The 72089-nt window shown below is 44.2% G+C and overlaps 1 protein-coding gene across 2 annotated transcripts; it reads right to left on the bottom strand.

Moving 5' to 3' along the window:
- Nucleotides 1–34593: 34593 nt before the first annotated feature.
- TWNK (twinkle mtDNA helicase) lies at nt 34594–60734 on the bottom strand. 2 transcript variants are annotated; one of them, XM_040361903.1, is made up of 6 exons: nt 60627–60734; nt 53984–55632; nt 45955–46195; nt 42456–42563; nt 39867–40008; nt 34594–35820 (listed from the first exon to the last, which is right to left on the bottom strand). In XM_040361903.1, exons 2-6 carry the CDS (start codon nt 55275–55277, stop codon nt 35578–35580), a joined length of 2028 nt encoding a protein of 675 aa, XP_040217837.1. In that variant the 5' UTR covers nt 55278–55632; nt 60627–60734; the 3' UTR covers nt 34594–35577. The 2 variants fall into 2 exon arrangements, with proteins under 2 accessions (XP_040217837.1, XP_040217836.1); XM_040361902.1 differs by having other exon boundaries at nt 60547–60730.
- Between the last annotated feature and the right edge of the window lie 11355 nt (nt 60735–72089).

Here is a 72089-nt window from a genome sequence, read left to right as displayed (position 1 = left end):
TGTCACCCAGTCCCCTGCTGTCGCCAAGTACTCTGTCGCCCAGTCCCCTGCTGTCGCCAAGTCCTCTGTCGCCCAGTCCCCTGCTGTCGCCCAGTCCTCTGTCACCCAGTCCCCTGCTGTCGCCCAGTCCTCTGTCACCCAGTCCCCTGCTGTCGTGACATGCTGAATCTGGTGACAAGGGACAAGTGGCAAGTGACATTTCCGAGTGTCTCCGATGCTCTCCGGTGCCCCCCACCTCTGGCCACATGCGGTATTGCATGCAATTAAAGTCAATGCGGAACAAATTATTTTCATTTCCATTAACTTTAATGGGGAAACTCACTTTGATATGTGAGTACTTTGGATTACGAGCGTTCTCCTGGAACGGATTATGCTCGTAATCTGAGGTTCCACTGTAATATATATATATCTCCCTAGCCCTATGTGCTTTCATATCTGTCTTATCTTTATATAATACGCTCTTTAAATGTTTCTTTAAAATGTATGGTTTTCTCTTTTATAAACAAGAAAATAATGACGTTATGATGTTGGGCTGGTATAATAATGCTATGGGGCTGGTATGAAAGGTTTTCCAGGGCTGGTTTTTCCTCCCAGTCCGGCCCTGTTCAGGTAACTGTAATTTTAAGTCCATGTCTGCCCTAGGATTCCACCATGCCCTTCTGTGTCTATGCCTCTAATGATAACAGTCCCACTCCCTGATATTTTAGGGATAGGATCAAGCTCCAATAATCTTCTTTGAATATCATCTTCATAAAGTGGGTGGTTCTAAGTAAGCCAAATTACCCTGATGACTGCATGGTTAGGGCATAGACAAAACAATAAGGAATGTTGGCACAGTTATCTATTGCGTACATATAATGAAAACATCTATTCTGTAAGCTAAACTATAGACCATTTAGTATATAATTTCTCCACTTGTAAAAGCCAAACTAATTATAACCCTGAATGTCCCTGAGAAGTTACATGATAAAGATTTAATCCTGAATGAGTCCTTATGTCTTTCCTTCAAGTGGAACTATGGGCAAAATAGAAAATGACATACAGTACATACTAGAGTCTTTCAATAGCATTAAAGCCTCGTACACACGATAGGTTAACCAGAGGACAACGGTCTGAAGGACCGTTGTCATAGGTTAACCGATTAAGCTGACTGATGGTCCGTCACGCCTACACACCATAGGTTAAATAACCGATCGTGTCAGAACGCGATGACGTAAAACACAACGACGTGCTGAAAAAAACGAAGTTCAATGCTTCCAAGCATGCGTCGACTTGATTCTGAGCATGTGTGGATTTTTAACCGATGGTCGTGCCTACTAATGATCGCTTTTGACCTATCGGTTAGGAATCCATAGGTTAATTTTAAAGCAAGTTGGCTTTTTTTTTTAGCCTATGGTTAAATAACCTATGGGGCCTACACACGATCGGTTTTGACCGATGAAAACGGTCCTTCAGACCGTTGTCCTCTGGTTAACCTATCGTGTGTACGAGGCCTTGACACAGCAGTTTTTGTTTTTCTAAGCCCCTGTAAGTTTTTTCCTGTTTAATGAGTTGACATTTTAAATATTTGGCTGTAGCAGGAGGCAGTTTGTCCACCGAAGGGCTGGAGCGTAGTACAATAATGAGTGTTTGCAGGTAAAAGTGAAGTGTGGTGGAGGTTCCTGGCAAGTTTGAGGCTGCATTGCTGCAAATGGATTGGAGATGTGGTGTCCTCAATACTGAGAATCACAGGCAGATACATATCCATCATGCCATACCATCAGGGAGGCGTGTGATTGGCCTCAAATTTATTCTGCAGCAGGACGATGACCCCAAGCATACAGCCAATATCATTAAGAACTATCTTCAGCATAAAGAAGAACAAGTAGTCCTGGAAGTGATGGTTTGGCCCCCACAGAGCCCTGATCAAAACATCGAGTCTGTCTGAGATTACATGAAGAGACAGAAGGATTTGAGGCATTCTACATCCACAGAAGATCTGTGGTTAGTTCTTCAAAATGTTTGGAACAGCCTACCTTCAAAACCTGTGTGCCGTTTTGAGGCCAAAAGGTGGGCATACAAAATATTGATTTGATTTCAATTTCTCTTCCGTTCGCTCGCTTTGCATTTTGCAAATTGATAAAAATAAACTATTAACACTTCTATTTCTGAAAGCATTCGTATATTACAGCATTTTTTCACACCTGTCTAAAACTTGTTACACAATAGTGTTCATATAGAGTATATTTAAACACATATGTAAACGTATATATTGCAGATGTTAGATTTTTACTATAGATTTTTCGTGTACTAATGGGATACATCGACAGATAAAAAATGTTTTAATGCGAGTGCAGCAGTCATTTGGTTCTGCAAACATATAGCCAGATTCAGATACACTGGCTTAATACTGAGGCGGCGTAGCGTATCGCATATACGCTACGCCGCCGTAAGTCAGAGAGGCAAGTGCTGTATTCACAAAGCACTTGCCTCCTAAGATACGGCGGCGTAGCGTAAATGGGCTGGCCTAAGCGCGCCTAATTAAAATGCGGAACAGGGGGGGCGTGTTTTATGTAAATGACTGGTGACCTGACGTGATTGACGTTTTTTACGAGCGGCGCATGCGCAATCCGTGGACATATCCCAGTGTGCATTGCTCCAAAGTACGCCGTTTCGACGTGAACGTAAATTACGTCCAACCCGACTTGCGTACGACTTACGCAAACAACGTAAAAAGATAGGCCTGTTCCGACGTCCATACCTTGCATGGGCTGCACCACCTAGGTAGCAGCTTTATCTTTACGCCGGCGTATCTCTAACGTATCTACTGATACGCCGCCGTAACTCTCTGTGAATCTACCTAATAGGATCAGTTTTGTGTTTAAATCACCTGTGGCAATCAGCAAATTTTAAGAAAAGTATATTGGGTGAAATTTTATTTTAAAGCGGAGGTCCGCCATTTAAAAAAAAACATTTTTAACCATTAAGGACCGCCTAACGCCGATATACGTTGACAGAATGGCACGGCTGGGCACAGGCACGTACAGGTACATTGCCCTTTAAGTGCCCAGCCGTGGTCAGCCCAGCGTGCGGGTCACAGGAGCTGAAGAACGGGGAGAGGTGTGTGTAAATACACCTTCCCTGTTCTTCTCTGTGGCAGTGTCACTGATCGTCTGTTCCCTGATATAGGGAACGACGATCAGTGATGTCACACGTCCAGCCACGCCCCCCTACAGTAAGAATCACTCCCTTAGGGCATACTTAACCCTTTAGCGCCCCCTAATGGTTAACCCAGTCACTGCCACGGTCATTTTCACAGTAATCAGTGCATTTTTATAGCACTTTTCGCTGTGAAAATTACAATGGTCCCAAAAATGTGTCAAAAGTGTCCGATGTGTCTGTCATAATGTCGCAGTCACGAAAAAAGACGCTGATCGCCGCCATAACTAGTAAAAAAAAAAAAATGCAGAGGTGATCAAATATTTGGGGGAAAAAAAGGACGTCAATTTTGTTTGGGAGCCACGTCGCACGACCGCGCAATTGTCAGTTAAAGTGACGCAGTGCCGAATCACAAAAAGGGGCCAGGTCCTTTACCTGCATAATGGTCCGGGTCTTAAGTGGTTAAAGTCAGCAGCTACAAATACTGCAGCTGCTGACTTTTAAAATAAGGACAATGTCCTGCGTGCCCCCGATGTTGGTACCCAAAGCCAATCTCTGCCTCGGCTCTCGCCCCCATCTTTGGGTAAGGGAATTAGGAAGTCAAGCCTTGCGGCTTCACTTCCTGGTTCCCTACTGCGCATGCGCAATTCTGCACATGCGCGACCTGCGCAATACCACTGGTCCCTGCTGCCTTCTGGGATCCGGGTGTCTCCCAGAAGACAGCGGGGGGGGCACCAGACATGGTATAGACATGGTGTAGACTCCCACAGATAATGCAGGGATCTATGCCCGGAGTGGGTGCAAATACCTAATATCTTACACAGGTATCTGCTCCCCCTTCCCCCTGAAAGGTGCCAAATGGGGGAGGAATCCCGACAGCAGAGGTTCCATTTGTGTCTGGACCTCCGCTTTAAGTATATTCTCTTTCAGAGATGGGCAGTGGCACACTGTCTGCAGCACTGCAAGCTTTGAAGAGAACATCACGCTTTAGCATTTATATGTATATCACACTATTTTATGCATACTCATGGTTTTCCTATTAAGTCATGATCTTGCTGTAGTTTAAATAAATTCACAGAAGAACTAAAACTAAGGCTAAACCTCAAATACAGAATAGGAAAGTAAATTGAAAAATTATAGTTAAATAATTAATCTAATTTGCTATTAAAAGAAACAAGAGCAGAGAATAATAATATTTAGTGCACACAGGTAATGGGATTATATAAAGAGATCTACAACATAACTGCTCCCTCTTCTGCTTTTCATTTCTTTAGTAAATTAAATTCTCTGGAAGTAAAAGAACCATTAAAACACACTTATTATGAGTAATTGCACAAAAATACGTAACACCATCTGATAGATTCTCTGCGTTTCTCTTCAAGGACATAAAACACTGAAGTATGTTGGCAGCAAACCAGATCCAGATAAGGCATCATATTTTCACATCTTAAAATATAGCATTGATTTGAAAGACTACAAAACTGAATGAACCTGGACATTACTATAATTCAGAAGTAGACTTACATTCGCTGGACTCCTCTGTGACTTCCTATATCCCTATAATTTACACTGTGTGTTCGTTTTTTCCATTGAGTATAAGCTGCAGCCATATATTATTCTATAGTATCAAAATGAAAGACAAGCTCAAGAAAGAAGTGTATGCGGGTCTTATATGTGTATAAGAAGCAGGAATGTGATGAAACTTGGATTGGAACTTAAAAGCTTAAAGTGGTAGTAAACCCGCACATAAAAAAAATAAAAAGGAAAAATAAAACCACTGCAAGGCAAAAGGCATAATGAGCTAGTATGCAGCGCATACTAGCTCATTATGAAATACTTACCACAGAACGAAGCCTCGGTATTGGAGCCCGGGCCAGGCCGAGGGAGCTGACATCTCGCCCTCGACATGTCTTACGGGTTCGTGGCTCCAGTAGCTTTTTTTAAACGTTTTTTTCCCGGCAAGCTGCCGGACCTTCAGCCGGGCATTCAGAGCAAAGGGAATATCTCCTAAACCGTACAGGATTACCTGTAGGTAAAAGTGTCCAATTTGAGTATACAACCACTTTAAAGTGCCTGTAAAGGTTTATTTAAAAAAATAATAATAAACATGTTATACTACTCGGCTCTGTGCAGTGGTTTTGCACAGAGCAGCCCCTATTCTCCTCTTCTGGGGTCCTCCGCTGGCATTCTCGACACCTTCTTCCTCCTGGGTGCCCCAATAGCAAGCCACTTGCTATGGGGGCACTTGATCCTGAGCCGGGCTGTGTGCTCCTTCCTCACAGAATTAGACTGCTTTCACACCGAGTCGCTTTACAGGCGCTATAGTGATAAAAATAGCGCATGCAAAGAGCCTCTCCTCTCACTCCAATGTGAAAGCCCTGGAGCGGTGCACTGGCAGGACGCTAAAAAAGTCCTGCAAGCTGCATATTTGTGTATACACTGCTCCTAAAGCGCCTATGCCCATTGAAATAAATCGGCAGCGCAGCCGAAGAGCCAGCAAATCGCAGCTACAGCACTTTTAACCCTTTTTCGGTCGCAAAATGACAGTAAAGCGCCACTGAAAAGATCGCTGCTTTAACTCTGACGCCCCAGTGTGAAAGTAGCCTTACAATAAATGCATGAAGGTAAAAACCTGCTGCCTTTGCAACCTTTTTTTAGTGTATGTAAAGCACAGAGTCTAACGGCAAACTGATGTTCCACCAAGGACCCCTTCACTGACGTTTGGATGTAGCTGCTTGCTGACCCCAGGTCATACTCTTTCTCACGTGGAGACTGGAACAAGAATCATGCTGTGGAGGGGGACTTAACCTAACCTTAAAGGAACACTAAAGGTTTGTTTTTTATTAGATCAATTGATTGCTGTAAGCTAGAGCATTTAAATATCACTTACCTCGTTTTTCCTTTTGACCTCCAAAATACAGTAATCCAGGTTTGAAAATGCCATTTCCTGTCTCTCCTCTTCTTGCTTTCCACCAGCATCTGAGCCGTTTTGCATGGTGGAAAGCAGAATGTGCTCACCCCCTCCCTATGACTACAGCCCTGAGTGAAGATGCTCTCTTATCCCTCACAGGCATGGAGGCTAAGCCTAATGGGAACTGTAGTTCCCATTAGGCCGTGATGTAGCAAGAATGAATGCGCACCGCAAACCAGGAAGTCAGTGAGAATAATGATTCAGGAGTGCTGGAGGTGAATAAAACAGCTCAATTTCAACAGGTATCAAACTAGTTATAATGCAAAACATTACTTTTTACTTTATCAGCTACTGTCAGACTTTAATTTAAGAGGTAAATATATTTGTCTTTACAACCCCTTTAACTTTAACTAAACCTTCAATAAATAAAAATAAATAAATGTGAGCAGGCAGTTTTATTTTGCAGAAGAAACATATTAGCATATGTGCTATCGATTGCACACTGAGCTGCGCATTCATATATTCTCAGCACAGTGCTAGTGTGCCTGAAAGAGTGACTCCAATGCACATACCAGGGAGTCACGTCATGCCTGCCGGCCAATCAAGAGGCTGTAAACCTGGAACCTGTAAGAAGATCTCAGATGCAGATCCAATGATCACATCGCTGGAATGGGGTATTCTGCAGACTTTACAGTATGTTTCATGCAGAGTACACCGAAGAAGGCTGGAAAATCAAACAGCAGCATACAGGAAGAAAGAGTGGACCAGACCGGTCCAGAGCTTGACAAAGGTGCGCGCTGTGTGTACGTCTCCCCATCGAACCACAGCACATGCACGGAAACGCGTCGCACATTGCTGTCCCCAGGCGATGACGTCATCTTTCCCCCCGCAACCATAGCATCCACAAGCGTGCGCTTCAACGTGCGCTCCGGCGTCTCCATCGGCACATCTGTGCACCTACAATCCCTACAACCAAGCACATGGACCCAGCAAGGTTACACCTACAAACACAGCACAACACAAGCGCTGTGATAGAGACCCAAGGATACTCACATCTATCGGTTGGACCCGGACGAATCGCAGGACAACAACTACATGCCTGAATTCCTTAACTTAATGTGAGTACTTTTATTTAAAACATTGAGTAAAAGCTGTACAGTTCACCTAGTGGCGCCTGCTTCTTTTTTGTTGTTTCTTTTTATGTACTTGGAGTGTTGCTTCAGCTCCCCCTGCATGGCTACCCGGTAAAACAAACTGTTACTCATGGTACAAGCTCACCTAGCTTACAGGACTTATTGCTCAGAGGACTCTCTTTTTCCTTTACAGGATTTACCACATGCGCTTTATTGTATATAATTGTCTAGACCAGACCGGGCAACTGTGGCCCTTACTAGAGAAAGCAGGAACCAAGCAAAGATAACATTGCCTTGCAGTTCATAGAAGATAGCTGGGAAAGCCCAGATTTCAGTTCTGTGTATAGTAAACTGGATTTCTGACAACACGAATTTTGTCTGTATTTGCAGAAAATGAACTTAGTATGAAAATAAGTAAATGCAGCCACCACACGGGTTTAGATGCACTTATGATATTTAATATGAAATAAAAACTACAATTGTTTTTTAATTCCAAGCAGCCATCACATGTGTTTGAGCCTTTCTGATATACAACGCATCCTCCAGTCTAAAATCTGTACATCTTACATCAGTTTTCCTGATCAACACAGAGGGCCAGATTCACAAAGACTTACGACGGCGTATCTCCAGAAACGCCATCTTAAGTCTGATTGGGCGCCGTCGTATCTATGCGCCTGATTCTTAGAATCAGTTACGCATAGATTTCCCTAAGATCCGACCGGCGTAAGTCTCTTACACCGTCGTATCTTAGGCTGCATATTTACGCTGGCCGCTAGGTGGCGCTTCCGTCGATTTCAGCGTAGAATATGCAAATTATTATTTTGTTACGTCATTTACGTTAGGCTTTTTCCGGCGTAAAGTTACCCCTGGGTCTATGAGCCGCAGCCAATGTTAAGTAAGGCCTTCGTTCCCGCGACGAAATTTGAAAAATGTATGTCGTTTGCGTAAGTCGTCTGTGAATGGGGGCTGGACGTCATTTACGTACACGTCGAAACCGTAAGTGCAAAACGTCAATCACGTCGGGTCACAGAACATTAACATAAAACACGCCCCCCTGTTCCACATTTGAATTAGGCGGGCTTACGCCGGCCGATTTACGCTACGCCGCTGCAACTTACGGAGCAAGTGCTTTGAGAATACAGCACTTGCCCGTCTAAGTTGCGGAGGCGTAGCGTAAATCTGATACGTTAGATACGCGATCGTCTGTGAATCTGGCCCAGAATGTTAAAATCTTAATACCATAACTTGGTGCAGAAGTCACACTGCTTTTCAATGCACTAGAAAATAATTACAAAATCCATCATAATACCCCTTCCAGTATTAGCTAATGTAATCCACCCATGAATAATCCAATACTGGAACAGTGACCTGACAGATTTAAGTCACATCTTTAATGTCACAGAAAATAATATAAGAACACCAGTTATAGAGCAACTTCACCCTTCTCTTAGAAATGACAACAAAGGCACCTTTAGAAATGTTTAGTAATCAGGATTTAAAAACAGATACTTGTTGATAATTGCAGGCTTTTCATTCTTTGCATACTTTACTTTTAATTTCTTCCCCATTCTTCACACGATAGTCATTTTCACCAAGGACAGATTAAATCTATCTCCCTTTACTTCCTGGAACTCTAGAACTCTGGGTAAGCCTTCTGGAACATGTGACAGGAACTTCCCAGGATGCAGCTGTGGGGCCAGGGTTATATCACCAGTGCTTCACTAAAACAGGATGTGAAAATACATTATTGCAATTGTAATTAAAAGCAAAAAAAGCTGATTTAGACTTACCCGTAACTCCTTTTCTGAGAGTCTTCCAGGACAGCCCATGAGACCTAGGGCTCCTCCTACCAGGACAGGAAACACATTACCCCCACCAGATAAAAGGGCGGTCCTCCAGGCCCCAAGTCTTCTCGAGAACCGTAGGACTTCCCTGAAAAACATATGCATAATACACATAACTTCCATACAAAACCGGGTGGGAATCCGGCTGCCCTGGAAGACTCTCAGAAAAGGAGTTACCGGTAAGTCTAACTCAGCTTTTCTCCCAAGCGTCTTGCAGGACAGCCCATGAGACGATGAGCCAGAACCTACCAGTCTAGGGTGGGACAACTGCCTGAAGGACCTTTCGACCAAACGCCTGTTCTTGAGCAGCTAGCAGATCCAGGCGATAATATTTAATGATGGTCGAATAACTGGACCATGTGGCAGCCTTGCAAATTTGTTACGGTGAGGCACCAACCCTCTCAGCCCAAGACGCAGACAAACCTCTTGTTGAATGCGCAGTGACAAAAGGTGTAGGATCTTTTCTAATTTTGTAAGCTTCCGAGATGGCTTGCTTTATCCATCTAGCCAATGCGGCTCTTACCCTTGTGCGTACCTGAAAAAAGGAAAGATAAAGCGTCTGTTTTCCTAATGGTCTTAGTGACCTCCAGATAGACGAGAAGGATTCTTCTCACATCTAAAAAACGAAACTTCCTTTCTTGATCGCCCTGTGGCAAACTACAAAAGGATGGCAGTACAATGTCCTGCGATCTGTGGAATGTACTGGCCACCTTAGGCAAAAAACCTGGATCCGTTTTTAAAACAACTCGATCCTCAAAAGGTAATTGCTACCAAAAAAATTGTTTTTAACGTAAGTCATTTAATAGAAATATCCTCTAGGGGTTCAAAAGGAAACTCCACCAGAGTTTGAAGTACCAGGGACAGGTCCCAAGTTGGACAACTTCTCACCACTACTGGCCTGGCCCTAGAAATGGATTTGAAGAATTTAGCTACCGTGGGATTTTCCAAAAGAGAAAACTGGAGGAAAACACTGATAGCTGCTGCCTGTACTTTCAAGGTACTAATTGAAAGACCCTTGTCGACACCCTCTTGAAAAAAAAATCCAAAATAGAAGGAACATCATGCGTTGATCTTTGGTTTTCAGACAACCATGAGTTAAACTTTTTCCAAACTTTGGAATGTATGGCTCTAGTGACTGGTTTTCTGCAATTCACGTTTGACTCGAACATCGTATGTTCGATCGTTCGTCGAATTACAAAAGTTTTGGGCCGTTCATGCCAAATTCGAGTGGCGTTTCACGGCCCATAATTCACTGCGGCATCGCAGTGCATTGCTGGCTGATGATTGGCCAAGCATGCACTATGACCCGCATGCTTGGCCAATCACAGCTTGCAAAAAACGGAGAGCCATAATTGGCCAAAGCCAGGATGGCTTTGGCCAATTATGGCTCAGGGGGTTTATTACACGCCCCACACTATAAAAGGCTGCCTGCAGGTCGGCCTTGTGTAGTGTGTTGCAGTGGTTAAGAGAGAGAAGACAGAGAGAGAGAGGGGCATTTTTTGTAGGTAGATAGAGCAGGCAGGCAGGCTAGTCAGTTAAAGTTACAGTGTGTAGAGGATATATATGCATCCCAGGTGTTGTATATATATTTATACACTGTATAGTTTAGCTAGATCCGCTCTTCCTAATTTACTGGCAGGCAGGTGATTGTGCTAGCTGCAGTATTCTCACATGGTGTACTGCCTGTGTCCTCTGCAGTGTGCACCTAAAGCTACATGGTGTGTACTGCCTGTGTCCTCTGCAGTGTGCACCTAAAGCTACGTGGTGCGTTTACTGCCTGTGTTCTCTGCAGTGTGCACCAAAAGCTACATGGTGTGTACTGCCTGTGTCCTCTGCAGTGTGCACCTAAAGCTACGTGGTGTGTACCTGCCTGTGTCCTCTGCAGTGTGCACCTAAAGCTTTCCATTGATACATGTTCCCTGGGGCAAGACTCGGGTTCTCAAAGACGTTTTACGACAATAACTTGCATATTAGGCTTTAAAATTAGCACTTTTGAATTCGTCAATGGGGTTCTAAATGTTCGCGCGAACGGTCGGTCCATTCAAAGGTTCTGGTGCGAACCGAACGGGGGGTGTTCGGCTCATCCCTATTCACCAGAGTCTTGATTACTTTGTCAGAAAACCCCTGAGCCCTTAGTATCTTTTCTTCAGATACCAAGACGTCAAGTTTAAGGAAACCGCCTGTGAGTGTGCAACTGGACCCTGCGATAGTAAGTCCTCTCTCTTCTGAAGCCTCATTGGAGGCTCTGAAAACAGAGTCTGTAGCAGGGAAAACCATGACCTCTTGGGCCAAAAAGGGGCGATCAGAATAAGGTCTGTCTCTTCTAGGAGAAACTTCCAGAGCACTTCCGGAATAAGTCTGATCGGCGGGAAGGCGTAGCAGAGGTCGAATGGCCACGGATTCGCCAGAGCGTCGATCCCCAGTGATCAATCTGCTGGGTTCAGAGAAAAGAACTCCTCTGTCTTGCAGTTTTCCTGATTTGCGAACAGATCTGCTTCGGGACAAACTCATTTGTCGGTGATCTCCGAAAATACCTCTGGACCAGTTGTCTCGCTCCACCTTGTGGCGGCTGAGATAGTCTGCCAGACAGTTCTGCGTGCCCTTCAGGTGCACTGCTGTAATTGAGGCTAGATTCTCCTCTGTCCATGACAGAATTTCCTGGGCAATCGATTGAAGAATCCGACTCCTCGTGCCTCCCTGTTTGTTGAGGTACGCAACTGTCGCAATGTTGTCGGATAGGATCTAGAGATTGTGACCCCTGATTTCTGACTGAAAACCCTGCAGGGCTCTCTGAACCGCTAGAAGCTCTCTTTGGTTCGATTAAGCTTTTGCTTCCCTCAAGGACCATTTCCCCTGTGCGACTTTGTCGCTGAGATGGGCTCCTTATCCCCAAGAACTTGCGTCCGTCGTGATCCTCTTAGATACAGGAATGGACCATGGCAGGCCTCTTGCTAGGTGAAGATTTGTCCTCCACCACCACAAGCTTCTTTTTACCTTGGTAGGTAACAAAACTCTTGACTGCAGAGACCTCGCGTCTCCATCCCAGTTTTTCAGAAGGAACATCTGCAATGCTCTTTGATGGAATCTTGCCCATGGTACTGCAGGGAAACACGAGGTCATCAGACCCACTGTCCTTGAAACTTCCTTCAGCGAGACCGACTGATTGGTCTGTAAGGCTGAAACCGTTTGCACCATTTTTGAGACCTTCTCTGGGAGAAAAACTTTTTGGTCTACTGAGCAAAAGTCGTAGCCCAGATACTTCACCTTCTGGGCCGGATTTAGGGAAGATTTCTCTCTGTTTATCAACCAGCCTAAGGATTGAAGGAAGTCCTGTACAATCTGGAGATCTGTTAGCAGTTTTTGGTAAGATTAGGCTATTAGGAGGTCGTCCAGGTAAGGGAAGTGTATACTGAATATATATGAATAATATGCGCTAAAAATTAACTTAAGTAGTGAAACCGTGTACAGCAAGGAGTGTAATATTAGTCCAGATAGGACATTACAAATATATGTGAAGCACAAAAACAAAAACAATTAAATTCAATTGTCCCAGTGAATGCTGTGGTTAAAACGTGCAGCACACCCTCTATGGAGAGGAAAAAACAATTGCTGGTAAAGACTTGAGGTTGCTCTGTGGAATTAACCTTCTGTGATTCTGGTAACTTTCACATGCACAGATGTCAGATCCTCTATGCAGCACAGCTCATACAAAACAGAGAGAAAAAACAAAGCCTCATGGTGCAATACTGCTGGACCAGGAATACAACAGACTGCAGCTGGTAACAATTGCAAACTCACGAATCCCCAGGAAAAAAAAAGGACACCAATATCACTCCTAAAAGCCTCTCAGGTTGATGGTCTCCTCATACGGACATAGAATTCGTCAATCCCGTCATTTGGCTTCTCCCCCACGCGCAACGTCACTAGACACGTGACTTAGTCATGGGACAATTGAATTGAATTGTTTTTGTGCTTCACATATATGTGTAATGTCCTATCTGGACTAATATTACACTTTTTGCTGTACACGGTTTCACTACTTAAGTTAATTTTTAGCGCATATTATTCATATATATTCTTCACTTTTTAGGTTTGATTCACCTTTATTATATGCAGCAAATTATTATTTAGTTATTTTTGTGGTGTCCTATATTTTAACTATTTAGTAGCGCTTTAGTACTATTTTTTCCAATAAGTGTATACTATATTTAATATAAAATACCATAATGCAGAACTCTCCCAATTCAAAAACAATGCCCTCATGTGCAGCAAACCTTGCCCACGATTACAAGCTCCACCCCCACGGAACTGAGGACCACTTTAACAAAATGAAGAGAATTAGCCACCACTGGGAGTAACAAATATCCGAAACTGGAGACCAGAACACAGAGAATTTGTTATTTTAAGGTCCAGTGTTGACAGGTTTTTAGTCTAGTCAGAATTGCTTACTCCCCATATAAGTCTAAAGGATTACAAAAGGTGCTTTAACCAGTTCAACTGCATGTCCGATGTACCTGTCAATACTCTGAATTATCTCAGAAGTGTCTCAAATGGATGTCAAAGGAAACTCTTTGACACCGGCCCTTAGGGCTTGTTTACAGCAGCCTGCATGCTATAACGTATGCACACTGGTGTAAGTAGAAAATAGAATCGTGCTAGATGAAAAAGTTCGGGAATTGAAAAGTCCACCAGTGCTTGTTGCAACTATGAGCTTATTCACAAAATCCATCCACCATCTTCAGCGTGCAAGTTCTACCACCAAATGATAAAGTTGTCTCCTTACCAGATCTACATGACCCCCCGTTACAGAGGATCACAGAATGCTGGCAACAAAGCACAGCCATGCATCTTTCTCCAAGGTGCCTCTTGCCCGCTCGTAAAGATGTATGGATGTTTTTTTATAAAAAATATAAAAGCTCCATATAGTGTAAAACCATAAACACATTTATTTGCATAAAAAAAAATATCGCACTTACAGCATCCGTATTCAAAGATAGCCTTAAGTCTGGTGTGCCGGACGGCGCACATCTAGACAAACCCGTCCTTCCGGAACACGAATGAGAAAACATGAGGTGACATCAGCGCGTCACTGGTGTGCTTTGTGTAGGGGTGGAAAGGGGCAGTGCAATGCATTGTAACAACGCTTTGCACTTTCTATTAATTTACTTATTTTACTGATGCGTCACAAATAGGCATTTCTATGCGCCGTGGAGACACAAAGTTATGTGCGTTGTGATACATATAAATGTAGGTCAGCACAGCCCAACAGACATGGTGTGAACAAGTCCTTATGTAATCAAATAAATGCACAAAAGAAAATAAAAAAATCATATTTTCTATTTGTGTATATTATTGTTAAAACCCTAACTGGGTGACATTGCTAAAACATGGTGTATCATAAAAAAATTAGCTTTTTGTTCATAAAAAGCTGTTTTTACAATTTTTCGCATCCTAATGCTGAAATGTCTGCACAATGGGGTCAGCATGGGTGACTGTAGACTTCAACAGGAGCCCAGGTGACAGGGTGATAGTACAGCTGAGCGATAGTTGTCCTCAAGCAACAGGAAGTGCTGAAAATAGGACCTTCATGGCAGGATCACCATCTATTATTTAATGAAAGCTTCACATTAAAAAAAGATTGGAAACAACTGTTGGAATGACATTAACACGTTAAAGCGTTTTTATATCCATCATATGGATGACAGATGCTGACAGTACAGCCAGTGTTTTGATGTATTAAAGAGATGGATTTGTGGAAACCTACAGCTGGAACAATTTTACTTTCTTGCAGATCTATTAATGATGTCATTGTGGGCCTGGTATTTCAAAGAAAGAGCTTCGTTGATAGATGTGACGAGAGACTTGCTTAATGAGGACAAGAAAAAGGACAAGGCATCAACATGGAATGTCGGACAGAATAAAACCGAATGATTACATCCCTGATTTACAGCAGTAAATTAGCAAGTATTACTTATCCACTATTACTGGATGTTTGTCACAGGGAACACCTAAGAGCTTGCTCATTCCTAAAACTTGAAATCAAACACAGAATTATTCAGCTTAGTGACAAATGACCTCTCAAATGCTTTAATGAGGCTGAGGATATTACTGTAAAGACCATAATCCCCAGGCTATGATAGAGCCATCAGGACAACTACAGTGAAAATAAAAAAACACTAGTTATGCAATATGAGGATATGTGTGCTGCATTTTATGTGCTTTTTTTTTTAAGGAGAACTACAGCCAAGCTCGTTTAGCTGTACTTCTCCTGTGATCACAGGAATGGAGGTCGTTCTGCAGTCCTGTGACACATTTTCAGCAGAGAGTGGGCTGAAGCTGTCGGCTGACAGGACAGAGCCGGTCCAGGCTCGGGTAAGATCCCAACCATATGGCTGGGATCCGTGCACATGCCTGGACCAGCACGCGGCTCAGCCTCTCAGCGAGCTGCTAAGAGGCTGAGCCAGCCGCTCTAACCCCCTCCACAGTCCAGCACTCCAGTGTGTGCGGGAGGGCAGAACAGAGAGCTGGTGACTGACAGTCACCAGCTCTTTGCTCAAGGAGCTCTGAGAACTGAGCAATCAGCAATGTTTGATCACTCGGTTCTCAGCCTTAGAGCTGCCAGGGGACAGCCACCTAGGTGAGTATGATTTAAAAAAAATATAAAAAAAATTTCTATAGTCTTTTAATGTGAACTGCAGCTGTACTCACACTGAAAGTAAATTTCCCAAAACTGAAATTTCAAAAACAATTTTTAGGTTTTTTTTTGGAGAAGGGAAGGGTAGAAACATTTGTCTTGTATTGCTAAAATAGGAAGTGGTATGAAATATAATATGATGGTTAAAGAATGGGCGTCTGCATTAAATTATATTATGCATATGAAGGAACCGACAGCGAGCTTACAGGGGAAATATCCTAGATTTATAACCGAGTACCCAGGGATGTATTTAGGTTTTGTGCTGCCCTAGGCCTGACTAAACTTGTGCATCCCCTAATTTAAATATGACCCACCCCTTCCTGCCAAGGCCACACCCCTTGCGGTTTAAGACCCACCCTGAAATTTTCAAGTGGGGACACTAGTTCTGATGGCCTGGGGGGGGGGGGGGCAATGGATTCCCTTAAGTTGCATAATTTCCTCTCACTTCCTGTTTTTTGGCTATGGGACAGGAAGTGAAGGGAAGACTCTGCAATGGGACAGGGATGGTAAAAAAAATCTTAAATTTGCCCATCAACACAGTCAGTGTTGACGGGGGAATCCGTCTCGTAGTGCTATTGTGTTCTGCTGGCAGAACACAATCATCACTGCTGGTGGCTATACTCATAGATGGAATTAATCTTGCCTGGCCCCTGCTAAACTGGACAATATTTGGTTCATCTATGGCCAGCTTAAGGGGAGAAACTAGTGCCCTAAAGAGCTCAAAAATGCGAAAAAAGTGTTGCAGCTTTTTGTTTTGTTTATACAGTGTTTAAGAAAATTCTATCTAGGAGGGTTTGTGAAAAAAAAAAAACACTTATGCTCAAAAAAGCTCAAAAAGAGAAGGAGAAGCTCAAAAACTTGCACAAGAGCACAAAAAAGCACAAGCTTCTTCAAGCTGAAATAAAAGATTGTATGCTTGTAAAAGCAGCCCTTACATAGGCAAAAGAAGGCTCGTAGGTAGAGCTATTAATTGTCAGCGAGATATATAAAAGTATATAACAATAACACTGTCATGTTATGTACAACACAAATCCGCCTTTGTAATCCACAAACTTTGCGTATACTATATATATATAGAAAAGATTTTATGTATAGACTCTCCTGGGATAATATTTATAAATTAATTATTATTTTTTTGCTTATTTTAGGATATGTCCTGCTTTGTAAGCCAGCCATTAAACCTCAGAATGGAAATGTGGTTTAAAATGAATCATAAATTTCCAAAGAGTTTCCTTTATATAAAGCCTTGAAGGTAAGGAAAGTAACAAACTGTCCATTTTCACATATGTTTTCCTCCTCTTCAAGAAAAGCACCAGCTGAATATATTGCACCAATGCACTGTGAGATGTAATATCCCTTATGAACAGCAGTATCCCCATTACTATTTGGATTCTGGATCACACCCCAGAATATAGGGTAGTGCTGAATCCCAGACATTGTATCCAAAGGAGGTAATTTTAATGCCCAAAATACAAAATTGACATATGTAGGGTGTGATATCCAGGATAATTTGCTCAGTGATAAAAGCATGACTCCGTGGCAGTCCAAATTGTGGTTAAGGGCTTGCTGGCTCACTTTTATTTTTAAAGTTATTATAAAGGATTTTTTTTAAATAAAAAAATAAAATAATATACATGTCATACTTACCTACATTGTGTAGTGTATTTGCAAAGAGCAGCCCTGACCCTCCTCTTCTCAGGTACCTTGTCGGGCCCCTCCCCCTTGCTGAGTGCCCCATAGCAAGCTGTTTTCGATGGGGGCACTCGTACATGCTCATTCCTGAGCCCTGCCTCACTAGCTGTGATTGACAGTAGCGGGAGCAAATGCCTCCTGGTGCTACGTCTCAATGCAGCCAATACGGAGGGAGAGACCCGGGAGAGCCTCAGGTCTCATGCACATCGCTGGATGGAGGTCAGGCAAGTATTAGGGGGGCTGTGGGGGAAGCTGCACACTGAAGGTTTTTTACCTTCATGCCCTTACAAACACTTTAAACAAAATAGGAACAGTTGTCCATGCAGAGTATCAAAAACAGGTATATTAATGAATGTCCAGCCACCTGTCTGTCTCTTCAGTAGTGCATCTGCTTAGGCCCCAAACCTTGGCTTCTGGCCGGTTCCTCAGACAATCTTACATATTACCTTTGTGTTCATTTAACTTTCCCAGCTCTCCTGGCTCTTTCAACCTTTCCAGTTGCAGCACCCTGCTGCATAGGCCCACTCTCTGACCTCTCGATAGGGGATCTCATGACACCATGGGCTCTCCGACTCCTCAGAGACCTTCAGATTCTTTCCATTCCCTGGACTCACCTAGTCATCTTGACTCTCTCAGACTCACCTCAACTCTCTCAGCCCTATGAACAAGGAATCTCTCCTTTCCATAACAGTGTTCCCCTCTTCAGTGGAGCACACCTGTTTCCTAATGGGAGCCCTGAGCTATGCCCAAGTCCTTCATTATGGGTTGTGTGCACCTTCACCCACAGCCTACCGGTCTCTAGCCAAACCTGGACACTGGGTTCAAGATTTCTTTTCTCCCAAAACACTTCAAAGTCTCCAAATTTTGGACCCCAATCCAGGAATGAAAAATATCCAGAGAAAGCTCTGCATACGTGTAAACCTGGTATCACATCTACATCAATTTTCACGGTGGCGGGGCCTCACTCCGGCCCTAGGGATAATAGACACCTGCATGTGTGCAATAAGTTCCAGAAAGGCAATATGATGCAACATAAAAACATTGATTATGTAACAGTGTGTATCTTTATCAGTATATCAAAACACAAGGCTCCTTAAGAATGTATTAAACTCTACGTTAGGCATGCAGTAGTAAGACCTGTAATGACATAGGAACAACATTGTCTCCTGCAGGACAGCAGGTATTTGACTCACCCAGAAGCGTTGAATAACTGCTGCCGTGTCTAGAGATCTGCAACACAGCAGAGTATCATGACACAAGCCCCTGGAAAGGTAATTATATGACTATTACAACTTGGATTTAATTTTATGTCAACTACAGGAACAAAAGCAGTCTTTAGTCCACACTCCCCAGCTGGCCAGTGTTAAGGCCCAGTTATACTGTTGGTGCACATGAGAATAGCCCGCAAGCAGCGGTAAGGCTACTAAATCACTGTATGGACAGTTTCTAAAGAGCTCACTCTAGCAGATAATAAATCCCCAGAGTAGCAGCTCACCATCCAGTCACAAACAGCGATTAGTCCACACTTCTGCACTCAGATGACTGTTTGTCGGCACCCCTAAACTCAGCACTCCAGATTCCGCTCAGGCCATCGACATGCAGAAGTGGTGGTGGATACTGGACACTGATGAGCACTTTCTGGTCTCTACCTCATGGCAAAAAAGAAGCAGTATCCTATTCAGCCTGAGAAAATGCAGCTCTTTCCCCTCCTCCTGGCAATCTCTCCTTGATAAATCCAGATCAAAAGCTCTCGATTACAGTACAGTGGCTCTCCTCTGCACTACAGTTCCAACAGTGCAGTGCTGTCTGACTCAGTCTGTTGAACTCTTCCTACTCAGCAGCTCACTCCTCTTGCTGATATAACAGTAAAGTATCTGCAGCCAGTGTTTCTCTCCATTCTTAGCCAAGCACCTGGCTACGTTTATTTTATTGGTTAAACTAGATGGACTTTTTTTCAACCTATGTAACTATTTTGGTGACCTTGAAGTGGATCTACACCTTCCCCACCAACTTTCAGTTTTTCCACTCCTAACCCCCTCCTCTCTAAAATGTGATATTTTTATTTTTCTAGATTCTTACCTATTCAAGATTGACATATTCCTTGCCCACCGCCACCTGGAATACTCACATCAGGCATCTCAAGAAGCCTCAGGGTACTCTAGGTTGTGTTATCAGAGGCCGGAAGAGACAGCCGACCCCTGAGGAAGCATCACAGTGCATCCACATCATTAGGAAGCCAGCTGCAAGAACCTGGAAGATATAGCTGGCTCATGATGACATCAGAAAAGAAGACTGCAGCACAAGGTTGGGAGTGCAGTGGCAGATCCCTACAGAACACCACTGGGCACGTCAATATGTTATTTTTTGTATAACCCAACGATAAAGGTAAAGTGTATGTCAAACAAAAACATATATTTTTTTTAGTTATAGATAAAATGTGGACGACTGAGAAACCTTGTCTGGTTTTTATTGCTATCTGGGGCTCCAATAGAAAAATGTACCATCTTTTTCTGTAATACTGACATTTTACTAGACAAGAAGGGAAGGGAAAGGGGGAAGTCTCCAACAGCAGCACAAACAGTAATTAAACATTTTTTTTTTTTAACTTCTATCAGAATTGTATGTCCAGTGTCCCTGTTGCAGATCTTCTCTTACTTCCTGTTTGGAAAAATGGAGCACCGCAAAGCAGTAAAACCTCAACAGGAGTTTTAATCCTCCTCCGCTTTATCAAAAATTCCAACTAAAGTTTTTGGCTTGACACTTTAGTGAGAGTAGAGCTGCACGATTAATCATTAAAAAAATCGTGATCTCGATTCAATCCCCCTCATGATCTCTATTCAGAATTTCCAGATTCATTCATTTAACAAGTGTTGAGACTTCCCTGGTCACTCAGCTGTCAAAATAAAATAAAATAAAAAACAGGCAGCTTGCCAAGTTTATTACAACATTGTCCATGGTGGTAGATAGCCAGAAACATTTTTCTCATTAGATCAAAGGAATAAACTTTGGCCTGTAAATGAGAGAAGTTTAACCACTTAAAGACTAAACCTTTATCTGACACTTGTTTCTTACAAAGTTAAAATTATTATTTTTTGCTAGAAAATTACTTGGAACCTCCAAACATTTTATATATATAAAAATATATATTAGGGCTGTGGAAATTTAAGACTAATTCCCCGATTAATCGTTATTTTTTGGATCGATCAAAATTATTTTGATCAGTACTAGTGGTGCAACGGATCGTAAATGATCCGTGATCTGAACAGGTCACCATATGCGGATCGGCACACCACGTGATCCGCAGAGCTCCGCTGCTGCCTTGGCCATAGGAAAGGCCGCAGCTTCGGCCTAGCTCCCGGAGTGGCGGCCATCTTGGTCCACCCGCCGGCGGCCTAGAGCAGTGCGTCATCACCCGGCCTCAACTTCTCGTGTTTGGCCGGCTTCTTTGGTAAGACTAAGCAAGCACTATTCTTCCTATACAGTGGGGGAGATGTGGACCATATTACAGTGGGGAGATGTCTGTGGATATTCCATTGGGGGAGATGTCTGTGGATATTCCATTGGGGGAGATATCTGTGGATATTACAGTGGGGGAGATGTCTGTGGATATTACAGTGGTGGAGATGTCTGTGGATATTACAATGTGGGAGATGTCTGTGGATTACAGTGGGGGGGAGATGTCTGTGGATATTACAGTGGGGGAGATGTCTGTGGATATTACAGTGGGGGAGATGTCTGTGGATATTTCAGTGGGGGAGATGTCTGTGGATATTACAGTGGGGGAGAGGTCTGTGGATATTACAGGGTGCTCGATCCACAGTCGCTGGCTGCGTAGAATAATGAGGAAAAAGATGATCCGCACTCTGGTAGTTGCTCTTAAATAATAGATGTATTTATTGACAAGCCACAGTTGACAAACGCAATAGGAAAGGTTGACGCATTTCAGCCTATAAGGCCTTAGTCATAAACACGATGGTGGTTATGACTAAGACCTTATAGGCTGAAACGCGTGAACCTTTCCTATTGCGTTTGTCAACTGTGGCTGATCAATAAATACATCTATTATTTAAGAGCAACGACCGAAGTGGGGATCATCTTTTTTCTTACAGTGGGGAGATGTCTGTGGATATTACAGTGGTGAGATGTCTGTGGATATTACAGTGGTGAGATGTCTGTGGATATTACAGTGGTGAGATGTCTGTGGATATTACAGTGGTGAGATGTCTGTGGATATTACAGTCAGTGGTGAGATGTCCGTGGATATTACAGGGGGGAGAAAAAAATGGGGGGGGGGGGGGGTTTGGACTTTGAATGAGATGCGTTTTTAGCAGTATGCAATTAAATATATATATGGAATATAAAAAATGTTTCCATAATGGCCAGGCTCAAAATTACCAACCAAAAAAGCACTAAACCAAATTAATCTGTCTAGCTGTATGCATTAAAAACAGAGGTTTAGTTGCATGTATTTGCAAATACCAGTGTAAGCTGCAGGCCAACGTCAAGGCACTCTGTGTACTGCAGTTCCTAACTATGAATTTTAAAGTCTCCTAAAAAGGAGCACAGGTGTGCTAATCAATAGATAGGAGGCAGGTGATAACCTAAACCCACCCCTACCTATAGTTGGTCTAGCAAAAAAGAGCACTGGAAAAACAAAAAAAATGCAAGAGTGCATTGTCATTTTTTGACTCGCTGACCCAGGTTGATGTGGTCCGCCCTTAGTTTGGTAGTATTTTGGTTTGGTAGGCATGTTTGGTTCCACTCTTGCATTTTTTTTTGGTTTTTCCAGTGCTCTTTTTTGCTAGACTAACTATAGGTAGGGGCGGGTTTAGGTTATCACCTGCCCCCTATCTATTGATTAGCACACCTGTGCTCCTTTTTAGGAGACTTTAAAATTCATAGTTAGGAACTGCCGTACACGGAGTGCCTTGACGTTGGCCTGCAGCTTACACAGGTATTTTCAAATACATGCAACTAAAACTCTGTTTTTAATGCATACAGCTAGACAGATTAATTTGGTCTAGTGCTTTTTTGGTTGGTAATTTTGAGCCTGGCCATTATGGAAACATTTTCTATATTCCATATATATATTTAATCACATACTGCTAAAAACGCATCACATTCAATGTCCCAACCCTCCCCCCCCCTTTATTACAGTAGGGAGATGTCTGTGGATATTACAGTGGGGGAGATGTCTGTGGATATTACAGTGGGGGAGATGTGTGTGGATATTACAGTGGGGGAGATGTGTGTGGATATTACAGTGGGGGACATGTCTGTGGATATTACAGTGGGGGAGATGTCTGTGGATATTACAGTGGGGGAGATGTCTGTGGATATTACAGTGGGGACTATATATGGTGGTGATCGTAAAAATGTATGTGCGTTATAATTAATCCAAATTAGTCGATTAGAAAAAACATTTTTTAGCAGAGACCCTAAGGAATAAATGGCGATTGTTGCAATATTGTCACACTGTATTTGCGCAGCAGTCTTTGAAACGCAATATTATGGGAGAAAAAAACACTTCAATGAATAAAAAAAAAACTATACAGTAAAGTTAGCCCAATTTTCAAGAGGATGTTATGCCACGAAGAGAATGCTAATTTTTCTAAGCACTAAAAAATTGTGATTCTAATTTTAGCCAGAATCTTGTGAGGGGGTCGTTTTTATCTATCATTATCGATAATATAATAATAAAATCTGAATTGCTCAGATTTGTAACAAAATAGTATATTGTTCCCAGTACTATTTAATGTGACCTTAAAGAGGAAGTAAACCCTCTAAAAAAATGTAATAATAATAAAAAAAAACCTGCAAGAGAAAGGCATAATGACCCAGTATGCATAGCATACTAGCTCATTATGAATTACTAACCTGAGATCGAAGCCCCCGAAGCGACTCTTGTTCCTCTCCTCCGCCGCCACCATGATACCCGAGTGACTTCGGGATATCGCGGCTCTGGCACTGTGATTGGCTAGAGCTGTGAAGACGTCAGTGACGGCACGATCGCCTTCACTAACGGCACACTCAGTGTGCGCGCGCCGTTGTCTACGGTGCGCATGCGCCGTAGACATTGGTGCAGACTTTCCTGCAAATATCTTCTAAACCTTGTAGGATTAGGAGATATTTGTTGCACCTACAGGTAAGCCTGAACATAGGCTTACCTGTGGGTAAAGTGGTCTGTAAGGGTTTACAACCACTTTAATGGAAGTCTCTTTGGGGTTTGTTAACTTTTTACAGTAACCAAAAGATAGTGAGAAGTGGGGAGAAGTGTGTCTTGGGGAATCTTGTGACCGGTCTGACGCATGGGGACAGCTGCTGGGAATATTAAACAGAGATGTATAAAGTCTATCTTGTGTCGTCTTCACTTCTGCTTGTGGGGATAATGTGGTGCACGCTCCACTGCCAATTTTCTGTGGGAAAGTTCAGTGCAGTTTAGGCTCTCCAGAGCCCATATGTTTTGACTGAGACAGCAGAAATTTCTGGCACATATTTTATTTATTTTACCCTCTTTAGACTATGGCTTGTCAGTCTTGCAAAAGTTCAGCCTGGGAGCATTGTTCTCTGTCTGTTAAATTGCTATGATTAGAAGGATGGAGTAAAGGAAAAAAAAAATCTATTTAAACTTCACTTCTGTATTCCCATATGACAATAAAGTAGAACAGAAGGCTTTTTTTTCCATTTTTGATGGAATAAGAGAGGATTAACTCTTTTTATTTATTTTTCTACCATCTGTCTCTCTGGGGAGATTTTCTATCCTGTGGCCACAACAGGAAATAAGAGGAAATCCCTCTAAAGTGAGCAAAATCCCTGGTAGTCCCCAGAACTAGTGTCCACATTGTACGATTTTCCCTCTATTCCTGTTCTTATGGCAACTGAAACTGGTCACCAGGCCAAAGAGAGGGCGAATCCGACTAATGGGGACACAGACAGCAATAAAAACCTCACAAGTGTTTGAATCCCTCTCTACTTTATCCAAAACTAAAAACAGGAGTTTTAGCTTAAAGGGGTGGTTCCCCCTTAAAACAAATTTCTAACAATACATTTGGAAGACTGCTTACACTGCGGGTAGGCTGGCTTATTTTTTTTTCGTACATACCTCGATATCGCCGTTTCATCCCTCGACTTCCGGGTATGAGTCGTGTGGCAGTGGGCATTCCTAGTTGATTGACGTTCCTCCGACCGACGCATACTTGACGTCACGACTTTCCGAAAGAAGCCGAACGTTGCTGAGCAGGCGCCGTATAGAGCCGACTCTATACGGCGCCTGCGCAATGACGTTCGGCTTCTGTCGGAAAGTCGTGACGCGCAGTATGCGCCGGTCGGAGGAACGTCAATCAACTAGGTCCAGCAAGACTCATACCCGGAAGCCGAGGGATGAAACGGCGATATGATCGAGGTATGTACGAAAAAAAAAAAAAAAAGCCAGCCTACCCGCAGTGTAAGCAGTCTTCCGAATGTATTGTTAGAAATTTGTTTTAGGGGGAACCACCCCTTTAAGCCCTGGTCGGCATCAGCCCAGCTTTGAAATCGTGCTACTTCAGGGTGATTTCAAAGCTGCAGATCAGTGCAATTTGGACCTCCAATTTCATTGCGGCTCATTTAACCGCTTGCCGACCAGCTGCCGCAGTTATACGGCGGCAGGTCGGCTCTGCTGGGCGAGATCACTTAGATATGTCATCTCGCCGAGCAACCAATAGGGGGAGACGCGCACGTGCGTCCCGCGCTCGCCCCTGACGCGCGTGCACGGCGGTCGCGATCACCCACGATCGATCGTTACAGAGCGAGAACCGGGAGCTGTGTGTGTAAACACACAGCTCCCGTTCTTTTCAGGGGGAGAAATGCCTGATCGTCTGTTCATACAATGTATGAACAGCGATCAGTCATTTCCCCTAGTGAGGCCACCTCCCCTACAGTTAAAACACACCCAGGGAACATACTTAACCCCTTCCTTGCCCCCTAGTGTTAACCCCTTCCCTGCCAGTGGCATTTTTATAGTAAATCAATGCATTTTTATAGCACTGCGCTATAAAAATGCCAATGGTCCCAAAAATGTGTCAAACGTGTCCGCCATAATGTCGCAGTACCGATAAAAATCGCTGATCGACGCCATAACTAGTAAAAAAATCGTAAAAATGCCATAAAACTATCCCCTATTTTGTAAACGCTATAACTTTTGCACAAACTAATCAATAAACGCTTATTGCGATTTTTTTTTTACGAAAAATATGTAGAAGAATACATATCGGCCTAAACTGAGGAAAAAAAATTTGGGGATTTATTATAGCAAAAGGGAAAAAATGTTCATTTTTTTAAAAATTGTCGCTATATTTTTGTTTATAGCGCAAAAAATAAAAACCGCAGAGGTGATCAAATACCACCAAAAGAAAGCTCTATTTGTGGGAAAAAAAGGACACCAATTTTGTTTGGGAGCCACGTTGCACGACTACGCAATTGTCAGTTAAAGCGACGAAGTGCTGAATCGCAAAAAGTGGCCTGGTCTTTGACCAGCAATATGGTCCGGGGCTGAAGTGGTTAACAGAAGCCTAAGCAAGTGGCAATGAAATCCCCCAAAAAGTAGTGTACAAACCTTTTTCTGAGTCACAATGATTTGAACGGTTCCATTACCGTAAAATTTTCCGCCAATAATTGCGTGTTGTCGGATTTTCCAAGCGTGTGTACACAGGTCTGGACAAAACTCCAAAGTACAAATACGCATGCTCAGAAGCAATGCTCACCAAACACGACATTAGCAGAAGGTGCCCAAAAGGTGGCGCTAAAGAGCTGAAAAACCACGTTGTTTCGTGTTTGTTGGCCGACAATTGTGTGCCGTTTGTATGCAAGACAAAGTCCTGGCCAACGCCCTTTCAGACTATAGTCCTACGCTTTGTCCGCGGAAAATCCGATCGTGTGTATGAGGCTTAACAATAGATTCTAAACATTGTCTTAGCTATACAAAACCATAAAAAACTTTCAGTGCATGCACATTGCTTTATTTGTTTACCATTTTCTGTGCTCAAATATTTGTACAGTCATCATCACAAATAATCTCTAAGGGCCAGTTCACACCATAGAAACGCAATCCGAATGCGTTCCAGGTGCTTTTTTGAATGCGTGTTTTTGATGCGTTCCAGTGCGTTTTTGATGCAGTCCAGTACTTTTTTTTCACCCTTGTTTTTTATTAACCTTAGAGAAGGACAAGTGTGTTCCAGTGCATTTAGGTGCGTTCCTGATGCATTTTACAGCGTTCCGGTACAGTCTAGTGCAGGTAAAATGCAGCAGGTTCTTTTTTTTCTGGAACTGGAACTGCAAGCACTGGTGTGAACTATGCCATTAAAAATTATGCAGAAAAAAAAGCACTGGACTGCATGTGGTGGGAACTGGCCCTTATATCTTTATTCCCTATGACCATCCTTCCTAGCTAGTGGCCACAATGCAGTATTTTCTTGATTGGGGTATTTCAGACAATATTACACTAGCTATCACAGCCACTAGATGGAGCTGTTATAGGAACAGATCACACAAATAGTGATTATTCATGACAGCTGTGTGAATGTTTGAGACATTTACAAAGCATATATATTTTTTAATAGATTCTAGGTAAAAAATAAAAAAAGTGTTGCACTTATAAGTATTTTCATTACATAATTAAAGCTTGTTGAGTTAAAGTGGTAGCAAATTCAGGAATGAAAACAGCATACTAGCACAATATGAAAGACTTACATTAAAGCAAAAGCCCTCCAATGATCACGCCGTCACTGCCTCTGAGGCTTCCATCCTCATCTGGTCTTCCTTCTGGGTTCGTGGACCGTCATTCCCGTGCGCATTCTGGGGGGCATGTGCACACCCTCCAGAGTCCTGCTCACGCAGTGTTTGAACACAGCGAGAGCCAATCAGCGGGTCCGGCGGACAAACCTGGCGATTGTTTCAGAGAGAGGCAGAATGTGGGTCTGCTTATGTAAACAAGGCAGATCACTGTTCTCCTAGTACGGAAGACAGAGATCTTGTGTTTCTGCTAAGCAGGAGCACGGATCTCTGTCTTCCTACAGTTAAAGCACCCCCCACACAGTAAAGGCTCATACACATTTTCTTAGCAATGATCACTGTATTGGTGTCGCTGGTCCCCAAAAAGTGTCAGTTAGGTGTCCGATATGTCTGCCGCAATGTTGCAGTCTCGCTACAAATCGCTGATTGCTGCTATTACTAGGAAAACAAGAGTCCATAAATCGTTCCCATTGTTTGTAGACGCTATAACTTCTGCACAAAACAATATATGCTCATTGGGATTTTTTCCCAAAACATGTGCTCTTTCACACTCAATTAAGGCGTAAAAGTGGGATGAGACCTACTGCCACCTTCTTCCTGTTAAAATCCTCCTTATTATGGCATGCATTCAGCAGATTGGCCCTTCCCTTATGAATACATATTTGTCTAAAATTATTTATTGGATGTGTTTTATAGCAGAAAGTAAAAAATTAGGGTGTTTTTTTTTCAAAGTTTACTTTTTTTTTGGTGTTTACAGCGCAAAAAGAAGAAAAAAAAACAGAGGTGATCAGACAGCACCAAAAGAAAGCTATATTTTTGGGGAATTTTTATTATATTTGGGTACAGTGTCGCACGACAGCGTAATTGTCAGTTAAAGCAACGCAGTACCCCAAAAGATGGCCTGGTCAGGAAGGGGGTAAAACCTTCCAGAGCTGAAGTGGTTAATGAAAGGTAGCAATATACAGGCATTCAGACCTCCGTGCAAACTTGATGTAATACATACAATCAGACAGTAGATATAAAAAATGTAACACAAGTATAAATGTTTGAGAGCTTTGAAGTTTTCATCTTGCTTTATGCAAGTGATCCATAAGGGAAGGGCCAATCTGCTGAATGCATGCCATAATAAGGAGGATATCAATAGGAAGAAGGTTGCAGTAGGTCTCATCTCACTTTTACGCCTTAATTGAGTGTAAAAGATCACAGATACCCCACTTTAGGGGGGGGGAGGTCCATAAAAGCTGCATATCCCATAAAAAGAATCAAAGGGCCCCAAAATGCAGTAGTCATTTCCAAAGATCTTCAGTGTCATAGGTATTCTGTCAGATTCTCCATCTGCATAAGATGGCATAATTTTTGTACCCAGCCTTTAATAGGAGGAGTGGAAAGGTATCTGACATTGCATAGTATAATAGCGTTTGCTGCTGCCAGGAAAAAGCATACACCATGCCAGTAAATGTGTAACACGATGCCCTCTGTTGCAACTTACTGGTATTTATTACCTCTAGTAGAGATCACAGAACTTCCTCTTACAATATCTTCATTTACTTTTCTTTCCAGAAGGATGGGACCATCTTTGGTTAGTAATCAAGGGCCAGCATCTACTTCGGGGCTGGGTTGCTAACTCAGGAATAACACAATCAAATAGATCCTGGTGTGTGTGTTGTTCTTGGCTGTGTTCACAAATCTCTTTAATAAATCTGACTAGCCCATGCTGCTACCGCACACCTTGTGGCCAGATACAAAGTTACAGCATTGCAGTCTAATGCCTGTGGGAAAGGACTGTAGCAGATTGATTACACTCATAAGCCTCGTACACACGATCGGATTTCCATCGGACAAAGGCGTGAAAATTTGTCCAAAGGGCTTTGGCCGTAAACTTGTATTGCATACAAACGGCAAAGAATAGTTGGCCAACATACACTAAACAATGTGTTTTTTCAGCTCTTTAGCGCCACCCTTTGGGCAACTTCTGCTAATGTTGTCTTATGGTTAGCATTGGTTCGGAGCATGCGTGTTAGTACTTTGAGCTCATTTAACCACTTGCCCACTGGGTTAATTTTGGCACTTCTCTCCTTAATGTAAAAATCACAATTTTTTTGCTAGAAAATTAATCAGAACCCCCAAACATTATATATATATTTTTTTTTTAAGCAGACACCCTAGGGAATAAAATGGCGGTCATTGTAACTTTTTTTCTCACACGGTATTTGCGCAAAAATTTTTCAAACGCCTTTTGGGGAAAAAAACGGTTTCATGAATTAAAAAACAACAAAACAGTAAGTTAGCCCAATTTTTTTGTATAATGTGAAAGATGATGTTACGCCGAGTAAATAGATACCTAACATGTCACGCTTTAAAATTGCGCACATTCATGGAATGGCGCCAAACTTCGGTACTTAAAAATCTCCATAGGTGACGCTTTAACATTTTTTACAGGTTACTATTTTCGAGTTTCAGAGGAGGTCTAGTGCTAGAATTGCTCTAATGCACGCAACGATACCTCACATGTGGGGTTTGAACGGTGTTCACATATGTGGGCGGGACCTGCATGCGTGTTCACTTCTGTGCGCGAGATATCGAGGACAGGAGTGTTTTGAAAAAAACTGTATTTACTTAATTTTTTTTATTTTTACACTTTAAAAAAAAAAAAAAATTGATCACTTTTATTCCTATTACAAGGAATGTAAACATCCCCTGTAATATGAATCAGTGTGACAGGTCCTCTTTATGGAGAGATGTGGGGTCAATAAGACCCCACATCTCTCCTCCAGGCTTACAAGCATGAAATCGGTGAAAAAAGAATCACCGATTACATGCCGACAGCCGCGATTGCGGCTTTGTTTACTTCCGGGTACCGGGCGTGACGTCATAACATCTCGCCCGGTCCTCCGACGGTAATAGAGATGACTGTGACCGTCTGGTCACCAGTCATCTCTATGGTTCTGCAGCGGACGCCGACCGATTCGCTCTCCGGGCCCCCGATGGCACAGGAGAGCCCGGAGAAGCACCGGATGGCGGCGGGAGGGGGGGGGCGTCCCCTCCCGCTGCCTATAAGAACGATCAAGCGGTGGAACCGCCGCTTTGATCGTTCTTATGGTGCAGAGAATCGGGGACTGAAGACGGGGATATCTGAATGATGCCTGTAGCTGCAGGCATCATTGAGATATCACCGCTCAAAGTGGAGGACGTTGGTGGTAAAGAGGTTAATAGAGCAAGATGCAATATGTAGAGATCATTAATCCACATCAAGCAATGAGGTTTCATAGATTTTACTTTTCCAAACTGATGAAGTTTTCTGATTGCAACAGGATACCACACTGTAATAAGTAGTGATGATACACAAGGACCCCAATAACCTGCCAGGCTAGAAATGTGTATATATTACCTTGAGACATGGGTCAGGTAACTCGTACACTAAATAAGAAAAGGTCTCCTAGCTCCTACTTACAATCCAGTTTAATTGTAACTCAAACTAAAAAGGCAAGCAGATCAATTATTCACACAGTATTGATTTTCTAGTAGCACCTTCACACAGAATTTTCAGGCAGCGACCTCATGCTTCTGCAAACTCCATACAGACCATAATTTATTTATCGACATCAGCATAAATTATATAGTGCTGTAGTAAACCAAAATAGTGTATGCACAGGGCTACGCAAACATTGCTCATGTTTCTTTCTTTTTTTTGTATGTGTTGTAATTTGTTATAATAAAGAAAAGAAGCAATTATAAAAAAAATAAATAAGCAAACATCAGTAAAAACAAATCTTTACTAAGCAAATGAAATGTATCATAATGACACTAAAGGCACCTTCTAATGTGCAACAAAACACATCAAGCAGTTTGTTACAACACAGAATCTCATGCTCCGTAATTCGGCCCACTTCTTCCTTCAGCAAAAGCTTCCACTTGTTGTCACAGTCACTCTGCAAGGGAGGGTTGTGTAGTCGCCTGTTGTTGAAGTCAACCATGCAGACATAAATACATCTCAGAACGTGCCACCTTCTACAGTTGCTGCATTCAAGTTCACCCCGAACAGCTTGGGTCAACCATGGTAATTTAATGTTGTAGTTTCAGTCAGTATTCACAGGACCAGGCAAAAGTTTAGGTCTGTCAGCGAGTTTGCTTTTCATATCAGTATGAGGGGATTCCAAGATCATTCACAGTTCAATGATCGATGCACTTAACCTGCAGCTGAGCTCCTATCTTGCTTCAAGCTGAGCCAAAACTCAGAAGGTACTTGCTTACCAAGCATAAGAGGTTCTCGATTTGTATCCCTGTTATATGCCATATACTGTAGCTAAGAGTGCAATGTGCCCTAGGTTTGCTCCTGTGGGTTACTGTTGTACTATGGGTTAGTAGAATGCCACTAGGGTCCAGGTCCTGGATATCTATGTCTCAAATGTAGTGGATATTTTTATGACATATCTTGTGCTATGATCCAACCCTTGTACAACTTCAAGATTATCTGCCTTGAAAAGTGCAAAAAATCTCAGCCAAGTGGCTTCTTCAGGCCCCGTTCACACCTAGGCGTATATACGCCTGTAGTGTGAACGCCGCTGCCACCCCGACACGCCAGAGGAATGCTTTAGCATTGCCCTCTATGGAGATGGATCACATCTCCACGCCGAACGCCTGACGCCTGAAAAAAGGTCCCGGACCTTTTTTTCAGGCGTCTTTCGGCGTTCGGCTAGGAGGGGGTCACAGGCTGCATTCACAATCGCGGCGTTTTTTCACCGCGAATCGCGGTACAAAACGCCGCTATTTGCCGCCGCAATTCGCGGGTCAAAACGCCGCGATTCAGTACGCTATAGTGTGAATGCAGCCTTAGTCCAAAAGAATATCAGGATCATAACCCCAACCATTAAACCCACATAGGTAACCAAGTCATCTTACACCTCAAAAAAGATGCCTGACAAGACCCTTGGATGAGTGGTAAAAAAAAAAAAAACGAATTTCCTGTAACTAAACAAAACCAAAAAACAAAAATAAATCCAACAGATACCTCCAACCATGCTATACAGCACAGATGGACAAATCTCCCGCTGTAGCTTTTGATAGCTGTCCCAGCCGGATGTCAATATACCTGAAAATCGCCCACATCTGGCTGGATGTAGCTGCTGTTTGGTCAACAATTTTCAGCCTGGCACCTCCAATTTTTTAACCGAGGAAATTTAGTTTCAGGCAGGAAGTAGCTGACAGAGCCACCAAATAAGCAAATTTTGTCTGGTTCATCAGAAACTGCTCGAAATTCACATAGTGTATGGTTAGCTTTACTAACACAGATACGGCATGCAGCAAGAAAAATCTGAAAAAATGTAAACCCCAAACTTCGCACTTTTTTTAACTTAACTGTAACTAGCATCCTAAGAATGAGGTAAGCAATGGGAGTCTCCGTTTTCATTTTTTATTATAAGTTTTCTTTATGCCTGGTGATCTACTAATAGATCAAATAGCGGTAGAAATAAAGCTGCTGTAGAATATGCGTGTTTCCAGCAAGGACAGGCCTTCTCATTTTGGGTGACTAAAGGCTGAAGGTTTGTTATCTTCATGCATCCTATCCTGAAAAAATGTTGTGTGTTTCTTCCCCCACAGCCTCCCCTAATACTTACCTAAGCCCCCTCTCGATCCAGCTGTGTGCATGAGAGCCTCAGCTGTCCTGGGACTCCCTCTCCTCATTAGCTGAGACAGCAGCAGGATGCCATTGACTCCCACTGCTGTCAATCACAGCCAGTGAGCCAATAAAGTAAGAGCGGAAGGTGGGGCAAAGCCGCGTCTCTATGTGTATTATAGGCACATAGAGCAGGGATGGGGAGCGAGCACGCACCAGTGCCCCCATAGCAAGCGACTTGCTATGGGGGGCACTGGTCATGGGGCAGGAGTGCCGGCAGGGGACCCAAGAAAAGGATCATGGGGGGCTCTGTGCAGAAAGAATGCACAGAGCAGGTAAATATGACACAACGTTATTTTTTTTAATATAAATAATCCAAACAATTAATATTACTTTAAGCAGGGATTCTAAAACTCCTATAATCAAGTAGTGAAACACTGGGACACAACTTACTAAGTAGAACAGTTCTTAATAAGCAGCTAATTTTGATGTTCTTGCAGAGAAGTAACTGCATTAGTCTATTTCAATTTAAATGCTTTCCCTTTGCTCAGACAGCGCAAGGTGACAATGTCCCTCCAAAAGGGTCCCCCGGGACCCCCTTATACTCACCTTTTCTGTGCTCTCACACGGCTTCTTTCGCTCTGCTTCTCACCCAACATTGAAATTAGCTGTGACCTGCTCCATTGTTATGGTCCCCAAGCATAGCAGTCAATCACTGTCACATGACCAAGAAAGCAATGTCATTTTTCCCCCAGTCCCATAACAGTGCTCAGGCCTAGCAATTGGCTGCTAGGCCTGAGCACCATTACAACGGAGCAGGTCACGTGCTTCTCCAGACCTGGACTTGAATTTTCAGTCTATTAAGTCCATAGAAGTGATATTTTTTATAAATACACATATGAAAGACAGTTGTGTACACACAAAAATATACAAAAACAAGTTTCCTTTAAAAATAAAGCTTTATTAAAAATTCACAACATTCAGAACGGCAAATAGGAAGATCTGCAAGGCCCCAGTCACACAGGCTTTAGCTGGCTGAAAGACTATTGAAGCCTCTTAGAAGAATATCTAAAGTCACAGCCACCATTGCACATTGCTTGTGTCCACCTGAAAGGTGCTTCATCTGATTTAAGAAACCTCCTCAAAGCTTAATGAAAGTTTATAAGTGTTTGCTTTACCTATGTTCTTCAACTGACATTTAAACATTAAAACCAGTCTGAGCTAGGCCTAAGGGTTTCTTTAAGTGACTGCCGTGTCCTCTTCTTATGTGGGTTAACGAGGCGATAGATATGGAGTAAAGACAAAAAGAAAGTTGGTGGAGGGACGCAGAGCGAGAGATGCTTACTGCTACAATAAACCACTGGAGACTCTGCAAAATTAAACCAGCCAGTGGGTGAATCATTCCACCACAACCACCCAAAACTTGATTTTTGAAAGCTTTGCACCTTTAACATTCTTCTTCCAACAGTCAGCCTGTTCTTTATTTCACCTTCTATCACTTTTGTAGATGTTTTGCAAATTGTTCAGTCAATTCTTAAAAAGTTAGTAAACCCTGATGGGTTTTACTTACTCTTTATTTCCCTGCAAAGGTAAAGCATAATGGGCTACTATACATCACATAGTGGCCCAATATGTGTCACTTACCTGAAATTGAAGCCTGCAATGTCACCGGTGTCCCCACTAGCAGCGAGCGTCCATCTTCACCCCTCTTCTTTCTACGGCACACAGCCTTCTTGTAAATATCTCCTAAACCGTGGAGGTTTAGGAGATATTTCGAGCACCTACAGGTAAGCCTTAATATAGGCTTACCTGTAGGTAAAAGTGGTTGTACAGAGTGTACAACCCCTTTAATAAGTCAGTATTCAATATTTTTTGTGCCATCTTATTGTGGACTTTCATTATACGTGATTATGTATATATTTCCATTTATATATTCCCCCTCTAAATCATCTTCTGTGTTGTATGTTCAGCCTTATAAATCCCACCAGTGGGTTGTGAACCAAACAAATACATGAAGAAATATATAACACTGAATGGCAAAGTGATTGGTTTTAATGCTAAGTTTATATATTATACTAGGATGTACCTGTAGTGATGTAGTAATAAACGTATATCAGAATAATGTCTAAGAAAGGGAACTCTTTCAAGCTGTGTGGCCTGGATCAATCCATCAGACATTCTTGTAAATCAACATAAAGAAATGGGTCAAACGGACACTTTAAGAGGTAGTTCTTTCTAGGGAGACGCTGAACTCCAGTGTTTTCTTATCCTAAACGTTCTCCTAAAGTGGAACTCCAACCCTTCCTCACTCTATACAAAACTACTGAAAAACGGGACTTTGGTTGGAGTTCTACTTTAGCATCAAATGTACAAATAAGGTTCCTAGACTTGCTAGTACACAACACTTTGCAAAAATAACAAACATGTGAAATGACAGAAAACCGTTAAGCTTAAAACAGATATAGCGTTCTCACGGAGCACACAAGGTCCTCAGAAATGATGTGGTTCCTAAAAAGCAAGTACCAGTAACCTGAAAGCCTGAGATACATAAAACGTATCAGAATAGCTTCACAATGAAAGCTGAAGTCTTATTGGCTGCTACAGACCACACCATCACTTGGCCTTTGATCAATTTGGTATAAATTCACCCCAAGTGTATGTAGGAGTCACAGTCAGAACCATGCTGGGATATGGAAGCAGTACATCCAATGATGTGTAAAAGAAATCCTGTAAATCAGTAAATTCTTTTCAACTTTAACTCACGATTTGTGATCAGAACAAAGTTACTTCTCAGGTTTTTTCTTTGATGTTGTGGGGCTGGCAGGAGGCTCATTTTCCTTATTTACTCTCTTCACCTTGCCCTTGCCTTTGGAAGAAAAGGTCAGCGTGGCCTTGTTGAATTCCAGAGAGAAAACCCCCACGTCCCCATCAAATCGGTTTTTAGCCACTTGCAGATGTCTCTTGCCTGGACCACTTGCCAGCTTTCGGTCCTGGAGGATCATAACATTATCAGACTCCTGACTGGCCTGGAGCCAGGGAAAAAAAAAAAGACAACATATTTTAAAAATATAATCTCTCACAATACATAAAATATGGGCTCAATTCACAAAACACAGAGAGGGATCCTTTTTTTTTAAACTACAATTATTTTCAGGTTAGAGCCAGAAGATTTAAAAATTACAATCATGTATCTAAAACTAGAGATCCTTATCCTGGTGCCAATGCTTTGCAATTTGAGTCTAATGTCAGTAAAGACCTTAATCAGCTACATCCATTTTACATCATGGGGTTATTTACAAAAGACAAATCCACTTTGCACTACAAGTGAAAAGTGCACTTGAAATTGCACTTGGAAGTGTAGTCGTAAATCTGAGGGGTAGATCTGAAATGAGGGGAAGCTCTGCTGAATTTATTATCCAATCATGTGCAAGCTAAAATGCTGTTTTTTATTTTCCTTGCATGCCCCCCTCAGATCTACAGCAAAATCAACTTCCAAGTGCACTTTGCACTTGTAAAGCAAAGTGGATATGACCTTTAGTAAATGACCCCCCATGTGTCAGCCTTTGGAGCCCTTAAAGTCTAAGTCCACCTTTTCCAGAAAATAGCCTATGCAGTTCAACCTGACTATTTAACCGTTTTTCGTCTGCTAGCGGGGGTTAAAAGAGGGCAAATAGCACCGCTAAAACGCTGCTAAGAATAGCGACGCTTTACCGCCGACGCCCCCACTGCTCCAGTGTGAAAGGGGCCTTACTTGTAAACACAGAAGCCTTCTGTTTTTACAAGGACAGCTTTAATTTCTCACCTGTAGAACACGTGTCAAACACAATGGTCCGCCAGGCTATTTCATGTGGAATAGACGCTGACCAATGATCTCCCTACAAAAGAGAGAGAGAGCGATGTGGACAGCATGTTAAAGTGCTGAAACCTAAAGCCAGCACTCTGTATGTAGCGCGCTCTGTACACAGCGCACCCCTGAACTCTGCACTGTGAATAGCGAACTCCACACATAACGCACTGGTATTTATTGCCCTTTTAAGATCCTCTCAATGTAGTTCCACAGGAGAGGGTGTGGTTGAGTTCCTGCAGCTATTCTGCAAAGTCCTGGATACATTTATATAGTCTTACGGATGCAACTGACCCCATGAAGGGCAACCATAATGCTCATGCGGGCTGCAATGAAAAAAAGAGTTTGACACCTCTGCCGTAGACCATTTGGTCCCTCCTGGAACCCTGGCCAAAAAACTCCCAGTAAGCAGTCCCCACATGCCCTGCCTTGTTGCTAGGAAGTGAGAACTGTTGATTTTCGACCCTGTATTGCTGGAGGCAAGTGTCCAACAGTTTACATATCCAAGCAAACAAGGCAGTAACATGTTTTTACAAAGCTTCACAGTTTTTCAACATCTGCATACACCAGCATTGGTGTTGGAACGAATCATCTGAGTTTCCATTATTTCTTATGGGGAAACTTGCTTTGATATATGAGTGCTTTGGATTACAAGCATGCTCCTGGAACAAATTATGCTCGTAATCCAAGGTATTACTGTCTAATTAACAGAAGTTTATAGCTACGGTTCACATACACTGTCATACTTTGCATACAGCATACAGAATTTCCAATATTTCTCTTAAAAAGGTATGTGAAAGCACACTCAGTATTTTAGAATGTACTATTACTGGAAGAGTTTTTGATGTGGGATATAAAATGCAAACTTGATGCACAAAAGAAGTTTAGCTTTGAATGGTGGCCGGCGCTACAGTAATATGTTAAACCCAAAATGTTACAAAAGGTGAACTTATCTTTCAAAACAATAAATGAGAGTTTGAGGTGTGACAGATTTGGCACCGTTGTTTTTGGCTCTGTGGTAAGGGAAGAGGAGAGATCTCACCAACAAAAGATGCCAGAAGCTTGAAGCTGATTTAAGCTGTCTATACATATTCCCTAAATCAAAACGCCTGGATTTCATTTCCAAATTGTAATTAAAGCTGAACTCCAGCCCATGAGCTAAATTGAAAGATGAAATACATACCAAGAAGCTATTATAACAGCCAAAAGATTTGTAATTCTATCCATCCAGCTCTAAGGGTTACACATCCCACTACCCCATACAGCAAAGCCAGGTGGAGGACATATAAAAAGTCTACACACCCCTGTTAAAATGTCAGGTTTCTGTTATATAAAAATATGAGACAACGATAAATAATTTCAGAACTTTTTTCACCTTTAATGTGACCTATAAAACCGTACAACTCAATTAAAAACCAAACTGAAATCTGTTATTTAGTAAAAAATAAAAAAATAAAATAACATGGTTGCATAAGTGTGCACTAGGGATTTGCTCCGGCGGGTTCGCACAGTCCACGAACAGCACGGCGCTGCGCTAACCACAGGCAGGGAGACATTTCCCCATCCCTGCAGCCGAGCATCGGGACAACGTCTCCCTGCCTGTGATTAGCACAGCGCCGTGCAGACTTCCTAGCGGGCTCTGCACGTGGACTGTGCGAACACGCCGGAGCTCATCCCTAGTGTGCAGAGCACACCCTCTTATAACTGGGGATGCAGCTGTGTTCAGAATTAGGCAATCACATTCAAACTCATGTTAAATAGGAGTCAGTACACACCTGCCATCATTTATAGCAGGCCTCGACAAATCCCGGGCGCCAGGTCGCCATGGCGACTAGAAATAGTGTCCTGGCGACTTGGCTTGGAAGGTGGGCAAAAAAAAAAAAAAATTTTTTTTTTGTGAGTTGGCGTCATCTGGTGGTGGCCGTTGGTATTACAAGTTAAACAGCAATTCTAATGTCATTTTTCACTATTTTCACTGCCATCTTCTTCCCTCTAATTAGAACCCCCAAACATTGTATATATATATATATTTTTATCCTAACACCCTAGAGAATAAAATGGCGATCGTTGCAATACTTTCTGTCACGCCGTATTTGCGCAGCGGTCTTACAAGCGCACTTTTTTGGGAAACAATTACACTTTTTTTAATTAAAAAATAAGACAACAGTAAAGTTATCCCCATTTTTTTTAATATTATGAAAGATAATGTTACGCCGAGTAAATTCATACCCAACATGTCACGCTTCAAAATTGCGTCCGCTCGTGGAATGCCGACAAACTTTTACCCTTTAAAATCTTCATAGGCAACGTTTAAAAAAAATCTACAGGTTGCATGTTTTGAGTTACAGAGGAGGTCTAGGGCTAGAATTATTGCTCTCGCTCTACCAATCGCGGTGATACCTCACATGTGGTTTGAACACCGTTTACATATGCGGGCGCTACTCACGTATGTGTTCGCTTCTGCACGCAAGCTCGTCGGGACGGGGTGCGTTTTCTGGCTCCTAACTTTTTTAGCTGGCTCCTAGATTCCAAGCAAATTTGTCAACCCCTGGTTTAAAGTGCTTCTGATCAACTCCAAATAAAGTTAAACTGTTCTAGTAGGTCTTTCCTGACATTTTCTTAGGCGCATCGTAGAGAGTGCACAGTGCACAGCTGAAGTGCTTTGTTCTAAGGGGAGTATTTAATAATGTGCTAGTATGCTATGCATACTAGCACATTATGGCATTGTCCTGCAGGTTTTTTTGTTTGTTTTTTTTAACCTGCAGTTTACTACTGCTTTAGCACTACTACCAACCAACACACAGCGCAGCTTTGTTCAGTAAACACAGATGCACCATCATTTGGCTAATCTAGTGTAACTGGGATGTGGAGACACATTTTACTACCCATAGCTTACTTCCTGCCTGGTAATTCTAAAAAATGACATTGCAATCAGTCTCTGCAAAGCCTTCTTAGTCTGAAGTGGTAAACAGAGCCGCCTCACAGCAACCATAAATAATCACATTTAAAACAGGTGTGGGCAAATGAACAAATTAATTCTGGATGAAAAAAGTGCAGTTTAAAAGCCAAAATCTTTCCCTCCACTGGCACCAATAAAGGAGTTTATAAGTCCTTTTTAATTCTGTATTCACTGGCTGCTTATGTTTGGCACTGTTACCTCTATGTATTAAGTAACTGGTATTCCACATTCACTTGCATATTATGGTCCCAAACAGATGATTGACCTACTTTTGCAGAGCCAAAAATAGATGATGTCTGTAATTCCTTGTCATCATCTTCTTTCCGGGGGTGAATGACCAGAGTCACATGACAGCTATTATCTGTGGCAAATTTCCTGAAAGCACCAACGATGTAGTCCTGCAGTGCAAATCTGGAAGACACGTGTTCAAATTTAGCTGGGGGACAGAATGAATCAAAATCCATCATCTTCCACAGTCTGCACAAAGAGTTTATTTATACATATAACATCTGCACAGAAATCACTGCACAAAGCTTAAAGCGGAACCCCAGACAAACTTTTTTTGTAGAAACGAGTCAGATGCTGTGTCAGTTTTTATGATGCTATCTGTGTCTCTGATGGCGAGATCTGCCCTTGTGTCTTATCTTAGTGACATTCTGGGCATTGTTGTGATCTGAACATGAAAACTGAAATGGCCCAGCTGTTGACAAGTCAGGAAGTCAGAGTAAATCTCAGAGAAACTGTAAGAAATATTAAAAAGGGATTTAACCTCTTTCTGATCGCCTAATGCATATGTTTGGCAATAGCGTGGGCAGGCCTTAACAACCATGTGCCGCACATATGCGTTCATGACACACCATGTTCTGTGCTGAAAACGCACACCAAGCCTACTGACGGAGCAACATCGGTGTTTACGATCGGGAACCGGAGAAAAGGGGCGCCCGATCATGTGACCGATGTGACAACCGATCACAGTGGTCAATGAAACGCCACCTCCTCAGTCAGAACACCTTAAAGTGCCAGCTGGGGGTGGCAAGGGACTAAAAAGGGATTAAAGTACATCTTTAATTAATAGAGTGAGGAAGGGTTAGATCCACTGTTGAGTTGTTATTGCTATCTGCCTTGGGGGTTCACCTCTCTATTTGTACCATGACAATAGTCTTCTCAAGAACAAGAGGAAAGGGAACTCTTCCAATGGGGACACATGCTTCAGAGACAACTATCTAAAAGTGGAAACCCTCCTTGCTTTAGGACAATGTTTCTGACTTCCTGTTGGGTCTCTGGTACAGGAAGTGAAGGTAAGTTTCCCCAATGACCAGACAACAAAAAATAACCTGGTTGGCTTTGTCAAGTTTTGGATACACTTTAATTTCTCCTTGTGCTATCCAAAACTAAAAGAAACATTCACAAGTTAATTCCCTCCTAAGTTCTTTTTTAAAGTGAACCTGTACTTTGACCATGCAGGGCACATTATTAGGGTCACCTAATGCCAGCCACTGTTAGCTGCTTATACTTCCCTTCTTCCTTCACTCTGGGAAGTGACATGACATACTGAATATACCAGGGAATTAATGTGGCTCTCCTTTCTTCCTCATGGCAGTGCTGGTTCTTGCCAATGGATGGCATACAGCACTGTTACACAGGGGCGGAGGAAGAGCCTTCTTCCTTCACTCTGGGAAGTGACATGACAAACTGAATATACCAGGGAATGCATGTGGCTCTCCTTTCTTCCTCATGGCAGTGCTGGTTCTTGCCAATGGATGGCCCCTCAGGCATACAGCACTGTTACACAGGGGCAGAGGAAGAGCCTTCTACCCTGTGTATGCTCCAAGTCACAATCTTCTTACTCTCCTTTCTGCAGGTGAATGTGTACTGAAGGGAAGTACAAGAATAGAGAAGCACAGGTTCACTTTAAACTAGTCACCTAAGAACATAGTTACAGATTTAACAAACAGCAGCCAACCACAGGCTATAGGTTAAAACGATTTATAGAAGGTATGAAGGTGTTCCAGAGGACATTTTGAAGCAGGCAACATCCTAACTGGGTGCCAGCAAAGTAGATGGGTGGGCAATGTGGTCCTCTTTAAAATTATGATGTGTACACCACTGAGCAAAGTTTTGAAAACACTGTAATAACATAAGTTTGATCCCCTTTTTTCCTTTCCCAAAAATAGGTTTTAAAGTGGACCTTTTCCCTCAAAACCTTAAAGGCACAGGATGACTCCGCTCGACATGCTGATCTCTGAACACATTCTTCTCCTATGTAACTTGTATAGCGCTACAAATGCGAACTGAATCGCCTCAAGGCGCTTTGCATCCAGTGTCGTCCTGATCCTTCAGAAGAGGTGGGTCTTTTTTCCTAAAAGACCGATGGTTTTCTTCTATGCGGGTGGTCGTGGGTAGAGCATTCTGTGACATAGGCAGTGCCTCCCAGATACGCCCACCCCTGCCAAGGGTTGACCACCAGTGCTTCCCAAGGAGTTCTTATGTGTAAACTGTAAAATCTTGCAAGATACCAGGAGAATTTATTTTTTCTCCCCACAGATGAATCCATGGCCACATATAAAGAGTAATAAATAGTGTCAGATCTCATAAAGCATATACATGAGATCAGACACAGATGTCATCTTTGGGCTGGTGCAGACAAGGAAGAAGCTGACACCAATGGCTTTTTTTTTTTTTAAATGGCAGTGCAGGTCTTCGAACAAATGGTGGCATGCAATTATAAGCATGTTTATGTGATTTCCTATAGTCATTTCATTGGTGTTGGTGGTTCATTGAGGGGAGGGGGAGGGGGTAGGAGAAGAACTCCTTTAAACATAAATAGAGAACATATGACATTGAAAAACTCTTCTTACTTATCAGTATGCAGCTGTTCCTGTCCTATCATGAACTGCAGATTATCAATGATCACATGGCCAATGTCATACATGTACACTGCATGCTTCATTGTGTCAATCACAGATCTGGAGAGAAAAAAAAAAGGGGGGTAAACAATCAGACAGAACGCCAAGCAGAAAATAAGCCATTTAGCAGCAACTGTACACAGGAAGCCACATAAAGCTGGTTTGGTAAATCCTATGTTTAATTGGATTACAAGATGTTAAGAGAGACACATTCAGTGCTGTGGCATGAACAGGTTCTGGTGGAAAATTAGAAACACTACATTTTAAAACTGACCTGGAGTGGTTGAGATATAAATATGATTTGAATTATATAAAACAGTCTTAACCCTATGAGCCAAATCCTGACAAACATTAGGTACCAGTGTAACTATTGGGTTTGTGTACATCAGCAACAGACAAGCCAAATTCCATTGATTTTAAGAACTTGCATGCGAGATGCATTTAGCATTCATTTACCAGAGGAAAATGCATACTGCTCAGTGCATTCCACACCCTTAAAAATACTTCACAAATGCATGTCAGAAGACACACAAATAGCTGTACACTTAAATTATAAGAAGGCGCTGTATCTGGGCGTATGTAGGAACTCTGTCCAATGCAACCCAAGTTTTCTGAAATGTTTCACAGTAATGTGGCAAGGTCTTCCATTCACACTGTGTGGTTAATTCATTAGAACCAGTGGGAGAGGGTTGTTTCTACAAGACTGGAATCAATCCCTTGCTACAATTAGCGTTCTCTAAAGAGGCGGCATTGATAGCCTGCACTGGTGGGCACTGATGAGGGTCCACTGGTGGGCACTGATGAGGCAGCACTGATGAGGCAGCACTGATGGACACTGATAGGTTTGCACTGGTGGGAACTGATGAGACGGCACTGATGGACACTGATAGGCTGCACTGATGAGGTGACACTGATGGACACTAGTCTGTCCATATACTACCCTAGCCTACCGGCATATCATCCATGGGTGCAATGTGCTCACTGCATACAGGCCCCCACAGTGGGTGGGGGGGGGCCCACTGTGCTGTGACACACTGCACCCATGGATGCCCTAGGGTGCCAAGATGGGGGAGCAGTAATATAATGGTATGTCATATATATTTGCATATAGACAAGGTGTTGTTGCATGTAAGTCTGACTCCTGATAAATGTAATTTTAGTTTTAATTATCATGATATAAAATAATGGATGTGGAGTTTTTTTTTTGGGGGGGGGAGCAGCATTTCATTCTTGGAACCAGGCAATGTCTTGGGCCGGCCCTGAATCTACTGTAACCAGAAATCAAACATCTCCTCACATGTTCACCGATAGGATGTGCCGTTAACTTCTTCTCTTTGCTTACTGTACCACCAATCAGGCCTCAACTTCCAGGGTGGGTCTGAATCTGACTAGTCTCAGAAGCTTCCTATTACAACACTTTGTTGCTGTATGTGGTACAATAACTGGCATGCAGTGGGGGGGGGGGGGGGGGTTCGGGAATCTCCCTTCAGAATTACTAAAATCATTAAATTCACATATCAATGCGGGAACTCTGCAACAATCCTTACGAGCGGCGAACTCGTATGTCCGTTCGTCAGATGTTGTGGTGTGTCCTGCCTACCAATCCCGACGCGTATCGTCACGATCACGTGACTTCATCAGGGGATGAAGTCACGTGATTGTGACGATACGCGTCGGGATTGGTAGGCAGGACACACCACAACATCTGACGAACGGACATACGAGTTCGCCGCTCGTAAGGATTGTTGCAGAGTTCCCGCATTGATATGTGAGTTTTAACTGTTGCTTTTAATAAAATCGGTTTACATTGCTGACTGGGCTATACTATGGGTATGTTTCTTTCACCCCTTTTCACATTGCAAACGCCACCTGAGCGCTCCATCTGAGCTAATGAGAGAGGGATAGGAGTTACCATAAGCCCACAGCAGCTGAGACAGTGTCACACACTGAGAAACCCTGGGGAGACCAAAACAGCCAGCATCTGAACCCTGAGAATTAGTGGAAAGAAGCAGAGGAAAGATAGAGGGACCGACGAGTGCGGTACTCGTGGATATGAGTCTGAGATCTCTCACTCACATGTGAGTGCATTCCCATTCGCCAAGATCCCATTTGCTAATATCTTTTTTGTGACGGTATTTCACCATCAGCCTCTTTTTGTCTTTTTACTTTGTTTTTTCATGTTAAACATCGGATGGAGATTTACATGTGTTATTTGTGGATTGTAACCATCTAGACCAGTTTGACCTGGACATATTGTGGTCAACTCGAGGTGAGCAGCTGGGTTCACCAAAGGTGTTTACATATAACTTTGGTGTTGGCTCAACTATCCTATTTTCACCTATATTACGGATCTAAGGGTCTCATATATATTTCCTTCAGGACTGTTTTCCGTGTACTTTTCGTATTTTCATTTTTTGATTGCATTTTTATTTTTACACAATACCTGCACCGCTGGAGATTAGGATTTATCTCCGTTTGGAGCACATTAATGTACGGCAGGACTGCACTGGATCTGGACCTTCTTAGAGTGCAGACTTGTTCATTAAGGACTGTCCTTGTATTGGTCTCACTGTTATATGTTTTATAATATTGTTCTCACTAAATAATATTTTCACCAGTCACTCATAAATATTACTGTCCATTACATACTCCCTGTCCCACACCTTACAGCGCAAGTATTGCAATTTAATCTTTCTGTTTCACTTTAGTCTATCGAGGTAGACTTTTATATTTGCAGCAGTATTTTTAGTTTGTCCCCCTCCTTTCACTTTTCAGACAGCGCAGGAGTTTACTCTATCTACATTAAATTACTCAGATCAGACAAAAAATATGTTCATTCACATCACAGGTTATATCATTTTAGCCAAAATACAAAAATAATACACTTTAGTAAGAAAAAATAAATGAAAATATTTTTATTATTATTTATATATATATATATATATATATATATATATATATATATATATATATATATATATATATATATATATATATATTACATATACATACACACACACACAAGAATCTGCAGTGCACCTCAGTACAGAGCGGACTTTGCTATCTAGCTCACTAGTCACATAGCAAATTGCATCCTCCAAACTTTACAGTTTTTATAATTATTTACTGCTATTTTCATTCTTGGGAATTTTAATTTAATTTATTGAAAACTTATCAGCATTTTACAAGCCTTTCTGTTGCCCTGTTAAAAAAATGTAAAACAATATACAATCTGAGGGGCAGGGAAAAGTAGGATAATAAAACACAGCACATCCCACTAATATAAGAAATACCATAACAAATTATACCATCTTTGAGAAAACAAAGACCCCCAATAACCTTATATATGGTAATGCATTGGCTAATCGAATGTGTTAAAACTCGCACAAAACGTAAGCAATGATTCTTAGATAAGGTTCTATATTATGGACAACTCTGTCTGGTGACTTACTTGATGTTTTGTTGTCCGTGGAAGGTCATAAAATAAAGAGGCAGCTCCTCAAATCTGTCTGCCCACTCGTCATACATGTCCAGCTGTTCTTCCAGACGCAGCAGAGAGAATTGGGTCAGCATGACTTTGGCCAGACGCACGTTGTTGAGTTCAAAACTCCCCCACAAGGTGTTAACCCCCTGAACGCACAAGTCCAAAGCATATTCACTTATGAATGTTGTTTTACCACTACCAGTTGGGCCTAGGAAAAAAAAAAGTCAAAAGGAAAGTCAAATAAATAATAATGTAAAAGAATAACACATAGATGCAAAAAATGGCTTTATCACCGCCATCTAGTGGCAATAAAGTAGAAGTCAACTTGAAGCAACTCATTTACTTATCATCCGAACAGTTTGAAGCTCTAATCTACACAAGCTGCATCTGTATGGAGAAATGACCACCTTCTGTTGATCTCAAATAGTATTACAAACAATAGCAATTTTGTTGTTGTTAAATGCTAGATATTGAATTGGCATGTAATTTAACAAGACAACTAATGTAAAGGAAAAATCCCCCCAAAAAAGGCATCAAAGGATTAAAATAGCAAAAACAGGTTGTGGTTTTTCTATTCTCATCCATACAGACCTTAAAGTGTTTGTAAAACGATCACCTTGTAAAACAACAAATTTGGTTTAAAATTGAAATGAAAGCCAAAACGTGTGTATAGATATAAGAAAAACATTATAAATACCTTTTCTTTATAAGTTCCCTCTGTTCTCATCTTCATAAGAGCTAAGGGGGAGGAAAAGCAGCAGCACACTGGTCTTCCCAGTAAAAGGCTGTGTTAATGGGGTGGTTTAGGGAACTGACCACGATGTGCTCTTCTGCTTAGTGTGGTCAGTATTTAATAGGAAAGCAGGGGGACTAGCAAGAATAGCAGGGATTTCACACAAAGGAAGAAATCCAGGAGAAGGAACAAATATTCCTAAATGCAAAATGAGAGCAACAACAGTCTAGAGCAGGCAATCCCCGGGCACGAGGTCGCAATTGCGACAAGAAATTGTGACCTGGCGCCCACGGCGGCCGGTAGTTGAGGCTGCGGCTTTGCGGCCTACAAGGCCACGAAGTTGCGGCCTCAATTACCGGCCGTGGCGGGGGCGCACAGAGGCTCAGGCAATTGCGTGGCGGGCCCGCGACAACCGATAATTGAGGCCGCGGCCTTGTGAAGTCCCTCGGTGTCCTCCTGTGAGCTGGCCGGTGGACGTTGGCATTACAAGTTAAACAGCAATTCTAATGTCATTTTTCACTGCCATCTTCTTCCCTATAATTAGAACTCCCAAACATTATATATATTTTTTATTCTAACACCCTAGAGAATAAAATGGCGATTGATGCAATACTTTCTGTCACGCCGTATTTGCGCAGCGGTCTTACAAGCGCACTTTTTTGGGAAAAAATACACTTTTTTTATTAAAAAATAAGACAACAGTAAAGTTATCCCAATTTCTTTTTTATATTATGAAAGATAATGTTACGCAGAATAAATTGATACCCAACATGTCATGCTTCAAAATTGCGTCCGCTTGTGGAATGCCGACAAACTTTTACCCTTTAAAATCTCCATAGGCTACGTTTAAAAAAATCTACAGGTTGCATGTTTTGAGTTACAGAGGAGGTCTAGAGCTAGCGCTCTAACGATCGTGGCGATACCTCACGTGTGGTTTGAATACCGTTTACATATGCGGGCGCTACTCTACGAGGTTTTATTGAGCTACTTCAAGTGCTTTCAAGCTTTTTTGAGCATAAGCATTTTGATACTTTTGGAAACATTGCCCTCTGAGACCAGCCGACCACTCTATCTTTCTTTACTTATCGACCTTCTTTTCCTTTCTCATTTCAACATTTGCACCCTTCTCTATAGCGGATGAAGTCCTCCTTACTCTACATCTCTCTCTATAGCCTTACGGCTTATCAGGTGAAATGGGATAATAATTCAGTGTCTCTCTCTATAATTGTTGGCTTGGTCGCCTCAAACTCTTCTGTCCTCTCAGATTATTGCTTCTATAGAATGCTATACCTTTTTTCTAGGAACTGAAAATTACCTTAATATGGCGGTTCAGTTTACCTAGTGGATTATTTTACTTTACCTGCCCTTTACTCCACTTTGGATTTGAACCCTGAGTTATGTCTTAGGTATCGGTTTTACCATAATCTGTCAATTGGTTTTCTTTTTGTATATCTATGCTACTTATTAATAAAAAACCTTTGTAAAAGAAAAAAATACAGAAAAAAAACCCTCATTATTTTCAGAGTTTCTGTTATAAAATTTTCCAAATAAATAATCTTTCTTCATAAATTTAGGATAAAATGTATTCTGCTACATTTCTTTGGTACATATACCGTATATACTCGAGTATAAGCCGACCCGAATATAAGCCAAGGCACCTAATTTTACCACAAAAAACTGGGAAAACATTTTGACTCGAGTATAAGCCTAGGGTGTTCATCTGCATGCCTCACTGTGCCCATGACTAGACTTACGTTTAACATGGGAGTATATAGAAGGGGTGCCCGGCTTTGAAAAATCGGTGCTCCCCGGCCGTAGGTCCCCCAGACAGCAAACTTTGCACACTTGTAGAGGAAGAGTGGGGCTACATGTGTGCCAAGTTTGGCCGGCACCTGGTCCCCAAAGTCCGGGAGATCAGGCGCAAAATGGTGACTCGAGTATAAGCCAAAGGGGGGGATTTTCAGCACAAAAAAATGTGCTGAAAAACTCGGCTTATACTCGAGTATATACTGTAACCCAAATCAGCCGTTTCACAGTAATGCACTTAAACATGTGATATGTATTTTCAAAAACACATACAGTATTGCATTTTTAATGCCCAGCTTGAAAATTTAACATAATGCATACTCATTTTGCATATGTTTTCAACCCTGGCTGCATGAGAAAAACCTGACATGGGACCCCAAAAAAAAGCACATTGACTATAATAGAACGCTTCTGGTGCGTTTTTCAAACAGGGCATCAAAGATGCAGCAAGCAGGAGTTTTTAATAATGCAGCATACTATTAAAAAAAACACAGCACAGGGATGTGAACAGATAAGAGTTTAACCACTTAAAGCGGATGTGCCATGGGAACAAAATATTAAAAGCCAGCAGCTACAAATACTGCAGCTGCTGACTTTTAATATTAGGACACTTACCTGTCCTGGAGTCCAGCGCCGATCGCAGCAGAGCACGAGCGATCGCTCGTCTCTCTGCTGCTCCCCCCGCCATCCACGCTGAGGGAACCAGGAAGTGAAGCGCTGCGGCTTCACTGCCCGGTTCCCTATGGCGCATGCGCGAGTCGCGCTGCGCCCGCCGATTGGCTCACACGCTGTGTGCTGGGAGCCGAGTGTTCCCAGCACACAACGGGCGACAGACGGGATGTGACGGAATGCCCGTCTTTTGCCCATAGCGTGTGGCCGGAAGTGGGTGCAAATACCTGTCTTTAGACAGGTATCTGCACCCCCCTCCCCCTGAAAGGTGTCAAATGTGACACCGGAGGGGGGGAGGGTTCCGATCAGCGGGACTCCACTTTAGGGTGGAGAACCGCTTTAAGGACCGCCTCCTGCACATATACGTCGGCAGAATGGCACGGCTGGGCACAAGCACGTATATATACGTCCTGTACTTGTACCCAGCCGTGGGTTGCGGCGCGCTCCCGCGACCCGGTCCAAAGCTCCGGGACCGCGGGTCCCGCGGACCCGATCGCCGCTCGAGTGCGGCGATCGGTCCCCGGAGCTGAAGAACGGGGAGAGCCGTGTGTAAACACAGCTTCCCCGTGCTTCACTGTGGCGGCGTATCGATCGCGTCATCCCCTTTATAGGGGAGACACGATCGATGACGTCACACCTACAGCCACACCCCCCTACAGTTGTAAACACACACTAGGTGAACACTAACTCCTACAGCGCCCCCTGTGGTTAACTCCCAAACTGCAACTGTCATTTTCACAATAAAGAAAGCAATTTAAATGCATTTTTTGCTGTGAAAATGACAATGGTCCCAAAAAAGTGTCAAAATTGTCCGAAGTGTCCGCCATAATGTCGCAGTCACGAAAAAAAACGCTGATCGCCGCCATTAGTAGTAAAAAAAATAAAAATGCAATAAAAACTATCCCCTATTTTGTAAACGTTATAAATTTTGCGCAAACCAACCGATAAACGATTATTTTTTACCAAAAATAGGTAGAAGAATACGTATCGGCCTAAACTGAGGAAAAAAAATAAAATTATATATGTTTTTGGGGGATATTTATTATAGCAAAAAGTAAAAAATATTGCATTTTTTTCAAAATTGTCGCTCTATTTTTGTTTATAGCGCAAAAACTAAAAACCGCAGATGTGATCAAATACCACCAAAAGAAAGCTCTATTTGTGGGGAAAAAACGGACGCCAATTTTGTTTGGGAGCCACGTCGCACGACCGCGCAATTGTCTGTTAAAGCGACGCAGTCCCGAACTGTAAAAACACCTTGGGTCTTTAGCCAGCATATTGGTCCGGGGCTTAAGTGGTTAAAGGACTATTTTTCAGAAGCTTTTGTCGCACTGGACAGGTGCCTTTTACCATGGCACCATCCATCCAACCATCCATGGTGCGTACCAGGGTGAACAGGGCCTTGCAAACCAACAGACATCAAGAGATCCAACAGATTCAATTCCACAACACTATATACAGGCATACCCCGCTTTAAGTACACTCACTTTACATACACTCGCGAGTAAGGACATACCCCCGAGTGTATGTAAAGTGCCTTACAAGTACTGTACAGACATTTTTCAGATGCAGTAGAAGGAGCTGAAGCTTCGAGAGCATAGCCCGCCCTGTTCCAGTGTGCCCCTGACACCCCCACTACAGCCCCTGAGACCTCAACTACAGCTCCTGACACCCCAAATACAGCCCCTGACCCCCCTACTACACCCTAGAAGTGAAAAAAGGTATTGTTTCACTTTAAGTACATTTTCGTTTTACATACATGCTCTGGTCCCATTGTGTACTTAAATGTGGGGTATGCCTGTAGTCTGTAGCCAGAAATACAGAATCCCGGTCTCTGCATTGTAACAGAGCCCGCCATTACTTACTATATGGTAAAAAAGTCACATTTAAGCAACTCTGGCATATGATCTTGGAAAGGTACCGTATCCACTATGTGATAGATAGACTTTTTCGAGATGTACATGGATGACAAAGGTTCATTTGCATACAATAAATTGTGTGAACATTACCCTCAATAAATCGTGTGAAGAATTTATGTTAGCTTATGTTATCTGAACTTGATTGTATCATTGAAGTCAATATCTCAACTCCTTTAGTAAATCAGCCCTATTGTGTGACAAACCACCAGCACACAGTACCACAATCATCAAATGCAACTACAAACAATGCTAGAATGCAAAATGCAGGACACTTCTCACATACCTGGTAAACTGATGAAAGCAAAATAACACTTTAAATGCATGAAAAGTGAATCTAATATCCAGAAAAATTATCTTTTATTCTACATTAGTTCAACATAGAAAATCAGGAAGATTACCAAAGTCAAACCTTCAAAACCTGAATCAAAGGGACTTCAATGAACTGGGCCTGGGCTTTCCATTAAAGTGAATAGGAACTGAGGAGGGCATGTGTCAGTACAGCAAGATTTCTGACAGAAGCTGTGTCTTTAGCTGGGTCACTGTGAAGTTCTGCGGAAAGCACTGTGGGTTAAAGTGTTGCTAAACTCAGGACCTGCATTCACTATATCTGGTCTCCTACAGTACACAGAACATGGAAATGCAATTATTTTAGTAAATATAAACTGCTAAATACCTTTTCTCATCAGCAGTACGTAGCAGTCTTGTGACTATCAAGTGTCTGGTTAAAGCTTGTAGGAGGAGTTTTCATTCTGCTCTGACTGTCCTATAAGGCTGCATGACCCCTGACTTTGTCTGGACAGTGCTGATTGTTTGGACTGAGATTGTTTGCTGGTGATTGTTTGTGATGCTCTGGGCAAAAAGATGCAGTTTTAGTGTCCACCAGCAGGTGTTTCCCAGCAGCCAACAGCGCTGCCTGGCCACACCTGCTAGGAGGGTACTTAAAGTGTAAGTTCACCTTTATAGAAAATCTGTAAGGTAAACTTTACACTGGGCCCCCTTCCTCATCCCCTACCGGTCCTGCTGATCTGGAGTCATGCGATCACCCGCTGTGAAAAATCGGGTCACCGCTTTACCGGTCCGGAGATTCGAAATTCCAGCGACTTTCTCCCCTCTCCTCCATCGCTGACAGGATGGCATAGGAGAGTTATGAGTTGTCAGCGCCATCTATGTGACGGCACCGACCAATTACAATGCCATCTATCAGTACATGCAGAGAGGTATGGAAACGAGATTCAAATCCCCGGATCGGCGAGACTCGATGTCTCTCAGCGGGTAAACAGGTCAGCAGGATGGGGGGGGGGGGCGGCGAAGAAGGAGGTCCAGTGTAAATTCACCTTACAGATTTTCGATAAAGGTGAAATTACCATGCGGCAGGTTGGCAGCGCTGCGTGAATCGCAGTACCTGTACGGTGGCTTGCGCAGGCACAGTTTCTAGCAGCGTGCTCTCGCTCCTGCTGCTGACTTTATGTCCGCCGGCAACCCGCGATCATCTAATACAGACGCAGAATGTGGGTCTGCCAGTGTAAACAAGCAGATCCCTGTTCTGACAGGAGACATCTCAGATCTTCTGTTCCCAGTGATCAGGAACAGTGATCTCGGTTATGTCCCAGTGAGCCCATCCCCCTACAGTTAGAACACACCAGGGAACACAATTAACCCCTTGATCGACCTCTAGTGTTAAAGGGTTTGTAAACCCTCTTTTTTTTTTTTTTTTTAATAACAAACTTATCATACTTGCCTCCACTGTGCAGTTTATTTTACACAGTGTGGCCCCAAATCTCGTCTTCTGGGGTCCCCCCGGCAGCTCCTCCTCGCATCGTATAACCCCCTAGGAGAAGCGCTCTCCCGGGGGGTTACCTTTGCGGGCGCGCTCACAAGTCTTTGCATCTATAGACACAGAATGCCGGACTCGGCCCCAGCCCCGCATCATTGGATTTGATTGACAGCAGCGGGAAACAATGGCTGCACGGCTATCAATCTATCCAATCAAGAGCTGAGACACCGGCCAGAGAGCTGGAATGCGTCTCCGCCGAGGGATCGAAGCGCTCAGGTGAGTAAAGCAGGGGGGCTGGTCACTGTCAGAAGTTGTTTCACCTTAATGCATAGGATGCATTAAAGCGGAGGTTCACCCTAAAAAACATCTATATACCATTACATTCAGCATACTTCCGACATGTACAGTATGCTGGTATTTTTTTTTTTTTCGCTGTACATACCGTCTTATAGTTCTTTTTCACCCGGCTTCCGGGTTCTCACTCCCACGAGGAATAGGCGTTCCTATGAAGAGGCGTAGATGATTGACCTGCGGATAAGGCGCGTCACGAAAATAGCCAAACTGGGACTCGGCGCTATACGGCGCCTGCGCACAGACTAGGAGCCGTGTACAGCTGACTGCGCAGGCGCCGTATAGAGCCGAGTCCCAGTTCGGCTATTTTCGGAAACGCGTGACGCGCCTTATCCGCACATCAATCATGTACGTCTCTTCATAGGAACGCCTACTCCCGGCGGTAGTGAGAACCCGGAAGCCGGGTGAAAAAGGGCATGCTATTGCAAAATAAAAACAGTACACGTGAAACCAGAAGATTAAGTAGGAGCAAAAGTTCATGTTTTCTTGGATGTATTTAAACCAGAGAGTTTGCTGGGTGAGCAAAATAAAGAAAAAACAGGGTTTCAAATGCAGAGATGTGTCAATAAATGAGGAATTGAGGTAGGTGAACTTTATAGGTACCCAAGAATTACACATAGGTGATGTTGTTTAAAAGTAGAAAAATCTATTAGGAACACATAGGTAAAGCATTAATGCTTACCCCAATTTCTCATTTCTTGGATGTATTTTTACAGCTCATCAAATTATATTTCTATATTTTACCTGTAAATACTGTCAATTCGCCTTTCCTGTGTCCCTTAAGCAGCTTATTCAATTCAGGAAATCTGTCCCACTTTACTCCAGCGACTTGCTCGGCATTTTCCAGCTGACCAAACACCTCCTCCCTGAGTTGGTGGAATGAAATGATAGACTTGTGACTGGCTGGGAGAGCGCTTTTCAGGATCTTATTTAAATTAAGTCCAAGATTAAGTGCCTGCAGAGGGCTGGGCTGCCGGTCTCCTGGTCGGATCAATGAGCATCTCTTTAGGCTGAGTTTTTGAGAAAACAATTTGGAAGCCTCCCAGGCACGCAGATCATCACCAAGCCACAGAATAATGCGCTTAAACTGCTCAAGATATGGTAAAAGGACTGGCGGTAAACAGCTTATTCCTCGAGGCAGTGATACTGTGGTTACACCTGTTGCTTGGTGTAAGGCTAAAGAATCGACTTCCCTGCTGGTGATCACAACGTCTGTGTCCTTCTTTCCCGTTACAGAAAGGCCAAATAAATTCTGATAATGTGAAGGCCGGGGGTAAAACGTTTCAATGTAACTGACTGTATCATCCTGGCATACAGCTGAGAGTAGTTTTAGACCTTTCACAGTAGAATCCCTTGGGCTATACCATGGAAACACCAGACTTTTGGTAGGTTGGAAACATTTTACCCCAAACTTCTTCAGTGTAGTATTGTTCATTTTAGACATGCTGAACATTGCCTTTATAAGCTGAGCATACTCTTCTTCAACATCATGAAACCAAACTGCTTTGTTCCAGATCCGGGACACCTCCATATCATTAAAATGTCTTTCCCCATCCTCAATATCACTGTCCCCCAGGAAGGTGGCCATGGTCTCAGGGCTCAGGATGGAACAATCCTCTTTGCTGAGCAGCTCCATGCTGTCTTTAAAGTCTGCCCAGGTACCTTCCAGCAATGTTTCCTTGCAGAGAAAGCGCCCAGTGGTCTTATCAATGAAAAGGTTGTTGCCTTTGTTGCAGGTAAAAGGGCTGGGGACATGCATGCAGCTGTAGCCATCAAGAAAGGAAATGCCCTTTGTCCGGAGGTACTGTCGGATTTCGGTCACAGTCACTGGTGCTACAGGAGCATCCAAGATTGTTAACAGATCTTTCTGAAAGTGCCTACGGGAAAAGCCTGCAAAAGAAAGTGTTCCTTTCCAAGCAGTCCCATAATTTAATCTGAACTTCCCAGCGCAGGAAAGGAACTGATGATCTGTAATATGGAATGGAGGCCCAGAGACCAGTCTGTAGAAGGCACATCTCATCATCCTGGATGGCAACATGGTTGGTTGCCCAGAATAATCCTTCTATACCCTATAGAGAGGGCTCAATCCGTACATCCTCACTTAAGGATCGCATGTCTGCAGAGGGCATCGCCATGCCACTAATCTTCCAGACACCTTGGCGCCAAGCACATTATCAGAGAAGACCCCAGTTATAAAAGAAATCTTGGTTTAGATAAAATGATTGTGGGGTGACTGTTCATACCATGGTCATTCTACCCAAGCGAACACATAGGGTTGGGGTCCTCTGCCCATAGTCAAGATGTCAGTTTGACATTGTCATTAAAGTGAAAATGAGACGTCCAGGTTGATAGTAGTGATCATCGTAGAATGAAAGAACACGCATCAATGTTGGCTATGGAAAAACAAAAAACACATTTTAGTGCAGGTTTACACACACGCTTACCAGTCCTTAAAGGGGTTGTAAAGGTACATTTTTTTTTTTCCTAAATAGCTTCCTTTACCTTAGTGCAGTCCTCCTTCACTTACCTCATCCTTCCATTTTGCTTTTAAATGTCCTTATTTCTTCTGAGAAATCCTCACTTCCTGTTCTTCTGTCTGTAACTCCACACAGTAATGCAAGGCTCTCTCCATGGTGTGGAGTGTCGTGCTCGCCCCCTCCCTTGGACTACTAGAGAGTAAGGACACCAACTAACACACAGCTCCTTTCTCTATCTGCCACGTAGAGAGCATCCTGACTCTCCTGTAGTCCAAGGGAGGGGGCGAGCACGACACTCCACACCAGGGAGAAAGCCTTGCATTACTGTGTGGAGTTACAGACAGAAGAACAGGAAGTGAGGATTTCTCAGAAGAAATAAGGACATTTAAAAGCAAAATCAAAGGATGAGGTAAGTGAAGGAGGACTGCACTAAGGTAAAGGAAGCTATTTAGGAAAAAAATTGTATCTTTACAACCCCTTTAAATATAGTGGCTGTTTTAATTTTTTATTTATTTATTTCCACTTAGTGATCAGTAACGTGTTAGGGTGACAACATTTTGTTTGGCTGTATTGTAATTTGTGGAGAAAGAGTGCTGTCGCCTTAGGATAGACAGTCTTTTGGGGCTACAGAACACCTCTCCTCTTCTACACAATATGGGAGTTGGAGGAGGGTTGTAGTCCATACAGATAGCAGGGAACTCAAATCAATGAGAGACGTTTACTCCCGCTGCTGTCAATCGAATCCTGTTAGGAGGGAGCAGGGGGTGATGCTGAGGTGCACAGTGTGTGTGTCTATGGATGCACACAGCCTGGCTCAGGAGCGCACCCCCATAGCACACAACAAAGTAGGCACCCAGAGGAAGAAGGAGCAGACAGCGCCGGGTGGAAGACTCCAGAGAGGAGGTAAGGGGCCTCTCTTTGCAATACTGTTGTACAAAGCAGGTATCAGAACATCTTTTTTTTTTTATTTCAGCAAAAGAAAATGACCATTAATATAACTTTAACCAATTAAAGGGGTTGTAAAGGTAAAAATTGTATGCATTAAGGTGAAAAAACATCAGATGACGCCGTTCGCTTCTGCACGCAAGCTCGTCAAGACAGGGCGCTTTAAAAAAATATTGTTTTTGTTTTCTTATTTATTTTAATTGATTTTATTTATTTTTACACTGTTTTTTTTTTTTAAATGGGTCACTTTTATTCCTTTTACAAGGAATGTAAACATCCCTTGTAATAGAAAAAAGCATGGCAGGTCCTCTTAAATATGAGATGTGAGGTCAAAAAGACCTCAGATCTTATATTTAGACTAAAATGCAATAAAAAATAAATAAGTTGTATGTTATGTTGCTTCCGCCCTGCTATGCTATGGAGATGGGTGGGGGCCATCTTGCCCTCACTCGTATCCACACACAGCAGCGTGAAGGACCCGTTTGCCTCCGCCGACGGCTCCAGTAAGCGGCGGAGGGCGCAGGAGAGGGGTGGGGGCACTCTCTCCCGCTGCCGATAACGGTGATCTTGCGGCGAATCCGCCACGGAGACCACCGTTATCGTTTACAGGACGGGCCACGGAAAAGATGAATATCTCGGTTGTGGCAGCAGCTGCTGCCGTTACCGATATATTCATCTTTAAAGTGATGACGTAAATATATGTGAGCCGGTCCTTAAGTGGTTAAAGGGTAACTCCACTTTCATGGGGGAAAAAATGTCACAAATAAAAATAATATTGTATATACAAGTGCAACACAAGCCAGATTGTACTACAATTATGTTGAAAATGAACTTTCCTTTTCAATCTGAAGTTCTGTAATTTTCTGTATAACACCCCCTCCCCCTAATGTAATTTCCTGCTTGTGTCATTGATTTGCCCAGAAGTCAGCACTAGGATACTAATCAGATTTTGGGCATACCCTGCACCATGAATGTCATTTTTGGTTTTGCTACGGGATGCTCTCAAGGGGATACAGGCCCTGTCACTTTCCTCTTTAGAACCCTGCAAGTGCAGCAGCTGCTTGATAATTATGAAATCACTCTCATTCACACTCACTTTGCAAATGGACACAAACAGTGATTTCTTTAGATTAGCAAATGGTAGGAATCTGCAACAAAGTATGTTAAAATCCCTGCAATGTACATAGGTCTTTTTCTCGACAAAAGTGGAGTTACTCTTTAAGCCCACTCAGCCTAAGGCTGCTTTAAAGTCGCTATAGTCCTAAAAATAGCGCCTCTCCTCCCACTCCAATGTGAAAGCCAGAGTACTTTCACACTGGAGCGGTGTGCTGGCAGGACGGTGAAAAAAAAGTCCTGCAAGACACATCTTTGCAGCGCTTTAGGAGTGGTGTATACACCACTCCTAAAGCGCCCCTGCCCATTGAAATCAATGGACAGCATCGGCAAAGCGTCGCTGCAGGCAAATTCAGCCCTTTTTTGGCAGCTAGTGAGGGTTAAAAGCACCCTGCTAGTGGCCGAAAAGCGACGCAAAAAATATGGTAAATAGCGGCGCTTTACTGCTGACGCCCCAACGTGAAAGCAGCCTGACTTATCAAAGTCCTGCTATTTCTTTTCCAACTGTCTTGCTTAATTTTTTTAAAGAGGAAGTAAACCCTGATGGGTTTTACTTCCTCTTTTGCTGCCTGAACAGCCTGCAGATGTAAAGCATAATGGGCTAGTATGCATTGCATATTAGCCCATTATGTGACACTTAGCTGCCAAAGAATCCAGCGATGCCCCCACTGCAGGAAGCGTCCATCTTCTGGTTCTTCTTCCTTCCGGGCTGCGGACTCCGGCTGTGATTTGCCAGAGCCGCGTGACGTCACTCCCATGCATGCACACGAGAGCCGCAATTCACGGCACAGACTGGGGAAGAAACGGCACTTAGTTTTGTTTCATCCCCGCGCATGCGCAGTGAAGATTTGCGGCGGACTACAAGTGAAATATCTCCTAAACGGCGCACGTTTAGGAGATATTTCCACTACCTATAGGTAAGCCTTATTCTAGGCTTACCTATAGGTAGAAGTAGTCCAACAGGGTTTACAACCCCTAGAGCCACCACCCAGGCTCATAACCAGGGCAGCCAGCACCCAGGGTCTGCTCTGCAGAGAAATTAACGTCTCATCTGTCCTCATAGCAGTGTTTGCCAAAAGTGAGGTGTGCCATGCAGACAATCCAGTGACATGTCCAGTGAAGGAGGCCACATGGGAAGTCAGGAAACAGAAGAAATCAGTGACTTTGTCTAGAGTGGCCACAATGATCAGAGGTGTGCATTAAGGTAAGCGGACACCCTGGGGCTACATGACAGATCCCCGGTACTGGCTGAGCCAATCATATAAGTGACAGATGGAGGCAAAGGATATTTTTTTTTTTATTTCCATAGCAAGTGATGACAGACAGGGCAGTGTCACATGCCCCCCCTCCCCAAATCCATGCCCTGAACCCCCAGATATTAGAGCTGTGAACATAGCAGGATTAATAAGGGGCAGGGGGCATTAATGCTCCCTGTTAACCACTAGAGGCCCACGCTATAGCCAAATGACGGCTACAGCGCGGACCTGAAAATCCAACTGGATGTCAATTCACGTCCGCCCCTTTTGGCGTTCCCTGACCGCGCAGCGGGGAAACTCTGTGTTGGCCGTGTCCTTTGGACACAGCCAATCACAGATCGCGGCGAACGGCCAATCAGAGTGGCCGTTTGCTATGCGATCTGTGCGGCCAATGAGAGATGATCTCAAATGTAAACATATGAGATCATCTCTCATTGCCGGCTTTCACAATGACAGCGTCCTGTCTCTGGAGAGGAGACCGATCTGTGTCCCTTGTACATAGAGACACAGATCGGTCACCTCCCCCAGTCACCCCCCTTCCCCCCACAGTTATAACACTATACAGGGAACATATTTAACCCCTTCCTCACCCCCTAGTGTTAACCCCTTCAATGCCAGTCACATTTACTGTATACTGTAATTAGTGCATATTTATAGCACTGATCGCTGTATAAATGTGAATGGCGCCAAAAATGTGTCCGCCATAATGTCGCAGATCGCCGCCATTACTAGTAAAAAAAACAATTCTGTCCCCTATTTTGTAGGCGCTATAACTTTTGCGCAAACCAGTCGCTTATTGCGATTTTTTTTTTTTTTACCAAAAATATGTAGAATATTTATCGGCCTAAACTGAGAATTTTTTTTTTTTTTTTTTAATTGGGCTATTTATTATAGCAACAAGTAAAAAATATTGTATTTTTTTTCAAAATTGTCGCTCTTTTTTGTTTATAGAGCAAAAAAATAAAAACTGCACAGGCGATCAAATACCACCAAAAGAAAGCTCTATTTGTGGGGAAAAAAGGACGTAAATTTTGTTTGGGAGCCACGTCGCACGACCGCGCAATTGTTAGTTAAAGCGACGCAGTGCCGAAAGCTGAAATTTCACCTGGGCAGGAGGGGGGTATATGTGCCCAGTAAGCAAGTGGTTAAAGTACCATCAAGAAAGCATTTATATTTTATTAGTTCTTTATATAGCGGTAACAATTTACACAGCGCCGGACGTATATTGTACATTCATATCAGTCCCTGTCCTCACACACATCCCAGGGTCAATGTATACAGGAGACAATGAACCGATCAGCAGGTGTTTAGAGTGTGGCAGGAAACCAAGGTAAGCACAGGGAGAGCATGCAAACTCCATGCAGACATTGTCCTTGTGAGCAGCCTGTGATGCTTTGCAATACATACACAACACAGCATGCGGGGCAGGGTAATGTCCTAGGAAACGTGCAACCCCCAAATGTCAACAATCATCACCCTCCATGTGTATCCCTATCATCTCCTCCACATTTCTCACCTCCTCCCCTGTGCTGTGTGCCTTTCATCAGTGCAATGCTCCTCTCCGTACTCCCCGGCCAGGCCCTGCTCTATACACACCTCACGTCTACATCCCAGACACTAGAGAACTCCTCAATAACCGCTAACATGCTGTACACAACCCCGCCATGCTCTCATAACACAACTTCCGCTTCCGGTGAACAGTGAGAGAAGGCACGCATATTACCTCGTGCACGTGGGCGCTCTCGGGCGCATGCGCGGTGTTCTCAAACGCACTGCTGGTCGCATCTCGCTTTAGGTTCAGCTTAGTTTTGGGGAGCAAGTGTGCAATTTGCTGTGTGCTTGTTCAGCTCATTAGCGTCCTCAGTGTACTTTAAAAATAAAATGATCAAAATATAATGTCATGTCCACCTCAGCCACTCCACTTCAGCCCTGGAAGAATTTACCCCCCTTAAAGTGGAGGTTCCCTCTAAAAAAAATTCTAACAATACATTGAGAAGACTGATTACACTGCGGGTAGGCTGTTTTTTTTTTTTTTTTCGTACATACCTCGATATCGCCGTTTCATCCCTCGGCTTCCGGGTATGATTCTTGTGGGGCTGGGCGTTCCTAGTTGATTGACGTTCGTCCGACCGACGCATACTTGACGTCATGACTTTCCGAAAGAAGCCGGTCACTGCGCAGGCGCCGTATAGAGCCGACTCTATACGGCGCCTGCGCAATGACGTTCGGCTTCTGTCGGAAAGTCGTGACGCGCAGTATGCGCCGGTCGGAGGAACGTCAATCAGCTAGGTCCATCAAGAATCATACCCGGAAGCCGAGGGATGAAACGGCGATAACGAGGTATGTACGAAAAAAAAAAAAACAGCCTACCCGAAGACTGATTACACTAATCAGTCTTCTCAATGTATTGTTAGAATTTTTTTTAGGGGGAACCTCCACTTTAATGATCTGTCCATTTTTTGCGATACGGCACTGCGTTAATTTAACTGACTATGGCGTGGTCTATGGCAACGCTTTACTCAAATAAAATGGACGTCCTTTTTTTCCCACAACTAGAGCTTTCTTTTGGTGGTATTTGATCACATGCGTTTTTTTTTGTGTGCTATAAACAAAAAAAGACCGACAATTTTGAAAACAAAAAATATTAATTTTTTACTTTCTGCTATAAAACATATCCAAAAAATAAAAAAATAAAATTTCTCCATCAATTTAGGCCAATATGTATTCTGCTATATATTTTTGGTGAATAAATCCCAATAAGCGTATTTCATTGGTTTGCGCAAAAGTTATAGCGTCTACAATCAATGAGATATTTTCATGGATTTTTTTATTTTACTAGTAATGGGGGCAATCAGCAACTTACAGCAGGACTATGATATTGCGGCGGACGCATCGGACACCTAACACTTTTTAGGGACAAGCGACACCAAAATATGCTCTGTACTATCACTGTACTATTTACACTAAGGTGATTTTAGTAGGGGAAGACATATACCCTTGTCTCTGCTTTGCAGGAACACAGGATCCATGTCTTCCCTACTGACAGAACGGCAATCTGCCTCATTTACATAGTAGGGTTGATACCTGTCTGGGATGCACCCGAACAGTTTGGGTTTTAAATTATGTGTCCAGGTTTCAGTCCACCTGAAACCCGGACACAATATTCAGACAGGAACGTAGCTCAGAACAGTGCCTGACAGGAGGGTGAGGGGCTGGACTGGGACACAAATTTGGCCCTGGACTTCATCCAGGCCAGCCCACTTTAAATCAATAACATGATGCCCCCCACCCCCCAAAAAATCACGCCCACCAAAAGGTCCCTACATCCATTATTGTATATATCATGAGAGGGTGAGAGAGGGGAATGAGAGAGAGGGAGGGTTCAAGGAAAGAGGGTGAGAGGGAAAGGGGGTGAGTGTAAGAGAGGGGGAGAGTGAAGGACCCCTTTCACACTAAGGCATTTTTCAGGCGCTTTTGGGCTAAAAATAGCGCCTGTAAAGTACCTGAAAAATGCCTCCGCTGCAGTCCTAGTGTGAAAGTCCGAGTACTTTCACACTGGGGCGCTGCCAGGGCGTTAAACAACATCCTCCAAGCAGCATCTTTGGAGCGGTGTACACACCGCTCCTGCCCATTGAAATGAATGGCCAACGCTGCTGAAGCGCCTGCAAAGCACTTCGGCAGCAGCACTACACGGGCGCATTTAACCTGTAATTTGGCTGCCAACAGGGGTTGAAAACGCTTGCTAGAAGTCGAATAGCACAGCTAAAACGACAGTAAAATGCTGCTAAAACTAGCAGCGTTTTACCGTCAATGCCCGCCCCAGTGTGAAAGCAGCCTAAGAGTCAGGGAGCGAATGAGACAGAGGAGGGGGCAGAAAGACAGAGGGGGAGCTGAGAGGCAGAGGGGGAAGCTGAGAGACAGAGGGGGAGAGCTGAGAGATAGAGGAGGGGTCTGAGAGACAGAGGAGGGTGTCTGAGAGACAGAGAGGGTGTCTGAGAGACAGAGAGGGTGTCTAAGAGACAGAGAGGGTGTCTGAGAGACAGAGGGGGTGTCTGAGAGACAGAGGGGGACTGAGAGACCGAGAGAGTGAGCTGAGAGACAGAGAGAGTGAGCTGAGAGACAGAGAGAGTGAGCTGAGAGACAGAGAGAGGGAGCTGAGAGACAGAGAGAGTGAGCTGAGAGACAGAGAGAGTGAGCTGAGAGACAGAGAGAGGGAGCTGAGGGTTGAGAGACAGGGGGGAGCTGAGATAGAGGGGTGCTTAGAGACAGAGGGGGGAGCTGAGCGAGGGGGGTCTGAGAAAAAGAGGGGGGCTAAGAGACAGAGGAGGGGGCTAAAAGAGGGGGGGGCTGAGAAACACAGGGACTGAGAGACAGAGGGGAGGACTGAGAGACAAGAGGGGGGGACTGAGAGACAGAGGGGGGGGGGGGGTCTGAGAGACAGAGGGGGGGGGGGGGTCTGAGAGATAGTGGGAGGGAAAAGAGACAGAGGAGGGGGCTGAAAGAGGGGGGACTGAGAGACACGGGGACTGAGAGACAGAGGGGGCAGAGAGACAGAGGGGAGGGCTGAGACAGACCACATAGCACTGTCCCTTTCTGCAGTATCTCCTCCCCTCACCCCCCCCTCCTCAGGAGACATTTGGGAGCTGTTTGAGCCAGGCCTGGCAAAAAGGTTCTTTGCATTAGCTGTTCTGCAGGACTGCCTGCTAGGGGGAGCTCGCGAGCATAGACTGCCTAGACCAGGCATGTCCAAAGTCTGGCCCGGGGCCAATTGCGGCCCCCTGGTGATTTAATATGGCCCCCCTGGGGATTTGGATATATATATATATATAGCCATTGCAGCCTCACCTTGAATAGTACTTACCTTTGTGGATGCTGCATCTGTCCTCCGTTGCCTTTGCACTGAGAACCAAGCGATCAAACACTGCCGATCACTCGGTTCTGACAACTCCCAGAGTAGAAAGCTGCTCTTCTCTGCTCCCACCCACCAGGTCACCGGAACTAGTGTCCCCAATGGAAGATTTGTCCTCAATTACTTTTTTGGGGACAACCCAAAATTTGGGATTTTATTCTACTTTCAATGATAAGTGTAAACGGGACAAATAGAGAGGGTGAATCGCCCATATAGGGGCACAGAGAGCAACAAAAGCCTGACAGATGTTCTAGTCCATTTTCACTCCATTCAAAACTAAAAAAACTTTTTAGTAATGCTTTATTGAGGCTGGAAAGTGAGATGTTGGCAAATCCACATGAAGGTGACAGTGGCCACCTCAGATTCCAAGCCAAACCTTTGTCATCTCCAATTTCCAGCCACAAAGCAAACAATTAAATACATTTTGTACAAAGAGCCCTGAAGGAGGGGGAGGCTCTTCCCCTGAAACGCGTTGGATGTATTTTATTCAATAAACTATGTATATACTATTTCCAAGCTATTGGACCTTTTCTACCAAGCACTCCTCACTTTACACCTATAAGCAAATAATGTGTTGAGCAGTCCAATCACCGCGATCGCACAGGCAGCTGCCGAAGAGAAGAATTAGGCCATTTCTTACCAGGACTATACCGCTCACCATACACACTAAAATCTGATTGTGGATATGCTTATTTTAAATGAGATCCATTTGTGTTATAGGTTTATTATTACTAGTTACACTTCCATATTGTTTTCCGTTTTATCCAATTTTGTCATATTTTTGTTTACATATTAGTAAATCTTTTATGAATTATTTATACATATAACCCAAAACAAAAAATAAATAAAAGTAAGATCTCATGTTTTAATGTGTGTTTTGTAGCCCTGAAGAAGTCCTGCTGAGATCTTCTTCTCTTCTGCCACCCCTCTGTCCTGTGACGTCATGTTTTTTGTGACATCATCAGGAGGCTGCCGACGCGCCTCTTGATGACGCACCGCTGGGCTCATCCCCTTCTCAGTTACTGAATGAAAGGCTATGCCCAGGCCCGGACTGGGACAAAAAATAGGCCCGGGCATTTTAGACTGAGCAGCCCGGGGGGGGCACGCGGCGGGGGTTAATGATGGGATGCCCGCACAGAGAGAGAGACTACTCCACATTTGTGGCACAGAGAGAGAAATCACTCCACATTGCTGGAACAGAGAGAAATCGTTCGACATTTCCCATTGTTGTACTGAAGTCAGTTGATAGATCGGAGTCTGTATAACCAGTCTGCACATTGATAGATTGAAATTTCTGCTGAACTGGCAGAATTTCAATCTATTTATGATGGCCTAAATCCACCAGTCTCTGAGTTTAATAATATCCTCAAATCTTCTGAAAGGGGTTCTCAACTTAGGTTTAGAAATTCACTTTGAACTCCACCTTATTTCCAGAACTCTCATTATGTATTAGATGTGCAAAGAATAAGGTGAGAGGACATCTAATACCTATAAAGAGTAATGAAAATAAGGTGGAGTACAAAGTGAAATATCTGGAGGGACTGGCTGAGGTTAAAACAGGCAGGGAGGAAATTAGGCATCACCTCCTTACTGTCTGTCAAATGCCTCTGAAAAGTGACATGAGAATTGATAACTTTTCAGTGGAGTATCTGTGAGTGCAAGCCTTTTGGCTCACACTGGTGCTCAGCATTTTTTTGGGGGGAAGCAATCAAACTGAACAAAAACATCAAATGCAGCCACTGTGCCCCATTATATGCAGCCACTGTGCCCCATCAAATTCAGCCACTGTGCCCATCAAATGCAGCCACTTTGTCCCATCAAATGCAGCCACTTTGTCCCATCAAATGCAGCCACTGTGCCCCATCAAATGCAGCCACTGTGCCCCATCAAATGCAGCCACTGTGCCCCATCAAATGCAGCCACTGTGCTACATCAAATGCAGCCATTGTGTCATATCAAATGCAGCCACTGTGCCCCATCAAATGCAGCCACTGTCCCCCATCAAATGCAGCCACTTTGTCCCATCAAATGCAGCCACTGTGCCCCATCAAATGCAGCCACTGTGCCCCATCAAATGCAGCCACTGTGCCCCATCAAATGCAGCCACTGTGCCCCATCAAATGCAGTCACTTTGTCCCATCAAATGCAGCCACTTTGTCCCATCAAATGCAGCCACTGTGACACACCCTCCACCCACTCGCTGTCTGACCGACACTTACCCCATCTTAGTGGCCGGTCAGGCATGAATCTATCCATTTTACATATGGGGTGGCATAATGGAGGGGGCAGTGCCCGCGTGCCCTTAATGGACAGGCCGCCACTGTGGCGGTTTTCCATAGCCCCAGTCCCTCAGACTTCTAATTAGAAATTTTGCATTTTTGCTGCATTTTTTGGAATTGCACCACAGATGCGGCATGCAGGACTTTTTGTGCACTTTCAGGACATGCAGCAAAAATGTACAACCTAATAGAAGTCTATGGGACTGGAGGGTAACATGCCAGAACACCAGCACTGCAGCTAAACTGCAGCTTGCCAGTGTGAACCCACATCATAACATCTAGGAGGGCAAGAAACCGTCACAGGCTGCTGTAATATAACACTTAATATGCAGAGAGGGGGAGAGAGAGCAGGAAGGGAGGGAGGAGGAGCTTACTTGTTGTCACTTACTTGGATGGGACATAATGGACAGTCCCAGGAGGGGCTCACTTGTTTTTTTTTTCTAAGGCTATGGATACCAAGCTGACTGCTTTGTTTTAACTTTTCCGCCCACAAATCTTCTTCACAGACAACACAGGGCTGCCAGGAGTGTGGGCGGGGAAAGAAAGAGCAGCTCCACCCAGCCTCTGATATAGCTTTGTGTGAAGGAGGGAGGGGCTGGGCATATCTAAAGACCCATGCACACAAGACGCTGGTAAACGCGAGTTCAGAGGCATTTGGGCATTTTTCTTCAACTGCCCCTGAACACATTTAATGTTATCCTATGTGTCCATGCACACATTCGGGTTTTTTTTGCATTTTAAAGCAGTTGGGTTTAGGCTCGTTTTTTCAGAAGCAAAATTTTGGGTTCAGACGCAAAAGTTTTCGCATTTCAGACGCAAATCGCGGGAAATCGCTGCTTCGTTTATAGGCGTTTTTAAAGGTGACCTATTTTTTTACATTAGAAATCTCAAAAATGATGGCAAATTATGAAAAACCATAAAAAAAAAACATTAAAAAATGTAATTGCTTGCATTGCATTGTGGACAATCCACAACTTGTGGCAGGTGACGTGGCCAGGTGACGTGGCCAGTGGACAATCCACAACTTGTGGCAGGTGACATGGCCAGGTAATGTGGCAAGTGGACAATCCACAACTTGTGGTAGGTGACGTGGCCAGGTGATGTGGCAGGTGACGTGGCCAGGTCACGTGACCAGTGGACAATCCACAACTTGTGGCAGGTAACATGGCCAGGTGACGTGGCAAGTGTACAATCCACAACTTGTGGTAGGTGACGTGGCCAGGTGATGTGGCAGATGACATGGCCAGGTCACATGGCCATTGGACAATCCACAACTTGTGGCAGGTGACATGGCCAGGTAACGTGGCAGGTGACGTGGCCAGGTCATGTGGCAAGTGGACAATCCACAACTTGTGGCAGGTGACATGGCCAGGTGACGTGGCAGGTGATGTGGCCAGGTGACATGGCCTGGTGACGTGGCAAGTGGACAATCCACAACTTGTGGCAGGTGACATGGCCAGGTGACGTGGCAGGTGATGTGGCCAGGTGAAATGGCCTGGTGATGTGGCAAGTGGACAATCCACAACTTGTGGCAGGTGACGTGGCAAGTGACGTGCCAGGTGATGTGGCAAGTGAACAATCCACAACTTGTGCCAGGTGATGTGGCAGGTGACGTGGCCAGGTGACGTGGCAATTGGACAATCCGCATCTTGTGGCAGGTAACGTGGCAAGTGGACAATCCACAACTTGTGGCAGGTGACATGGCCAGGTGATTTGGCAAGTGGATAATCCACAACTTGTGGCAGGTGACGTGGCCAGGTGACGTGGCAAGTGGACAATCCACAACTTGTGTCAGGTGTCGTGGTCAGGTGGTGTGGCAAGTGGACAATTCACAACTTGTGGCAGATGACGTGGCCAGTTGACGTGGCAGGTGACGTGGCCAGTTGACGTGGCAGGTGACATGGCCAGTGGACAATCCACAACTTGTGGCCGGTGATGTGGCCAGGTGACGTGGCAGGTGACATGGCCAGGTGATGTGGCAAGTGGACAATCCACAACTTGTGGCAGGTGACGTGGCCAGGTGATTTGGCAAGTGGATAATCCACTTGTGGCAGGTGACATGACAAGTGGACAATCCACAACTTGTGGCAGGTGTCGTGGCCAGGTGATGTGGCAGGTGACGTGGCCAGGTCACGTGGCCAGTGGACAATCCACAACTTGTGGCAGGTGACGTGGCCAGGTGGTGTGGCAAGTGGACAATTCACAACTTGTGGCAGATGACGTGGCCAGTTGACGTGGCAGGTGACGTGGCCAGTTGACGTGGCAGGTGACATGGCCAGTGGACAATCCACAACTTGTGGCCGGTGATGTGGCCAGGTGACGTGGCAGGTGACATGGCCAGGTGATGTGGCCAGTGGACAATCCACAACTTGTGGCAGGTGGCGTGGCCAGGTGACATGGCAGATGACGTGGCAAGTGGACAATCCACAACTTGTGGTAGGTGACGTGGCCAGGTGATGTGGCAGGTGACGTGGCCAGGTGACGTGGCAAGTGGACAATCCACAACTTGTGTCAGGTGTCGTGGTCAGGTGGTGTGGCAAGTGGACAATTCACAACTTGTGGCAGATGACGTGGCCAGTTGACGTGGCAGGTGACGTGGCCAGTTGACGTGGCAGGTGACATGGCCAGTGGACAATCCACAACTTGTGGCCGGTGATGTGGCCAGGTGACGTGGCAGGTGACATGGCCAGGTGATGTGGCAAGTGGACAATCCACAACTTGTGGCAGGTGACGTGGCCAGGTGATTTGGCAAGTGGATAATCCACTTGTGGCAGGTGACATGACAAGTGGACAATCCACAACTTGTGGCAGGTGTCGTGGTCAGGTGACGTGGCAAGTGGACAATCCACAACTTGTGGCTGGTGATGTGGCCAGGTGACGTGGCAGGTGACATGGCCAGGTGACGTGGCCAGTGGACAATCCACAACTTGTGGCAGGTGTCGTGGTCAGGTGACGTGGCAAGTGGACAATCCACAACTTGTGGCAGGTGACGTGGCCAGGTGATGTGGCCAGTGGACAATCCACAACTTGTGGCAGGTGGCGTGGCCAGGTGACATGGCAGATGACATGGCAAGTGGACAATACACAACTTGAAGCAGGTGACGTGGCAAGTGGACAATCCACAACTTGTGGTAGGTGACGTGGCCAGGTGATGTGGCAGGTGACGTGGCCAGGTGACATGGCAGATGACATGGCAAGTGGACAATACACAACTTGAAGCAGGTGACGTGGCCAGTGGACAATCCACAACTTGTGGCAGGTGACGTGGCAGGTGACATGGCCAGTGGACAATCCACAACTTGTGGCAGGTGATGTGGCCAGGTGACGTGGCAGGTGACGTGGCCAGGTGACATGGCAAGTGGACAATCCAATTGACGTGGCCAGTTGACGTGGCAGGTGACGTGGCCAGTGGACAATCCACAACTTGTGGCAGGTGACGTGGCCAGGAGACGTGGCAGGTGATGTGGCCAGGAGACATGGCAGGTGATGTGGCCAGGTGACGTGGCAGGTGACGTGGCCAGGTGACATGGCAAGTGGACAATCCACAACTTGTGGCAGGTAACATGGCCAGGTGACATGGCAGGTGACGTGGCCAGTGGACAATCCACAACTTGTGGCAGGTGACGTGGCCAGGTGATTTGGCAAGTGCATAATCCACTTGTGGCAGGTGATGTGGCAAGTGGACAATCCACAACTTGTGGCAGGTGTCGTGGTCAGGTGACATGGCAGGTGTCGTGGTCAGGTGACGTGGCAGGTGTCGTGGTCAGGTGACGTGGCAGGTGTCGTGGTCAGGTGACGTGGCAAGTGGACAATCCACAACTTGTGGCAGGTGACGTGGCCAGTGGACAATCCACAACTTGTGGCAGGTGATGTGGCCAGGTGACGTGGCAGGTGACGTGGCCAGGTGACATGGCAAGTGGACAATCCACAACTTGTGGCCAGGTGACGTGGCCAGTGGACAATCCACAACTTGTGGCAGGTGGCACACTCGGCCAGCTCAGTGGCCTTTTTGCAGGACATTAGAGCAGCCCAGGGGGCAAATGCATTGTTGCAACCCAACCCAGTCCGCCCCAAGGGCCTTGGTACACCTCTGGGTAGAAGTGACATGCGGGCCGCCGAGGGCCATTCGCGGGCGGCGGCCCACCGGGCATATGCCCGGTTTGCCCTATGGCCAGTCCGGGCCTGGCTATGCCTCCTCTGATATCAAGCTGATAGGAGCAGATCAAATGCATATTTGCTGCGATGCTCATGCTGCCATGTGTGTTTGATCTGCTCCTATCAGCTTGATGCTTGGTGGGGACTATATGCCAAATGCCAACAGGACTTGATCTGTTATTGGATGAATATTTTTGCAAGCTCAGCATTGGCACCTACTCCGTGTCAGATTACTGCACAATACATTTCTGAGGCTATGCAGTGGTACCTTGGATTACGAGCATAATTCATTCCAGAAGAATGCTTGTAATCCATTTTGAGATGGGAATGAGGGACACCTACTAACTGTAGGAATAAAACAGGACATGCTCCCTGCCACACCATCTTAAAGCAGAATTAACCAAGAAAAAGGTTAATTAAAGGGGTTGTAAAGGTACAATTTGTTTTTCCTAAATAGCTTCCTTTACCTCAGTGCAGTCCTCCTTCACTTACCTCATCCTTCCATTTTGCTTTTAACCACTTAACCACCAGCCGCCGTCCAAAAACGGCGGCAAGGTGGTTGCTTAACTGGGGGTCGCCGTTCTGAAACGGCGCCCAGCAGAAGCAGTAATGCGCGCCGCCTCGGGCGCGCACACAGAAAATTCTGTGCGCGCCGGGTCTATGAGACCCGTCGCTACACAGATCACGGTAACTGACCGACAACAGCGGTCTTTTACCATGTGATCGCGCCGTCCAATGACGGCGCGATCACAGGTAAACAAACCGGCGTCATTTGATGACGCCGGTTCCTCCCTCCTCTCGCTGTACCGATCGGTACAGTGTGAGAGGAGAGCGCGGATGGCAGCAGCAGTGTGGGATGGATCTGTGACTATTGCAGTCACAGATCCATCCATCCCTGCTCAGCCATCCCTGCATTAACCCCTGCAATACTCTGCCTTCCCTGCGCAATACTCTGCAATGCTCTGCCTTCCCTGCGCAATTACTCTGCAATACCCCCGCGCAATACTCTGCAAAACCCCCGCGCAATACTCTGCAAAACCCCCGCGCAATACTCTGCAAAACCCCCGCGCAATACCCCCGCGCAATACTCTGCAAAACCCCCGCGCAATACTCTGCAAAACCCCCGCGCAATACTCTGCAAAACCCCCGCGCAATACTCTGCAAAACCCCCGCGCAATACTCTGCAAAACCCCCGCGCAATACTCTGCAATACCCCCGCGCAATACTCTGCAATACCCCCGCTCAATACTCTGCAATACCCCCGCACAATACTCTGCAATACCCCCCACACAATACACTGCAATACCCCCGCACCAATACTCTGCAATACCCCCGCGCAATTCTCTGCAGTACCCCTTGCGCAATACTCTGCAATACCCCCCGCGCAATACTCTGCAATACCCCCGCGCAATACTCTGCAATACCCCCGCGCAATACTCTGCAATACCCCCGCGCAATACTCTGCAATACCCCCGCGCAATACTCTGCAATACCCCCTGCCAGTACTCTGCAGTACCCCTTGCGCAATACTCTGCAGTACCCCCGCACAATACTCTGCAATACCCCCCGCGCAATACTCTGCAGTACCCCCCGCACAATACTCTGCAATACCCCCCGCACAATACTCTGCAATACCCCCCACACAATACTCTGCAATACCCCCCACACAATACTCTGCAATACCCCCGCACCAATACTCTGCAATACCCCCCACAC

The sequence above is a fragment of the Rana temporaria genome, chromosome 8, assembly GCF_905171775.1.
Source record: "Rana temporaria chromosome 8, aRanTem1.1, whole genome shotgun sequence".
Taxonomy (NCBI): Eukaryota; Metazoa; Chordata; class Amphibia; order Anura; family Ranidae; genus Rana; species Rana temporaria.
Note: the sequence above shows the minus strand (reverse complement) of the source record. Positions and strands in the feature narration are given on the sequence as shown.

Excerpts from the sequence above, each read along its gene's own strand:
- TWNK (XM_040361903.1), bottom strand. The coding sequence starts at position 55,277 with ATGTTGCCATCCAGGATGATGAGATGTGCCTTCTACAGACTGGTCTCT. Across the intron at positions 46,196-53,983 it reads CGAATTGACAGTATTTACAG|GCCCAACTGGTAGTGGTAAA; the intron begins GTAAAATATAGA and ends TTTTTTTCCTAG. Across the intron at positions 40,009-42,455 it reads GAACAGCTGCATACTGATAA|ATTTGCACTGCAGGACTACA; the intron begins GTAAGAAGAGTT and ends CGTGTCTTCCAG.